The sequence below is a fragment of the Temnothorax americanus genome, unplaced genomic scaffold (assembly GCF_048541705.1).
Source record: "Temnothorax americanus isolate GAGA-0224 unplaced genomic scaffold, ASM4854170v1 Scaffold55, whole genome shotgun sequence".
NCBI classification, from domain to species: Eukaryota; Metazoa; Arthropoda; class Insecta; order Hymenoptera; family Formicidae; genus Temnothorax; species Temnothorax americanus.
The window spans coordinates 963,904-1,035,992 of NW_027509705.1; the positions used below are offsets into that span (position 1 = coordinate 963,904).

The window sequence follows — 72,089 nt, forward strand, 5'->3', positions numbered from 1 at the left end:
AACGCTGATGTTTATGCAATCATTGCAGGCGACAAATTTTGCATAAACGCTCTCATGAAAATTTGCAATTAGTCAGCCAATGGTTACAATTAAATCCGAATGGTGGAGCAATGAATGGTATGTTTGTTGTAACCATTGGTTCAGAATGGTGAACTGTTAACACTTTTAATAGTAACTAGTTGTCTTCTAACCATTAGCAAATGATAACAATTTGGAACGTTACCATTGTTACAGTGCTAGACTAAAGTCAAGCTCAACAGGGTCTTCTTTCCCCGCTAATTTTTCCAAGCCCGTTCCCTTGGCAGTGGTTTCGCTAGATAGTAGATAGGGACAAAAATTGTCGTTTTATTTAACGTGCGGCACCTGCTCGTAGAGCCTCATCCACACGGCCCCCATGGACGCGGGATTGGGATACGCCCAATACGCGCGTACCGACCGAGGTCGATACTACCAGTGCGCCGCAGGATTGCAGGATCCCGCGGCAACCCACTGGTCGGGGCGAGCGACTATCCACGCTCTGCCAGCTAAGCAGGCTGGCACCCGAGCTGTGGGGACGCAAGCTCACCCGTCGGACACCCAAGTTCGTGAACTCGGGTATCCTAGCCAGCATTTGGCTGAACCACTGCCACCACGATGGTCCCACCCGCGACCGGCGGGAGCAAGCTCCCTGTGCGACCGGTCCCCGTGGTACCAGTTTAGATCACTGGTCGGATCTTTGCAGCCAAAGCCACTCCCGGTTGGGTCTCCTGCAGACCCGGCCCCGGTAAGCCGCATTCACCCGTCTCACGCATTCACATTCATTCTTCGCTGAAACACACAAGCCGCAAAACTGCTCAGACTCTCGTATCTTTCCTTTCGCTCCAGTACCTCGCTCACGTCCACTCTACCATCCTCACTCACTCCGACTCCCCATTCGTCCAAGTTCCTACGATCCTCATACATTTCACATTCAACCATCACATGCTTCCAATCCTCGCACTCAGCACCACACGCGCAACTTTCGGTCTCAGACAATCCCCTTTTATGCAGAAACTCATTCAGACTGCCGTGATCCGTCAGGATATAGCCGAGCCATAGGCTCGGCTCAAACCCCGGACAAGCCTCGGCAAACTTCACATCCCGTATGAAGCCATGTGTCACTCGTCCTTTCGCACCGTTATCCCATTCATTCTGCCATTTTTCATACAATCTAGCATTCAGCAACTCCAAACTCTCATCCACATCTCTCACCCTTACTTCCTCTTCGCTCACAACACCTCTTTCACCCAATCTCCAGCCATTCTTAATTCTCACAGTCATACCTCTTTTCACGCACTCCAGGTCCCACGGAAAACCGCCCATCAACACCTGCATGGCCTCCGTGGAGACCGTTCTACAGACATTCAAAACAGGCGCTCATCGCCACTCTTTGGCACCTATTGATCGCCACTCGCGCATATTTGTACTCCATGGCTTCATACCACACGCTCGCACCATACATAACACACGCGGCAAACAAACCCTTATAAATCACACGCCATGTACTCTTTTGCAATCCCCATTCGCTCCTCATCACGCGTCTCAAGTTTCCCACTACGCTCACACACTTCTGTCTCATACGCTCCAGGTGCGGCTTAAAACTCATTCGCTCGCCCATCCACACACCCAGATATCTCACACACTTCACATACCTCACATGTTTCCCATTCACACTAACGCTCGGGTGTCTCGTTTCCGACATAATCAGGAGCATCATCACTGTCTTGCTCTCTGAAACTTTCACACCGACACTCGCACCCCATTTGCTCATTATCCTCATCTACTCGTTCTCCTTTCTCTCCAGATCTGCCCGGCTCTGTCCTTCGACAAGCACGAACAGATCATCGGCATACGCCGTCGCCATACATCCACGTCTGCGGAGTTCCCACAGGAGCTTATCCATCTGTAGGACCCAGATTTCCGGGCCACAGATGGACCCCTGCGGTGCGCCCCGCAGCACCTTCTTCCACACTTCCTCATTCATTCCTATCATACATGCCCATCTCTCATCAAAGTAACTCCTCCACAACCCAATCTTTTCACATTCTTCCTCACACATTTTCTCAATCACGCATGGCCATTCCAGGTTGTCGAATGCACCCTGGAAGTCCACAAAAATTCCCAACACATACTTGTACTCGGACCCACTCACACACTCACGCACGCTATTCCACGCACTCTCGGTCGAACGTCCCTTCACAAACCCGTGTTGTGCCTCACACATTCTTCCACTCATCAATCGCTCCAGCCTATTCACCATCATTCGCTCCAACACTTTCCCAAGCACAGACAACAGGCTCATCGGTCTGTAAGACCCGGGGTCCGACCGCATTTTCTCTGGGGACTTCAACAATACAATCACTCTCGCTTTCTTCCACACCTTTGGAAAGCAGTTGGTACTCAGGCACACATCATACACTCTCTTCAGCCATCCCGGAATTGCGCGCCAAACAGCGCGCACCATTTCCGCCGTAATTCCGTCCAACCCGGGTGCCTTACCCACTTTCATCGCCCTCACAGCCACATCCACTTCATTCCCCTCGAACGTTCTTTCAGTCATCTCTCTCTCTGCCAATCGTACATCTTCCATTCCCGTGTCTGGGAAGAAGCGATCTAGCAGCACATTCGCACTTTCCTCCCACGTACTCGTTGTCCTATCACCCACTCTCATAGCGCTCAGCCTATCACGTCCGTACTTGCCCATGCATACTTTATACACGTCACCCCATGGATCCCGATTACCCTTGTCACTCACGAACTGTCTCCAGTTCTCCTCTTTCACTCTCCATATCATTCTTTTCTACTCTCTGAGTGTACTTTTGTACGCATTCAAACATCCTTCCACTCGATTCCTATCTCTCCCTTTCATTCGCTGGTAGGCACGCCTACACATCCTCACATCCCTCTTTATGCGCTCAAGTTCATCCGTTCACCACACAAGCTTCTTTGCAGCTCCACACATTCGTCTCTTCATTCTATTATCATTCGCCCTCAGGATCCATGATGTGACACGCTCCGCCAACCTATCCGCATTCCAATCATCCATCACATTCACAGCATCCTCAGACGCATACTCCACTAGATCACTCATGTAACCCTCCCAGTCCACGTCTTTACACACCCATCTACGCATACCTTCCATTCGCTCAGCTTTCCCGCCATAAGTCATACGTATCAGCAACACATTATGGTCGCTGATACCCCAATCGCTCTTAACTCCCCATTCGTACCGGCACCCCCTAAACGCATCGCTTACGAGAGTCACATCGATGTCGCTTTCCCCATTGTGTCCGCTAAACGTGTAACTCTCGCTCGGCTCATTCAACACAATCATACCGTTCGCGACAATCCACTCCTCAAGCATTCTGCCACGCATTTTGCTTTCTCTACTGCCGCCCCTACCCTTACTGTACCATAAGGGAGAGACGGCATTCGCATCCATACCCACCAGCACACGCTTTTCTCTGGTTACCATTCGCACCCTGTCCATGTACGCCAGGTAAGGCTCGATGTCTTCACCGAACCGGCAGTACACGGACACCACATACATCTCGCCAAAGTCTCCCTTCAGCCATACACACACGCCATACTCATCCGAGCACTCCCTTACACACAGCACATTGAGATTGGGATCATTCACCACCACTGCTGCTTTGACATACTCGCTCTCACTCACAATCACATCCATTCGTAGCGGGAGTCCAACTACCCTTCCATCCTTCACACACGGTTCCTGCAGCAGTGCCACACTCACTCTACGTTCACACAACATTTCACCTAGATCACACATAACCGCATACGCTCTCTGACAATTATACTGTACTACATTTATACTCGAGACACCCTGCGGGTCCTGCCTAGCCATTGTCAATGGTGCCCGCATACCTGTCCCTGGCTATCTTATACGAGGGACACCCCACGTCGTTAACCGCGTGACTCGCCGGCCGTCCCCGTCTTTGGCAGACCGCGCATACTTTCGGCCCTGTCGCGTTAGGACACTTGTCCTGTCGGTGGCCGTCGAGGCCACAGTGGGAACAGGCATCCTTCGCCGCTTTACAATATTTCGCGACATGGCCCAGATCCAGACACCTATAGCATCTGGTCAACGACGTAAAGTCCGCGACCATACAGCTCCTCCATCCTACATAAATACGCGACGCCTTCTTAAACCTGTCACGCATGCCAGGCGTTACCTCTACTACCCAGTTGACAGTTTCCTCGTCACCTTTGCCCATCCTAAATCGGAATACGACTTCCTCCAGATAGGTTTTCTCTCCCACCCCCTGGAGGAGCTCCGGGTTCTGCCTAGCTATCGCCTGGCGGACACCATTGACCTCTAACCCCCTGGGCACGTCATATAGAATTATGCGGGGCCTTCTGGCCGTCGGCAGATCCGCCGTAAGCCCCTTCTCTCTAATAGCCTGATTGGCTACCAACTTATCCACATCCTCCTTCGAGTGTGTCTGTACCACTACTCTGCCGTCCCTAGTCTTCCTGACATTTCGAATTCTAATGTTAGACGCTACTGGATCAATCGCCTCCAGCAGCGTCTTTCTCACCTCGTCCACCGATTTCTTTTCGGCCTTACTGGCCACGACCACTGAGTAATCCCTTGCCTTGTTCGGTTTTGGTACCACAGAAGCCCCCGCCTCGATCTTGCGACGAGGCTCCTTCTGCCTATTGAGCACATCGGCAAACGTGGCTGGCGGTGGTCTGTTCGCCTCCAACCTCTCCGCCAGACGACCCCTCAAGAACGTATTCTCGCACCCCAACTGCATGACTAACTTATTAGTCTCGCTGAACAGCGCAGAGACCTTTTGTGCCGCTAACTTGCTAAATTTAGCGTTGGGGTCCGACAAAATGCACTCCAACTTGAGTCGGATGTCATGCATCGTCCCAGCAGCCAATATTTCTTTTCTACCGGCACCGTCCCGAACAAATACGTCGTCGTCGCCAGACTCGCTGTCATTCGCGCTCTCGCTACTGTCACCCATCCTGGGCAGGGCCGAGTTTGCCCGTTGCTGGCCGGTTCCTCCGGCCATACCTCTTCCTACCGCTTCGTCCGACTCGCTCTGCGTGACCCTCACAATAGTCTGAAAGCCAGGCGGGCTTCTCCTCAACTTCCCACTACGTTTGAACGTACGTTGGAGTGGGTCACCCATCAAGCTCTCCTCGTCCGTCCCTGTCTCGTCTAACGTCTGTACGTTTGCCCACTTTTTTAGGTCGTGCGCGGGTGTCTTCTCCGAGACCTTCGCGTCAACTTTAGACAGTGCCACCGTCACTGCCTTTGTGATTACTTTTTGTCCAGACACCGTTTTAGTCTCAGTCTTGTCCGTATCCGATGCCTTGTCCATTTCTGTTTTTGCCTTTTTGTCAACAGTTCTTTGTCCGTCCGGGTTGAGGGTGTTTTTAGTGGTCTTCATAATGCATGTACTCTAAATGTTACGACGGTTCGGCCATCATGGCAGCCCATACGCATATGGGCATCTATCCCCGCCGTTTCAAAGCCCTAGTTAAACTGCATGAAAGCTGAGAAGCAGCTTGTCGGGTGATCAGCCCTATTCATGCAGACGTGACTCTATAAAAAGGTTATGTTATTTGATGCTAGAGGTTTAACGTCACCCCTACTGATTGAGCACGTATGCTCCGAAACACCGCCCACTCAAAGTTCGGGCTAGACGTTGCCAGTGTATCTTCCCACTAGCAGGATATGAGGAAATAGTGATCAGCTAATCCTCCATACATACGCCCGGGGGGCCGACTTCAACTCCCAAATAGGCTCCGCCCGGACACGGACAGCAGTTCTTCCACATTAAACATGCGGTTTCACATGGACTTTACTGGCGCTAGGCCAGAACTTACCATTTATTACGCCGCAGAGGTCAGGTACTAACATGACCGCATTCTACGGTCGTGGGGCTACTACTCCCCACTTGGTTAGTCTTCGGGAAATTTTCATCGGCACCCGGCCGCATCTCTGACACCCGACTGTTACAATTACGGACACGCAAACGAACATAGACACTCACGCATTCACACACCCCCAAAACCCCCGCACCTCCTCCGGAAAGAGCCGGTAGCAACCCGAAGGCCCGCGAGCCGGGGGAAGCCCGCGTATCGCCTTAACTCCGTTGGCCTACGACGGCTAAGGCCGAAGCCCGAGCCAAATCGTAGTTACCGGTGGGAACCACGATAGTAGATAGGGACAGAATTGTCGTTTCGTTTAACGTGCGGCACCTGCTCGTAGAGCCTCATCCACACGGCCCTCATGGGCGCGGGATTGGGATACGCCCAATCAGCGCGTACCGACCGAGGTCGATACTACCAGTGCGCCGCAGGATTGCAGGATCCCGCGGCAACCCACTGGTCGAGGCGAGCGACTATCCACGCTCTGACAGCTATGCAGGCTGGCGCCCGAGCTGTGGGGACGCAAGCTCACCCGTCGGACACCCAAGTTCGTGAACTCGGGTATCCTAGCCAGAATTTGGCTGAACCACTGCCACCACGATGGTCCTACCCGCGACCGGCGGGAGCAAGCTCCCTGGGCGACCGGTCCCCGTGGTACCAGTCTGGATCACTGGTCGGATCTTCGCAACCGAGGCCACTCCCGGTTGGGTCTCCTGCAGACCCGGCCCCGGTAAGCCGCATTCGCACGTCTCACGCATTCACATTCATTCTTCGCTGAAATACACAAGCCGCAAACCTGCTCAGACTCTCGTATCTTTCCTTTCGCTCCAATACCTCGCTCACGTCCACTCTACCATCCTCACTCACCCTGACTCCCCATTCGTCCAAGTTCCTAACATCCTCATACATTTCACACTCAACCATCACATGCTTCCAATCCTCGCACTCAGCACCACACGCGCAACTTTCAGTCTCAGACAATCCCCTTTTATGCAGAAACTCATTCAGACTGCCGTGACCAGTCAGGATATAGCCGAGCCATAGGCTCGGCTCAAACCCCAGACAAGCCTCGGCAAACCTCACATCCCGTACGAAGCCATGTGTCACTCGTCCTTTCGTACCGTTATCCCATTCACTCTGCCATCTTTCATACAGCCTAACATTCAACAACTCCAAACTCTCGTCCACATCTCTCGCTCTCACTTCCTCTTCGCTCACAACACTTCTTTCACCCAATCTCCAACCATTCTTGATTCTCACAGTCATACCTCTTTTCACGCATTCCAGGTCCCACGGAAGACCACCCATCAATACCTGCATGGCCTCCGTGGAGACCGTTCTACAGACACTCAAACAGGCGCTCATCGCCACTCTTTGGCACCTGTTGATCGCCACTCGCGCATACTTGTACTCCATGGCTTCGTACCACACGCTCGCACCATACATAACACACGCAGCAAACAAACCTTTATATATCACGCGCCATGTTCTCTTCCTCAAACCCCATTCGCTCCTCATCACACGTCTCAATTTTCCCACCAAACTCACACACTTCTGTCTCATACGCTCCAGGTGCGGCTTAAAACTCATTCGCTCGCCCATCCACACACCCAGATATCTCACACACTTCACATACCTCACATGCTTCCCATTCACACTAACGCTCGGGTGTCTCGTTTCCGACATATTCCCTTTCAGGAGCATCATCACCGTTTTGCTCTCTGAAACTTTCACACCGACACTCGCACCCCATTCGCTCACTATCCTCATCCACTCGTTCCCCTTTCTCTCCAGATCTGCCCGGCTCTGTCCTTCGACAGGCACGAACAGATCATCGGCATACGCCGTCGCCATACATCCACGTCTGCGGAGTTCCCACAGGAGCTTATCCATCTGTAGGACCCAAATTTCCGGGCCACAGATAGACCCCTGCGGTGCACCCCGCAGCACCTTCTTCCACACTTCCTCATTCATTCCTATCATACATGCCCTCTGCATGCATCTCTCATCAAAGTAACTCATCCACAACCCAATCTCTTCACATTCTTCCTCGCACAGTTTCTCAATCACGCATGGCCATTCCAGGTTGTCGAATGCACCCTGGAAGTCCACAAAAATTCCCAACACATACTTGTACTCGGACCCACTCACACACTCACGCACGCTATTCCACGCACTCTCGGTCGAACGTCCCTTCACAAACCCGTGTTGTTCCTCACACATTCTTCCACTCATCAATCGCTCCAGCCTATTCACCATCAATCGCTCCAACACTTTCCCAAGCACAGACAACAGGCTGATCGGTCTGTAAGACCCGGGGTCCGACCGCACTTTCTCTGGGGACTTCAACAATACAACCACTCTCGCTTTCTTCCACACCTTTGGAAAGCAGTTGGTACTCAGGCACACATCATACACTCTCTTCAGCCATCCCGGAATTGCGCGCCAGACAGCGCGCACCATTTCCGCCGTAATTCCATCCAACCCGGGTGCCTTACCCACTTTCATCGCCCTCACAGCCACATCCACTTCATTCCACTCGAACATTCTTCCAGTCATCTCTCTCTCTGCCATTCGTAAACCTTCCATTCCCGTGTCTGGGAAGAAGCGATCTAGCAGCACATTCGCACTTTCCTCCCACGTACTCGTTGTCCTATCACCCACTCTCATAGCGCTCAGCCTATCACGTCCGTACTTGCCCATGCATACTTTATACACGTCACCCCATGGATCCCGATTACCCTTGTCACTCACGAACTGTCTCCAATTCTCCTCTTTCACTCTCCATATCGCTCTTTTGTACTCTCTAAGAGCACGTAGATAGAGAGTAGATAGGGACAGTGGGAATCTCGTTAATCCATTCATGCGCGTCACTAATTAGATGACGAGGCATTTGGCTACCTTAAGAGAATCATAGTTACTTCCGCCGTTTACCCGCGCTTGCTTGAATTCCTTCACGTTGACATTCAGAGCACTGGGCAGAAATCACATTGTAACTATTTGGAGTAACCATTGCTGAATGGTAACAATTAGGAGTTTAACCATAAACTAATTGTAACTATTTGGAGAATTACTATTAACCAATTGTAACTATTTGGGACATTATCATTGACGATTGGTAACTATTTGCAGCATTACTATTAACCAATTGTAACTATTTGGAATATTGTTTATCAATTGTAACTGTTTAGAACGTTACTATTGACCAATTGTAAAATTAATGGTTCTACGATTAATCTGTTAATACATAATTTATTAAGAGTTTAGTACAATAATAAACTTGCATCGCGCAGTTATGCATTTGTAAATTAGTTATACATTTTTTATTTAAATATTTTTTATTATTACGTTTAACTTTCACATATTTAATATATTCGTTTTTTTAAATAAATAATATAATTAATCTTTCTCGAAAGAATTGACGAGCGGTGTGGCATATATCGTCTCTCGGTCATAAGAAACTTGAACGCACTTTTGAGATATCGATTCCGGGAATATACAAATTTGACGAGTTGTTTTCTGCAAAGAAGTACAAAAACTAATGGAACTAATGTTTAGATTGGTATCTTTTATCAGCTCTTCGCCGGTTGGTAGTAACTCGTTTACAAAAAGGGCGCATTTACTTTGATCTGACACGAGAGTTCGAATGATAAGAATATTCCTGATCGTGCCATATTTTGAATCTCTTGTTTTAATAGTGCAATTTTCTCCTTCCTTTAAGCGTTTGTAACTGTCAGTATGATAAAGGACTTTCTTGTAAACAAAACGCTGGAACAAATACACTTCGTCTAAAATCACTGGCTCTATAAGTAATTCTTCGATTAATACTTGTTGTGTTAAAGACAATTGAATATTAACTCCAACTTCAAGTAATTGTAATGAAGGAGCATAATTGATTGTCATCGTTTTATTCTTATCAATTAGCAACTTTTCATATAAAAGTTTTCCGCGTATGGAACAATCGTTACGAAAAAACACAGTGTCGCACAATTAATGTAATGTTTTATATCGCATGTATGTTTTAAATATCTGTTCCGGTACCCAATGTGAATTTTTAAACATTTTGGCAAGAACACCGTTGTAGTGTTCAAAAGGAAACATTGATTGGGCCCATAGAAATCCAAATTGTTTTACAGAATCAGGAATATGCAGGAGTAAGTGAACGTTGAATTTCAAAAGTTCTGGACCGTACAATTGTTCTATCTTGTAAACAAATTTCTCCAGAGCTTGTTTCGCAGTCCGTATATCGGTTTGAGAAACGGTATCTCTCAGAAGTAAATGCATAGTGAATACTAAAAGAAATCAATGCATACTATATTTTTCAGGCATTGATCCTTTTAACCAACAAGTAGTATAGCAGAAAGTTTTTCCACTCAGAAGGTTTCCACATATGTCTGTCGTTTAGCGAACGAAGTGTTCGTGTTATATCAGAAAGAGGTTTTATACATAATAGTATTATGTCAACGGTGTTGTCTTTGCGACCTAAATACCATGGTTTGTCCGATCACTTTGAATCGAACCAACTATCTGCAAACGTTTTCACAACGCCTTGTGGTACACTGTGCATATAATCGGGCACACATGACAACAATACATTAAATACGGGTGTTTAAAATGTAATGAGAAAAAACAAGAGATTGTGTATTGGTCGACATTTGTGGTCGTGATTGCTGAATTGAAAGATGGCTGCGGTGATGCCGTTACCAGCTTCATCTTCGATATTATGTATTCTTGCGCGCTCTGCGTCGACCGCGTTGCGCCCCAGAGACGGATCACGCCGCGGCGGCGTGATACTGCGCATGCGTGAGCGTGCCGGTACGTGCGTGCAGCTCGCCGAGCGGGCATTCGTTGTTCATCTGTCGTCACGGATAATCGTGTTTGATTAATACTTCTTGCAAAACAATTCGTTTAATCAAGTTGAGAATAGATACGCGATTGTAATCGTTACGATATTCGAGTCATTATACAAGAACCGATAGTTGTTAGTATTGTCGAGCGAGGCTGTTCCGGTAAAGCTGAGAGGAACGATACCAAAATATTCAATTACCCTCGGACCGAACAGCAAAAAGGAAGGACGAGCGTCAGTAGGGAAGCAATAGATACTCCGAGCCCAGGGATCACGGGTTGCGGTTAGCGGGGTCGGGATGGGCTTCGCTGCCGCGGGGGGAGCGCCGTAAGCGGTGGGCGACGGGGTCGAGGTACGGTGTTAAGGGTCACCGGGGGGGAGGGCTATGCGGGGGGAAGAAAAAACTGTGCGAGAGGGGGAGCGCGACGCGAGGGGAACACATTATGTAAGGTTGGGTGTGGCAGGGCTGCCAACAGGGGTTTGGCGCGGGGCAGGGTCGCCAACGGGGACTCGTTGCGGGGATTTGGGCGTTTTCCGAGGGGCGCTCGGAGCGGCGCTCGCGCCGTTACCGATCGTTTTGGAGAATCGCGGGCCAAGTATATTTTTTGTTTGTTTTTTTCTTTTTATTTGTCGTCGTCGCTCGCGCGCGTTTGTTTTCCGAGGGGGCGTTCGGAGCGGCGCTCGCGCCGTTACCGACCGTTTTGGAGAATCGCGGGCCAATATATTTTTTGTTTGGTTTTTTCTCTTTATTCGTCGTCGTCGCTCGCGCGCGTTCGTTTTCCGAGGGGGCGCTCGGAGCGGCGCTCGCGCCGTTACCGACCGTTTTGGAGAATTGCGGGCCAATATATTTTTTGTTTGTTTTGTTTGTTTATTTCTTCTTTATCGTCGTCACTCGCGCGCGTTCGGGCGCGTCCAAACTCGTTCAAACTCGTTCGAGGTCGTTTCTCTGGACGTTTCGGGAGGTGGGGAGAACGACACGTTTGAGGTAATTCGTTTCGCGGGGGGGTCTCGCGCGCCGGTCTTTGTCGTCGTCGTCGTCGTCGTGTTTTTTTTCTTTTTTTACTCTCGGACCAAAGGTCGTTTCGATCCGCGTCGCGACGGGCAGGATGTGATTTTCCTGCCCATCCCGACGTATCGAGATCGATGGAGATGACTCATCTCTTCGTTCGATCGGACGCGGAAGGTACGCGCGAGCCAACAACAGGCACGTACCGACGCACGACTCGTCCCAGCCCACTACGTATCTCATGTATTACGACGTGAACAATCTGTACAGCTGGGTTATGAGCGAATCGTTGCCCTACGCGAATTTCCAGTGGCTCGACGACCCTGAGAATTTCGACGCGACGACCGTGCCGGCGTACAGCGACGTCAGTTACATTTTGGAGGTGGATCTCGAGTACCCTCGGGACCTGCACGACGCCCACGCGGATCTGCCGTTGTGCACGACGCGCGACAAGCGCCCGGCAAGCGACAGGAGAAACTGCTCGCCACTCTCTACGACAAATCGCGCTACGTGACGCACTAACGAAACCTGCAGCAATGTCTGCGACTAGGTATGCGTCTGACGCGCGTTCGTCGTGTGCTGCGATTCGTCCAGTCGCCGTGGCTTCGCGTCTACATCGAGCTGAACACCGCGCTTAGGACGCGCGCGAGCAACGAGTTCGAACGGAATTTGTACAAACTGATGAACAACGCCGTCTTCAGCAAGACGATGGAAAATGTGCGCGATCACGTGGACGTGCGTCTCGTGACGCGATGGGACGGGAGATACGGCGCGGAGGCGTTGATCGCTTAGCCGAATTTTCACAGCAGAAGCGTCTTCTCGGAGAATTTGGTGGCGATCGAGCTGCGAAGGCTCGAGGTAAAATTCAGCAAGCCTATCTACGTGGGTATGTCTATTCTCGAGATATCCAAGACGCGTCTCTACGAGTTTCACTACGACTACATGCTGCCGCTCTATCGCGACCGTTGTTGAATTGCTTACACGGATACGGACAGTCTGATCTATTTGCTGGAGTGCGAAGACGCGTATGAGCGTATGAAACGCGACGTGCACAGGTTCGACACGAGCGATTACGCGGAGAACAACGCGCACGGTATGCCGCGCGTCAACAAGAAGGTGCCCGGTTTGATGAAGGACGTGAACAACGGCGCGATCATGACGGAGTTCGTGGGCCTCAGAGCGAAGATGTACACTTACAGGGTACTTGAGCGCGACGACACCAAGAAAGTAAAGGGCGTCAAGAGAAACGCAGTCGCGAAAAGGATCACATTCGAGGATTGCGTGGCGTGCCTGCGGAACGCGCGCGAGCTGAAGACGCGCCAATCGTGCATACGCTCGACGCTGCACGAAGTTAACACCGTGTCGGAGCAAAAACTAGCCCTCAGTCCGCACGACGACAAGCGATACGTGACGTCGAACGGCGAGGAGACGCTGCCCCGATTCGTCAGAGACATGCCGAATTTGTTCACGGACATCGCGCTGGTAAGCGCGCGACTCGCACTAACATCGCGACCGACGCGACCGATCAATTTATGACGAAGCCGGCCTCGCGAAGTTCCTCGATTATCGACAGGATTTCGTTGTCGTAAGAGTCATTGCCGGCCCGACGAGAGGCGTCCAGCAGTCGAAGTCTATCGACCAGTTTGTTAGGATCGTCCCAGTGAACGTAATCGACAGCGTTGTCGGTCAGTCGCATGGCCGACGGTAGCCCGGCACCTTTCATAGTCCCAACTCTGTGAGACGGGTTTACGAGCGGCGCTATTATATTTTTGTACTTCGGTCCCTTGTTGCCCTTGACGGGATTGTCGGCTTTGCCACCACGTTTGTGAGCGCTGGTAGAGAAAAGTATACTCCTGTACGTTAGTTTGTCCTTCTCCGTGTAGATTTTAGGGTCGGGTTTTTCCATAAAGATCAACTCGTACAGGCCGCGCGTGCCTTTGTACCGTACACCGTCGATGACCATGGAGTCATCCGGGTTCACGTCGAATCGTTTGTTACCCAGCATCGTCATGGTTGTCGCGGGAGCCGAAATCAGCCGCGCCGCACGCGGCTCTCTTTTTTCCGCGGTCGTCGTCGTCCTGATCGGCGTGGCGAAAACGTCGTCGTCCTCCCCGTAATCGCGCTCCAGATCGGCGCCACCGTCGTCGTCGTTCTCGCTATCCTTCTTCGCTCTCTTCGTCGCTTTCATTTTTCTCGCGAACGCAAAGCCACCGCCGTCGTCGTCAATCTTGCCCGGTCCTTTACTCGTGCGTTCCACGTCGTCGGCGAGTCGTTTCAGAGGTCCGACAATAGGCTCGTACCTCTTTTCCAGAGCGATCTCGCTCTAAATTTTTCCGGCCCTGAGAGCGGCGTACTTCCTGCGAATCGAGGCGCGCGTTTTGGCTATCTCTCGCGCGGTCCTCTCCTCCGCGATCGCGCTCATACTCGCGTCGTTCGACGAAGCGCACTGATTGGCTCTACAGCACGGCGAAGTCGTGGAAGCCCCGTTTGTACCGTCCTCCTCGCAACGGGCTGTCCTTGTCTATCACGGCGAAACCGTAGGTGCGTCGCCAACACTCGCGACAGAAAGCGCGAAACTCGTCGTACGACATATCGATGTTCACGTGATCGTCGTACACGTGTCGCAGATTGGTGCCGTCCTGCCTAAACAGGATCAACAGATTTGCGTTGTCGCGCACGAGATGCTTCGGTATTTTGGCGTACGTCTGACAGAAATAGAAGCAATCGATGTTCGAATGTCGACCAATGGAAAGTTCTGTCCCGCTTGTCGCAGGCCACGTCGTCGAAGACGAAGACCGAGTCGGGAAGCGCCTCGTCGGGGGGAACGACGTCGCGATTGTCGGAAAACGCTCGATAGCTGATCTTGTCCATAGGCTCAAACAATCGTTCGAGGTATCGATACTTCGGTTGTTGCAGAGATTTCGAGTACACGTATACGTTCTCGAAACGTAGACCGTGCGGTTGTTCCAGCAGACTCAGCAGAACGTTCGTCTTGCCGCAATTGGAGGGACCGCAGATGATGCAACGGACGACGTTTGGAAGGAGAGGACCGTGCCTGCGCGATTCTCCGTTTCCTCTCTCGGTCGCGCCCGACACCGCCGACGTTTTGCGATCCAGATTCGAGACTCCTTATCGTCGCCATCTGTCGCACGAATCGCATGTTTGCCCTCTCTCTTTCTTTCTCAGGTTTTTTCGCTCGGTTCGTTCGCGATGAGTCTCTCTCTCGATCGCCGAAAACAAAAGGAGAGGGAAGCGCGGACGTCGCTTCGTTTCGTCACGCGTGCGCAAACGTCTCGCGCGCGAATATAAGTAGCGCGAACGTGTCGCCGTATCCGTAGAAAAAAAAAATTATTTTCTAAAAGCAACGAATCGTTCGCGCGCATCGGCGAGATGTCTCACAGTAGTGTGTTTCCTATACTGGTGGACGGTTACGAAATTCTAAATCTAACGGTGGAGGAGTTGCAATACGTTCCGAAGGTCCTTCTGTTGCGTCAATTTGGGAGATACGTGCACCTGTTGTGGGACCGTTTGCCGGAACATATACGAGCGGATCCCAAAGTTCAGAGATATCGCCCGTGCATGCGACACTACAATCGTCCGTGGCAGTGAACGCACATAGACGGTCCGCCGCCGCTCATCAAGGACTGCCACGAGTGCAATCGCTTTCGCCCTGTAAACGGTGAATCATCGACTTCCCGTTCAAACTAAGAAGAAGCGAATCCTTCTCCGCGACCGAATGCGCGGCACCAGTCTGTTCAATCGCGCGATAAACGCTTTTCCCTTCGAACTGCACATACCCGGTTTTCAGTTTTGCGGGCCCGGTACGCGTCTAGCGAAAAGACTAGCGCGCGGCGAAGAAGGCATCAATCCGTTGGACGCGGCGTGTGCGGAGCACGACGTTGCGTATTCGCGAAGCGGCGAGCTCGCCGAGCGACACGTCGCCGATCGACGGCTCGCCGAGAAGGCGCGCGAGCGCGTCACCGCGAAGGATTCCACGGCCGGCGAGAGACTCGCCGCGGCGGCCGTATGGGCGGCTATGAAGGCGAAGACGAAGCTGGGCATGGGTATGGAACGCAAAAGGAAAACGAGAAAAGGAACGGGATTGAGGAAAAAAGCGAAGACCGGAAGGAAGAGCGAAAGGAAGAAGCGGAGGATACTTCCGACGGCAAAACGCGGCGGCTTTTTGCTCTTTCTACCGATGTTGGGCGCTCTCGGTTCCTTAATCGGTGGCGCGGCCGGCGTTGACAAAGCGGTGAGCGCCAACAAAGCGGCGCAGAAGCAACTCGACGAATTGCAGCGACACAATCGCGCGATGGAGGGTCGCGGGTTGTACTTCGCGTCGTATAAGAAGCGCGGAGGTGGAGCGAGGAGAGTCGGCAAAAAAAAAGATCTCGCGTAAGAAGGCGAGGTTAGCGCGTCTACCTTCGTACGACGTCACGACTGACGAGCAGTTCGATCGAGCGGCGCGTCGCCTGCGCGTGCCGTTCTTCCGCGGGGTGTTTATGCGCGACGCTCTGTCAACGAGGGTGCGACGCGTGGAGTGCGGCATCGTGAACTTTGACGATGCGGTGGGCCCGGGCACGCACTGGGTCGCTTACGCGAAAAAAGGAAACTCGGCGATCTACTTCGACGCTTTTGGAAATCTCCGTCCGCCGAGGGATCTCGCGCGGTATCTCGACGACGGTGGCGGCGAGAGCGCGATCGTGACGTACAATCGTCGCGCGTTCCAAACGTTCGATCAAAAATTCTGCGGGCAGCTGTGCCTGCGATTTCTCCGCGAGATCGATTGGGGGAGCGGTGGAAAATCGACGTTTTCCCGCGATGTCGCTGACTCTTACGTTGACCGGGACCAGCAGCGTTCTCACGGCGAGTCACTTTCCCGCTTTGGATCTGAACGACGGCGATTACGAGCTGGGTTTGGCGACTTTTGAGACGTACAATTCGATACCGAACGTTACGTCCGCGAACAATCGCTTCTACTTCGGCGAGGACGACCGGAGAATCGTCGTTCCGGAAGGATCGTACGAGCCGTGAGCAGATATCTGCGCGCCGCTCTTCTCTATCGCGAACGTCGCGAGAGGGAAAAAATTAAAGAAAAAGGAAGAAAACCGAGGACCGACGACGCCGGACGGGCGACAGAAAAAAACCGAACGGAGAAGGACGAAGACGACGACGACGAAGTTTATAGCGTATACGAGAACGAAAACGACGACGGTGACGGTTATGACGTGTACGAGAACGACGACGGTGGCGACAGAGTACTCGCTCTTCGCGCCAACGAGAATACCATGAGGAGTGAGATAAAGTGCGCCTACCGAGTGAATTTTACAAAACCGAACAACATCGGTTCTCTCTTGGGTTTCTCGAAAGATTGTATTCTAAAACCGAACAAATGGTACGTTTCCGACGGACCCGTCGACGTCATAAGCGTGAACAAAATTCGCATCAAGTGCAGCATCACCGCGAGAGCGTACAGCAACGGACGCTCGGTGCACGCGATACACGAATTCGCGCCGAAAGTTCCACCGGGATATAAACTGTCGGAGACCCCGACGCAGATCATTTACCTTCCGATCGTCGCGCGAAACGTTACCGATATCACGGTGCGAGTCGTGGATCAGAAAGATCGCTTGATCGACTTTCGCGGCGAGGAGATAACGATCAGACTGCACGTACGTCGTTGTCACGGTTAGTGTGTGTGTGCGTATCCCCGAAAATAGAGCGAGAGGAGGGATGCTCGTTCTGAACGGATCTAGCGCGAATTGTGCGAACGAGCGAGCTAGCCCGTTGTACGACGAGATCGATAGCGCGGGGAAGAGAAGAGGCGGGGGAGGAAGGAGAGCCGTTCTCAGCGACACTAACGTTAGGTTCCTACGATCGCTGGGTTTCGCCGTGAGAAACGCGTCACCGTCGAGCCGTTTCTACCTCGAAAGGAAAAATCATGGCCGACATCCTGAGTATCGGCGGTGAGCCGATCTTTGACGAGCGCATCGTTGGAATCGAGACTCACACGTATAACCCGTACGTCAACACAACGTTCGGACACAACGACGAGATACGAATACCCATACAGCAGCAGGATCTGTATACGCTGCCGTGCGACAGTTTTCTGTACGTCGAGGGACGACTCAACGACGACGGCGCGACGAATGAGGAACAATACGCGAAATTAGTCAATAACTGCGTCGCGTTTATGTTCGACGAAATTCGATACGAGCTCGACGGCGTGGAGATCGACCGGTGTAGAAACGTCGGCATAATCAGCACGATAAAAAACTATGTGTCGCTGACCGTCGAACGAGCCAGAAAACTGCAGAACGCTGGATGGAGTTATCCGACGAGCGAATCGAATCTGAACAACGCGTCGCATCAATTCAACTTTTGCGTACCTTTGAATATTCTTTTGGGTTTCTGCGAGGACTACAGACGCGTGGTAATAAACGCGCGACACGAACTTATCTTGATACGCTCTCGTAGCGACCACAGCTGCATCGTAGATTCGAAAAAGACCGTGCCGAGAGATCCTGCCAAGGATCCTAAAATTACGTTGTTGAAAGTGCAATGGTGTATGCCTCACGTGGCGCTAAACGACGTGACTAAATTATCGCTGTTGCGAACGTTGGAAAGCGTACGATATCTGAGCGCGGGCTTTCGCTCTTGGGATCTGTACGAATTTCCCCTGCTGCAAAGCACGACCAAGCATTCGTGGGCCGTGAAAGCCGCGCCGCAATTGGAGAAGCCGCGATACGTCATATTCGCGCTACAGACCGGACGGCGAAACGAATTCGCGGGCGACGCCTCGAGGTTCGATCATTGCGCGCTCGCCAACGTGAAATTGTATCTCAACTCGGAATTCTATCCCTACGACGATGTGAACGTAGATTTCGAGAGCGACAAGTTCGCCGTGCTGTACGAGATGTACGCGAAATTTCGAGGAGCGTACTACAGGAACGGTCGCGACAACGCGCTCTTCTCTCCGCGCGAATTCGCGCGGGTAGCTCCGCTCGCAGTGATCGATTGTTCCCGTCAAAACGAATCGGTAAAGAGCGCCACCGTGGACGTGCGTATCGAGTTCGAAAACAAGGAAAACGCTCCGCCGAAAACCACAGCTTTTTGTCTCATCGTTCACGATCGCGTCATCGAGTACAGTCCGCTGACTAACGTAGTGCGCAAAATTATCTAACGGAAAATCCCGGGGAAACTGAGAATGCGATTGCGAGAATACCTCATCCGGGAAAACGAAAAAATGTGACTGTGGGCGTGTTTTTAACCCGGAAACGAGAAATATATAAATTCGTGGGCTCCTTCCATCGTTTCTCAGACTCTGTTAGGAACGAGCAACTTAAACGAACGTCTGTTCTTTAATTTTTTTCCAACGCGTGTCGACGCAATAGCAACAGCGGCAACGACGACGACGATTTTCGTCGACCTGCAAGGATTCACGGTGGGCGACAGATTCATCGCGAAGGAGGTGGCCGTGCTGCGAAGCAAGACGCGCGTGCTCACGCATCACGTGTTTCGCGCACCGATGCGTTGGAATCTGTTGACGAGCTCCGAGAAAGCGAGGGCTAGTTGGCTGATTGCGAACCATCACGGCCTTCGTTGGGAGGACGGCGACACGGACGATCGCGAGGCGAGGACGATCATTCGACGCGCGGTGCGCGAGACGGAGGAGACGCCCAACGCGCGAATATACGTGAAAGGTCTCGAGAAGAAGAGATGGCTGCAGGAGATTTTCGGCGACGTCGACGCGACGATCGTGACCGTCGACGCGGAGTACGAGGACGTCGATCGGTTGGAGTCTCTTCGGCGTCACCAACGGTGCTGCGCCATGGAGAACGTGATGAAGTTGCGCGATTGGTGGATCGAGCGACACGAATGTCTCGCCAGCATCGACTCCGCGAATTTAAATACGTAAAAAAACGTTATATATATTACTGGTTTAATATACTTTCATTTTTAATGTATTAATCGTTTTTATCTTCTTGCGTTGCTCGTTTCTTTTTATTTCGTACATATTGTGTTTAATCGTTTATTTTTTTACTCCATATTGTATCATATATATATATATATCCTTCTATCTATGTTTTATCGAATAAAGATCAACGTAAAATCTATGACAAACGGTGTTCTTCTTTTCGCATACCACCTCCGTATTTATATACGTATACATTCTCTTTTCGCATACCACCTCCGTAACGAACGGGAATGTCGAGACGCTCCAGAGCAAAGTGCGGTTAGAAACGCGAGCGAGCAATAATGCCAAGCGTCAGATTGAGTATGCGGAAGGAAGCGGTGAAGAAAACGCGATATCGTTAAAACATTTATTTTCACTGTTAATATTTATATTTGTAATACAATATTATATATATAGCATATTGTACATAAACTTCCGTTGTTTAAATAATTTTTTCAATATATCGTATTACACCTTTTTGACATTGGGTGGCCCAACATACGGGGACATCGTCGTTGATGTGTATCACTGTTTCTTGGCTATTCGAGTTCGAACGATCCCCCCTCGTCGTCGTCTCTCTCGCAACGACCCGCCTCTTCGTGCGTCCAGCCGCGCGATATCCATATGCATCCCACGAAATTTCGTCACAAACAATCTGATCTGGCGAGATTTTATCGCCAATAAAGCCAAAATGGCCCTACGCAAAAAAATACAATTAATAAATATAAATAAATATAAATATGAATAATAAATATAAAATTTATCGTTTGATTATATTATAAAAAATAATTTCACGTTTGAAAGCGATACTCACGTTTTTTCGCGCATTACGGCGTCATCGTCCACGCGAACGATGAGTTCCTGGAGACAGGAAGGCCCCTTTTCCATTAAGCTCTTCAAGCACTGCTGCAACTGCCGCAGCGCGTCGCAATAATCCTCAACCTCCCTCGTCAGGGTTGTGCTGTGATTATGTAATACATCACACGCGTTTTTTAACTCGTTAAGTTTCTCCATCGTCTTGAATTCACTTGAAAAGTGTGGATAGAAGACTATGCCCAAGTCTAGTCTCGAGTTCTTATATATATATGATAAAAAAAAGGTGTTGTGGCAGAAAAATATACTAAGATTAGCATTTAATTGCGTCGAGGAAAATATATGAATAGACGGAAAATACGCATCGAGGAAAATAATTAATGCATTTTATGGCGTCGAGGAAAATATACGAATCGATGAAAAATACGCATCGAGGAAAGTAATTAATGCATTTGTTTTAATCAAACCGACTCATCCGCCGGAATCGTTGACGCAATTTTTTTCTTTATCGGGCCGACTCATCCGCAGGAATCTTTGACGCATTTTTTTTCCACGCCCGAAACCCCCCGCCGCGCCGCCACCTATCCGCGTCGTCGCGTAAACGTTCGCATTCAGATCCCGCTCAAACCGCAACACGCCGTCATCGCGGTTACACCGTCTCACTCTCTCGCTCTCGACGATGCGGCTCGCGCGCATAATCGCGTTAACCGCGTGTTTTATCGCCGCGGTGTGCATCAGTTCAACTATTACAGACGAAAATTACGCGCTCACGTTCGACTACCTGCAGAAATACGGATATCTGTCCAAAGACGTGGACGCGGTTCCGGCTCAAAGACGAAAGGACGTTCTTCGCAAAGCCTTCGAGGATTTTCAGAATTACTACGAATTACCCGGCGACGGAACGCCCAACAACGAAACGCTGCAATTTATGAGAAAACCGCGATGCGGTTTCCGAGACATCCTGAAACACGGAACGAAAGCGAGTCTGTCCAAATGGCCAAAGACGCACCTGACGTGGCATTTTCACTTAGCCGATGGGACCGAACTGAGCACGGCGCGGGCCGCGTTCGATCTGTGGTCGCAGCATTCGGCATTGACGTTCGAACGCTCCAAAACGCCGAATGCCGACATTATAATATCTTGGCGACGCCTACGTCACTATAACACAAATACCAAGATAAACGGAGCAATTTGCTCGGACAAATTCGACGGCCCCGGCAACGTGCTCGCCCACGCGTCTCTCCCGACGGACCAAGCGGGGTTCGTCTCCGAGGTGCACGTCGACGGGGACGAGCCGTGGCACATTTACGTCAACAAACATCCCGCGGATAAGTTTTCCCTGCATTACACGCTGACGCACGAGATCGGCCACTCCCTCGGATTGGTGCACAACGGGCGCAAAACATCGGTGATGTTCGCGATACAACCGGACCAGCAGTATCCGGTGAAGCTCGACCAAAACGACATCGTCGACATTCAACGTTTGTACGGTGAAAAAATTGTGAACGATCCGCCGCGTCGGACGCCGCCGCCGCCGCCGCCGCCGCCGCCGCCGCCATCGCCGCCGTCGCCGGACCTGTGCAGCCTCGATCGCGTGAACGGGATATTGATTTTAGAAAATCGAATGTACATCTCGTACAAGCGTTACGTTTGGTCGATCGATCTGGACGGTAGGACGTACAACGGACCTTTAGCCCTCTCGAATCACATGAGTTTTCTTCACGACAATTACACGCGCGTGACCGCCGCCTATCAATCCCCGTCCGGCGATCTCGTGGTGTTCGTAGATAATTTGGTATACTTGGTTCAATATCCGGAATTTAGTCTGCGGCCAGGTTGGCCGAAGACCCTGCAAGAACTCGGATTTTCCGAAAACACGTTGATCAACGGAGCGGTGAACACCCACAAAGGACGTTCCTTCGTGGTGTTCAACGGTAACTCGGTGGGCAAGATAGACGAATGCCACAAGAGCAAAAAAGTTGCCAAATTTACACCCCTCGAGGTGACGTTTCCTGGAATACCGATCGGCGTGACGTCAATCTTTCGCTACATCGACGGCAATCTGTACTTCACCACTCGGACGCAGTTCTACAAATTCAACGAATTTACGAGGACCGTCTCGTCGGCCGGTAAATTCGATCTGCGGATGCTAAATATCGTCTGCCCTAAGGCCGAACTGCTGCAGCAGTTGCGCGATCTCCTCGATCGAATCGTACGCCTCAACGATAACTCGCTAACGTCGACGGCGAGCGATTATTGGAACGATGACGACACCGGGGTTCGGCTCTCCGATCTCCGCATCCACCGAAGGAAGTAAAGAACCGCGAAAATTTCCCACACCACGCCACGCGCGACATAAGTCAGATTTTTCCTACTTATACCGACATGTCCCTCCCAAGGCATCAGTGTCGCGTCGTCGACCGAATACGACGCGTCGGAAACAAAATCAAAAAAAGGAACGGTTACCGCGGCGCGAAATGTTCTCAACGTTGGCCGATCGACCCGCGCCGAGGAGTATTTCCCCTACGGAGACGGCGGATTCGGAAGCGAACGACAACTGCAATAAAAAGCGGAGGATCAGTTCGATGGACGATCGCCATTATCTTCCTCGTCGCCAAGAGTCGCGTCGCAGCTCTCATCCTTCCACCGACGCGCCCGTCGAGGACGATCGTCGTCGTTATCATCAAGAGTTTCGTTCAAACTTTCGCCCTCCCACCGACCAGACCGTCGAATTGCCCCCTGTGCGCATCCTGACGACGCGTTATCTGCTGACGACGACTGGCATAGCCATAGGTATCGCAATCAAATCGCCTTCGTACGTGGATATCGCCCTGGGAGACAAACAAGGCAGGGAAATCTCCTTGACGCTCGACATGTGGAAAGGACTGGTCGAGCGCAAACGCGACGTATTGTCGTGCATGGAACGCGCTCTCTCCGACGTAACTCATCCCCCCTCGCCGATGTTGATTGGAGGGATGACGCTGCGATTCGGAGTAATCAACAACGGGCCGATCGTATGTATGGAGCTACCCAACCTGGCTCGCGTTGCGATGGTGCGCAAAACCCTGCTCACGCTGTACGATCTCCAATTTTGCGTGGATCGCGTCGTCCGTGCGCTAAGCGCGGCGACCGAGGAAGTCGACGCAAAGTTTTCGCGCTATCGGGAGATAGCCGCCGCCGCGATGAAAATGGAGACTTCGGTTCAGACTGCGATACTGAAGAGCGATTTCTTCAATCCTGACAACATCGTCGACTGCGAGATAGCCGCGCTTTGTTTCCAATCCTTATACCGATGTCGCGTCTACGAAATGTATATATTCGCGCGAGCGAAACAATGTAAACGCGCTTGTAATATTTTTTGAATAAATAAAAAAAACTATATGCGTATCTCATCTGTGCGCTTTGTATTTCTGTTTTCCTCCTTTTCCCTAATCCGTATACCAATTTCCGCGCGACCGCGCTTACCCCCCGCGGTCGCGACGCGGATCGAAACAACCTTCAGTCCGAGAGTAAAATAAGAAAAAAAACACGACGACGACGGGCGCGCGAGACCTCCCGCAAAAAGAACCACCTCGAACGCGTCGTTCTCCCCACCCCCACCCACCGAAACGTCCAGAGGAACGACCTCGAACGAGTTCGAACGAGTTCGGACGCGCCCGAACGCGCGCGAGCGACGACGCCGAAAAAGCAAAAAGAAAAAAAAACAAACGAGAAATATATCGGCCCTCCACGATTCTCCAAAACGGTCGGTAACGGCGCAAGCGCCGGTCCGAGCGCCTCTTCGGCAAAAAAAAACGAACGCGCGCGAGCGACGACGACGAATAAAAAGAGAATATAAACAAACGAACAAAACGTATATGCAACGAACCGCCGTTGGCGGCCCTGCCCCGCGCCGAACCCCCGTTGGCAGCCTTGCCACACCCAATCTTACGTAAAGTGTTCCCCTCGCGTCGCGCTCTCCCTCTCGCCACGTTTTCTCTTCCCCCCGCATAGCCTCCCCACCGGTGACCCTTTACACCGTCCCTCGACCCCCTCGCCCACCGCTTACGGCGCTCCCCCCGCGGCAGCGAAGCCCCCCCCGACCCCACTAACCGCAACCCGAGATCCCTGAGCTCGGAGTACCTATTGCTATACTACTTATATATATAAGTATATGCGGAAAATATAGAAATGGGTATACAACAAAGTATAAATTAGAGAATATCGCGAAAACTCGCAAACCTCGTTTTCTCTTTTTAACGGCGGAGGGATGTTGTAATCTAAAATTACAACGGGTAATTATTAAATTATTTATAATAAAACTATAGAATAGCCTTTCGAAAGACTTCGAGGAAATTGTTTTTCCTCGTGTGCGTGCGAGATATAGTAATTGTGAAAAGCAAATACAAATGTAAGTTAGTGAGTGTAAAAAGGGCACTGAAATAAAGCTTCAGTATAAAGTAAAAAAAAGTGAAGTTCATTCAACAACGCCTACACCTTGTTTCACCTGCGATTCCGAGCTCTTCCTAGTCTGCCCGCCTGTGCCTACCGAGTTCCAACTCGTAAGGTCAAAAGATTCCAAAAATAATAAACGTTTTGCCGTAAGCCGTCACCAACCGGCGACGCGGCACAACAGAATGTTGATGAAATAAAATTTTTTATTACACAGTTGGAAGCTGAAACAAAGAGTATAGAGAAAGAGCAATTAGAGAACAGAAGCTAGAGCACAGAGAGCGAAATTAGAAGCAGACGTAAAACCTGTAAAGTGCTACCGGTGCAATAAGTTACGACATATGGCTGAGGACTGCCCGCTGACTGAAACAGGAGTTTGGTTCTGTTACTATTCCCAAGAAGTTAAAGGTCACAAAGGAGAAGACTGTCCAAACTCCGAACAACAGGCTGGAAGATATAGAGGAAAAAGGTATAAAAATACAAATTTTAATAAAAATAAACCGAATAAAGCCGAACAAACAAGCACCAAAAGAGTAAATAATAGAGGAAAGATAGTTAAATTAGACAACAAGGCTAAAGCAAAAAAAGCAACAATAACCGCCAAAGCTAAAGAAAATAAATCAGAGTCAGGTACGATTAGATTAATAAAGAGTAGAGATATTTCAAAAGAATTAATTAATTTTATAGCAGATTCGGGAGCAACCGATCATATTGTTAATAAAAGCGTGATTCTGTCAAACTTTGAAAAGTGTGAAGATCAGATTATCAAATGTGCGAATACAAATAAATTTGCAAATATTGTAATAGACGGTAAAGGAGATCTTTTGTTGCAAACGGGAGAAAAAGAAGAGAAAGAAATTAGATTAACAGAAGTAATAACAACAGGAGATGTATCAGAAAATCTACTGTCTTTGAAAAAAATAGCAGAAACTGGTTTTAGCATTTATTTATTGTTAGATGATAAGTTGCTTAAAGTATATAATAAGCAAACAAATAAAGTAATTTTTAGAGGAAATTATAATAAACGATCCTAATTGGACGATACAATTTGAGGTTAAAAATAACAATGTAGAGAATAATAGTAGAGTAGAATGTGTGTGTGCAGTATATAGATGTAGAGCAAAGATAGTGTCACATTGTGAGTCCCCTGAACAATCACAGACAAACATTCAAAACAATGAGTTATCAATTTCGAAGGGAGAATTAAAAGAGTATGAAAATGTTGGATCTGCGATTGGGAGGGAGAATGAGGAGGAACTCACAAGTGTGAATGAAAATGTACAGCATGAGACAAGTACAGAACTCAATCAAACGGTTAAATTAGAAGATCTACAATCGTTAGAGGATATAGAAGAAATGTACGAAAGTTCAATAATAAAGAAATCAGAGAAAACAAGAAGAATAAATGAGGCGATGTTATGGCATGTTAGATTGGGTCATGAATCACTAAGCCATCTAAAAAGATTACAGAAATTAGATAAGAGATTAGAGAAAGTAGAGTTAGATGATTCCATATTAAAATGTGAGGTATGTATAATGGCAAAAATGGAAAAACTGCCATTTAGAGAAACAAGAACTAAAGCACAAAGACCACTTCAAGTCATACACACGGATATTATGAGTCCGATAAAACCGACCTCATATCCAGGACAAAAGAGATTTATTATTGTATTCATAGATGATTGTGGCGGTCCACGCCACCAATAATACATCCCTACCGCGATGCCTGCAACACCGGCAGTTCGCAGCAACGCCGCTAGGCGTCGCATTGCCGGGGCAGCTTCGCGAGTTCTAATTTCTGCACCGACGAGTATAAAGGGAGACCCCCTACGGGCTCGAGCAGATCTTCCCGGTGCTAGTCGCCAAGTTAGCAATAGCGCTAGACGCTAGGCTAACCACACGGCGCGAGTCGCCCGGTCCACAGCGCAAGACGCTGACCGAAACTCCACGGCGCGAGTCGCCCGGTTGTAGCGCTAGACGCTCGCCAAAAAACCTACGGCGCAAGTCGCCTGGCCACAGCGCAAGATTCTTCCCGGCGCGAGTCGCCGAAGGCACAGAGCGCTCGGACGCTAAAGCCTATACAGCGCTAGTCGCTTACACGGCGCAAGATGCCTGCTCCTCGGCGCTGGCCGCTTACACAGCGCTAGCCGCTTCCTCGGCGCTGGTCGCCTTTACAGCGCGAGTCGCTTCCTCGGCGCCGATCGCCTACAGCGCTAGCCGCTCCCTCGGCGCGAGTCGCCCGCACACGGCGCTAGTCGCCTACGAGACGCAAGTCGCCCGGCCAACCACGGCGCTCGGTCGCCTTCGACTTTCACAGAAACCAGCCCAAGGAAGGAAGGAAGAAACGCGGCCACGCAGACCAAACCGACAGGAGGCAGAATCATTCTCAAGCAAATAACAGTAAAAACACTGACACATTCACAGTTGTATATAGTGTAAATATATATCAATCGTTAAATGCAAATCTGTGTCATCCTCCTTGCTACCTCTTTGCGATTCACAATCTTTGGGCCAACTCCTACTCACGCACCAGTAGCTGAATAAGTTAAAATAAGCATAGCTGACTAAGGTAGAATACCGCTCGGCAAAAGTAGTAGCGCCCACCAAAATGATCATTCTAGATTGGCGAAAGCATACTCATTAAAGACGAAAGACGAATCTGGAGAGGCTTTAGAGAAATACCTTATACATGCCAGAAATTTACTAGTAAAAAAAAAAAAAACTATGCTACGTAAAGTAAGATCAAGGCAAGGGGTTTACGGGAGGTGCGTTTAGAGAAGTACTGGAAAGAGAAAAGATAGAAAACATATTTGCGCCACCGTATACTCCAGAGCATAACGGAGTAGCCGAAAGGTTCAATCGAACATTACAAGAGAGAATAAGAATATTTATGTTCGACTCCGGATTACCGAAAAGTATGTGGGAGCTAGCAGTTGACGCTGCTGTGCATGCGTACAACAAATCTCCACACAAAACTATATAGTATGAAATTCCACTGAAGAAGTTTTCACCAGAGACAACCTGTCACTTAGAACAGCTTAAAAGATTCGGATGCATTGGGTATACAAAAGTACCGAAGCCCACATCAAAATTTGATATAAGAGCAATTAGAGGAATATTAGTTGGATACACTAATACTAGAGAAAAGAAAGAGATAGACCAAGAAAACAATCAATACAGTTAGATAAACAAAAACGAAAGAGTGTGCAAAGAGGGAGTAACGCTCCAATGACTAGAAGTATAAAACTAAGAGGAAATATATGTGATTTATCAGAGAATATTAGAGACAATCAAGTGCAAAAACCGATAGAGGATATTAGTTTCGCTAATTATAGTTTCGTAGAAACAAATAAGTGTCAGACAATAGAGTGTGAAGATGAATTACATCAATGTCTTGTGGCATCGTTGAATAGAGAGCCCGTCACTTATGAAGAAACTATGTCAAGTAACGAAAGAGAGAATTGGAAAATTGCAGTCAAAAAGGAACTTGAGTCTATGTATGCTAATCAAGTGTGGGAACTTGTCGATAGACCATTAGAGAAATTAGATGAAAAATGACCCAACATAATAGATTCAAAATGGGTATTTAAAAGAAAATTAGAGGCAAATGGATCTACCAGATTCAAAGCAAGACTTGTGATTGGAGGTTGTAAAGATAAAAACGCGTATGATCTAAAAGAGACATATGCACCCGTTTCAAGACTGTCACTGGTTAGATCTATATTGGCAATAATAAATAAGTATAACTTATACGCTTGCCAGCTAGATGTTAAGACTGCGTTTTTAAATGGAGTTCTAGAAGAAGAAATATATATGGAGATTCTAGAGGGAATAGAAGTGGATGAAAACACCAAGAAAACCAAGGTGTGTAAATTAAATAGAGCTTTGTATGGATTGAAGATAAGTCCAAAAAGATGGAATAAGAGATTTTCAGAAGAGGCTAAGAAACTTGGATTAGAGAATGACTTACATGAACCATGCCTGTTCACATGGAGGAAAGAAGGAAAAATGGTAGTAGTACTGCTTTATGTATGTGGATGACATGCTGGTCGCAAGTAATGACTTAGAGAAATTAGAGGAATTTAAAGGCAAATTAGATGAAACATTTGAGACTAAGGATCTTAAAGAACCAAAGAGCTTTTTAGGAATCACAATCGAGAGAAATAAAGAAGACAAATATATGAGTATCCATCAAGCACGATATACAGAAAGTGTGGTGAAAAAGTTCCATATGGAGGAATGTAAACCGCAAAGTACTCCTATGGTCACTAGACAGGTAAGCAATAAAAATAAAAGGAGCAGATTAGAAGAATCGAACAATGAAGATGTGATCCAAAAAGAAGAAATAAAAAAAGTCCCTTATAGAGAAACTATATTGGAAGTTTGATGTATCTAGCAAACGCTACAAGACCTGATATAGTCTTTGCAGTAAACTACTTGGCAAGAAAACAATTAGAGCCTACAGAAGAAGATTGGCAAGATGTGAAAAGAGTATTTAGATATCTGAAAGGAATGGTAAATAAAGGACTGATATTTAGAGGAAGAACAAACGAACTAGAAACATTGACAGATGCAAGTTTCAAGGATTGTACTGATTCTACATCTACTGGAGGATATATTATCAAGCTATTTGGAGATGTGATAGCATGGAGAAGTCATAAACAGACTTATGTCACACTCTCTACATGTCAAGCGGAATACTTAGCAATGAGTGAGGCATGTCAAGAAGTGATTTCACTGGACAAGTCACTCAGACATGTTGTTGGAGAAACGTTCTTTCCGTCAGTAATATGGTGTGATAATAGAGCTGCAAGAAACTGCATTAAGAAAAATGGAAGTCACAAACTTAAAATGTTTGATGATGAACTAGAGGAATTAAAGAGAAACTTAAAAAAAAAGAAGATACTGGAAACCGAAAGCACATGGCAGATACTCATGGAGATTTTGTCAAACAATGTGTAGATCAAGGGAAAGTAGAAGTTAGATGGATAGAAACTAGAGAAAACTTAGCTGATATCATGACTAAACCGTTACCTTTGGAAGAATTCGCATATCTTACAATTAGAGATAATATAGCGAATTTAGAGTTTGAGAGCAATTAAAAGCAAAATCTTACTCGGAACTAATATTTTGCCATTTTTCAGATAAGATAGAGACTTAGAGGACCCGAGCCCACTACCCGCACAAAAGGAGGGAGTGTTGGAAAGATGCTTTGTGCGAGTAGAGCACTCGCGCCCTTCCAGAGGGCACTGCGCGGCGCAGCAATGCGGGCGCGCACGCCGTACGAAGCGACTGACAAGAGTCTGAGCTCATCGCGTGCACACGTGTCTTATACGGTGTCTTATTCGCTCTGTGCGTTTGGTTGGAGGGGATAGCATGAGCTACGAAAGCGCTCGGGTGAGAGAATAGTGAACTCAGGGTGGAATATTTTCCTATTCAATTAGGCGTATTATTATTAAAAATAGGTCATCGTAGTTGTTGCGTCAGAAGTTGTAAAAATAATGAACTGAAATAGGAGTTCCAGTAATTAAAGTGACATAAATACCGCTGTGCAGTCAACCTCTAATTATATAGTAACAATCATACGCTACGTTTACGCGAGCGTTACTTCTGTAGTAATACTTACGATAATTCGTTCGCGTAAACGGGATTTTGTAGTAAATTATGATAATTTACTCCGCGTAAACGAGTGAATTATCGTAAGTTTACTACAGAAGTAACGCTCGCGTAAACGTAGTAATATAGATTATGCGCGTATAGCAATTTTTACTTACCGAAATTATTAACAGTAAAATGTAAAAAAATACACTGCATCTATTGCACAAGAAGCTTTGGTAATAATCAACATATAATAATAAACATATCTCATATCTCATCGTTGTTTCCACTTTTATTGCATGGTGATAGCGGTAGATGGCGCTGAAACGCACGGAGCAAATACTGTGTGTAGAGATAGAGTCGAGAATAAAGAGTTATAATAACAGCAGATAGAGAAGTCGTTCGTTATCAATCACCACCACCATCTCGATCCCTGCGGAGAGCATAATTCCAACAGATTGAAAATTATTTATTTTATTTGTATCTATAGATTTCCAACGAATCTAGATGTTCGAAAAAAGTGGGTTGAACCATTATTTACTTTGAATAAGCAAGAAAGTGCACAAAGGATGCCAAAATTGAGCAAAATATGTAAATTGCACTTTTCCGATGATTGCTTTGAACAATTTGGATTTAGTCACGTTCACTTAAAACCAAATTCAATACCATCTAAATTTCCACGCTTGCAAAATAATAGGTAATAATGTGGTTTTAATTTTATAGAATATGATTAATCAATTATTGTATTTATCATTTTTATATTTGTATAATGTATATTATATATATTTTGGATAAATCCACATCACGCGATGTACAACATAACTTACTGAAGGAAAGAGTCGAAAGGGCTATAACAATTAATGTTGATGATAATAACCAAAAAATTAACGTTAGTGGAAAAGTTGACAGCATTAATTCAACAATTCAGCTTGTCAAAGAAGTTGAAAGCATCAATTCAATAACTCCATAAACAACATTCATGGATCGGTAATAACATAATTTTCATTGCATGATTCTTGTTGTCGTTATACTTATTAATTAATTTTGCATTCATAGTTTGGAAACTGAAAATGTGGAATTGTAATTTCAATATGGTACTCGTGAACGTATAGAGATATGCAAAACTCCAACAAAGAAGAAGATACGATATCCTGGTGATATAAATAATAAAGATACCATTAAAGATATGACGCACGTACAATAATAAAATCAATGAAATTATTGAAGCATGCCTGTGTGAAAAAAAAATTATACGATAAAACTATTGCAAAATGCACAACATCGTCAGAAAAAAAAATAGAATTTCTTCAAATATAATTAATGAAACTCAAGGAAAAATGTCTTTTGTCAAATTCTTCTGATATTGTGGAGGTTTAGGCTAAAAAATTAAATAAATTTAAATTTTATAGTAGTAATAGTAGTGCATAAGATATTTTGGACTATAATATTATATACTTTATTTCTCTAATTGTTAGAAATTATAAGATTGATCGCGCTATGCGTTCATCTTCTCTGATCACCGAATCAGATAAGTATAAAATTGCTTAAACGCATGCATGTGATTGCCATTTCAAAAAAAGTAAAAAAAGGGCGCCAAGTACACGCGTGGTTGTTACCTCGAAAAAAAACCCAAGTGGTAGTATCATTAATTTTATTCAAAAATAAATAAAATTTATTCTAACCTAGGTGGTAGTAGCTTTAATTTTTTTAAACAAAATTATTAAATTACAAAATTGTTACTTTATTTAATCCAAGTGATATCTACTTCGAAAAAGCCTAAATAACAAGTAGTATCTATTAAAAAAAAAAAAAAAAAAAAATGTGAAATCTTTTAATACTGCGCCAATTACAAAGAGAATATATACCTAAAAAAAAACCAAGTGGTATGTATCTTTGTATTCCTGAGAGTCTTTCTATCAACCCAAGTAGTAATATAATAGTTTTAATTCTCCTTGATAAAATTATAATATTACAAAGAATTATTTTAATCACAAAGAATTAAAGAGGTAACATTATAAAAAATAAAAATATTTAATTAAAATAAAATAAATAAATTTTTCTTGTAAAAAACTTGGCGCTGCTTTTTTAAGGTTTAGAACCTTTGCACAAGACTTTCGTATGGCAACGTAGTGTAACGAAACGTGGGTCAACGCACAAGAAACGTATCAGTTACGGCGTTAAGCGTCGTCTACAATGGCAGCAGGAGTATGCAATAAGACGTAAGCAGTAAACTATTCTATTGACCAATCACAGTCGATTATTCTTGAATTGTAAAAATCCCATTAGTCAATAACTTACTGCTTACGTCTTACTGTATACTTCTGCTGCCATTGTAGATGACGCTTTATACGTCAATACGTTTCTTGTGCGTTAATCCACGTTACGTTACGCTACGATATCATACGAGAGTCTTGTGCGGTTTATATGTATATGTGCAAAAGGAAATCCATCTAGATCATAGACCAATCCATCTCTTTATGCATATGCTTATATGCACCTATGCAAGTTAGTCTAGGTTGACCTTGGACAAAGCAGCGCCAAGTTTTTTACAAGAAAAATTTATTTATTTTATTTTAATTAAATATTTTTATTTTTTATAATGTTACCTCTTTAATTCTTTGTGATTAAAATAATTCTTTGTAATATTATAATTTTATCAAGGAGAATTAAAACTATTATATTACCACTTGGGTTGATAGAAAGACTCTCAGGAATACAAAGATACATACCACTTGGTTTTTTTTTAGGTATATATTCTCTTTGTAATTGGCGCAGTATTAAAAGATTTCACATTTTTTTTTTTTTTTTTTTTTTAATAGATACTACTTGTTATTTAGGCTTTTTCGAAGTAGATATCACTTGGATTAAATAAAGTAACAATTTTGTAATTTAATAATTTTGTTTAAAAAAATTAAAGCTACTACTACCTAGGTTAGAATAAATTTTATTTATTTTTGAATAAAATTAATGATATTACCACTTGGGTTTTTTTTTTCGAGGTAACAACCACGCGTGTACTTGGCGCCTTTTTTTTACCTTTTTTGAAAAAGGTAATTTTGTACTGATATCATGCGTTTTGTAGTGTTACGCATCCTCTTCTAAAAAGGGCATGTCATCCATACGATCTATCGAATCTATCGAAATATTGTTGTCGCTTTTCCGCTTTTCTCGTCCTGCTGCCGATCATCCTATAAATACTAAATAAATTATATACATATGTATAATATAAATATAAATAATTTTAATTACACACACACACACACACACACACACACACACACACACACACACACACACACACTACGTTTACGCAAACGTTACTTCTGTAGTAACTTACGATAATTCCTTCGCGTAAACGGGATTTTGTAGTAACTTACGATAATTTACTCCGCGTAAACTAGTGAATTATCGTAAGTTACTACAGAAGTAACACTCGCGTAAACGTAGTACACACACACACACACACACACTATCTGTCACGTATACTATGTTTACGCGAGCGTTTTACTTCCGTAGTAACTTATACGATAATTCCTCCACGTAAATGGAGATTCTGTAGCAACTTATGATAATTCATCCCGCGTAAACGAGTAATCGGGATTACGATGAATTTAACGTAACGGGACGCGACGGACGCGAAGTAACGTAACGTGAACTTAAGAAATTACGATCGCCGTAACGTGAAGCAGCGTGCATTTCAGAAATGATTTGACAGCTTGGTATGAATAGAAGGTTAAGATTAAGGTTATATTTAAATTACGGCGATCGTAATTTCTTAAGTTCACGTTACGTTACTTCGCGTCCGTCGCGTCCCGTTACGTTAAATTCATCGTAATCCCGGCATAAATTATCGTAAGTTACTACAGAAGTAACGCTCGCGTAAACATACAGTTTGACAACTTTTACAAGGCAGCATATACGTACGTGTTTGTACAATTTTGTAGATACACCTTTCTTCTTAAAGATCTCTCGGCATCAGCTCTTTACGGTCAATACTTATATATATTTCACTATTTGTCACGACGCGGCAACGGTCACGACTATCACACTTACACTTATCCTTTTCTAGGTTGTAAAAAACTGTCACGCACTGCGACAGTGCACGAGTGCACTCTCGTGTCAAAAATGGGAAAGTGACACACCAGCCGCCATTTTTGTCCGACGTGGACGTTTCTTAAAAAAAAATTTTCCACATTTGGTCTTTGCATTGCAATATCTTCGCTCGTAGGGCACGTAACGAAAAAAAAACTCTTATTTATAAATCAAACCCCAAGCTATCGATCGAACCTACTTAGAAGTTGATCCGTTCACTCGTTATTGAGATCTCAAAATCTCGGATACTCGCAACTCATGCGTTCGCGTAAAAGAGTCACGGTGCGTCTCGCTTCGCGTGTACTTGGCGCGAGACACTACCGTGTCTCTTGATAAAATAATCAAATCTATATAATGTTTGTTTATAACATGGATTTTCTGCCAATTTCTATTCGAGAAGTTTTGTTAACTTTCTCTTTATTGCAATCGATCAATTGCAATGCCTTCGATCTCCTCTAATTGTTTTAAATCCTTTAATTTAATTGGAGATCTGCGAAGAAAGTGCCTTTTTCCGATCTTATAAAAGGATAGTTGCGACAACCAGGAGCTCTCGTTTTCGTTGTTCACCCGCTCAGTATACTTATACTACTGCTTGTACACTGCTTAACATCGCCTTTCGCTTAGAAATTCACACTCGCTCGCTTGATAGATTTCGCCGCTTTTGCCGTGCTAACTTCTGTGCGCGCTACCGCTTACGGCATTTTTCCTAAAAAAAACATTTTGTAATTCATTCTCAGTCCTATTACTTGTGCCCGAGCGTGGTGACTTCTCTTCATATCCATATACATATGTTGCGCACGTAGATTATACACATTGTACATGGGACCTACAGTTCTACGCCGATTCCTAACGGCTATATTTTTTAGAGAAGTTCTCTTGGCAAGACATACTCTCGGTGGTTTGCCATTGCCTTCCGAGAGGAGAACGAGCGAATATAATTTGTCTAACTCTACCGGAAATCGAACCCGAGATCTTTGGCTCAATAGACCAGTGCGCTGTCTACTAGGCCACACTCGTCCTCACAATATCAATTTGTAATTACTTGTACATATATATATTTATATTGACATTATGAACTTTGTTCTGTAATTTTGAGTTTTTTAATTTACGTGCGTGTACTTGTCCATCTTCTCGCGTTGTCTCTAATTCGCGGACTCTCGAACACTGATTATTAATTATGATTAGGAATTAAATATTAAATCTAATTGTAAAATATTTCCTGATCGGACATATTTCCGATTGGACACAGTCTTGATCGGACACAGTGTCGATTGGACAGTCCCGATCGGACACAGTCCCGTTTGGACACAGTAACCCCATAATAAAACCTTATTTGGAATCGTACTATCTTGGACCTTGTTTCACCCTGCTGCACATGGGGGTGTGGGTAAATTTCGCTTCACGTGGTAAGTGGAAATCTACTCAAGATTGTGTCTGATCAGGAAATATTATCGTGTCCAATTCGTAATGTGTGCAATCGGGACTCACTTGCGCATTACCGTGTCCAAGTGCACAAGGTTGCGCATTTTCGTGTCCAACTGCACAAGTCGCGCATTTTCATATCTAAGTGCACGGGCCGCGCATTTTCGTGTCCAAGTAAACGATGTCCAAATGTATCAGATCCAAGTGTACCTCTCCCGGAATATCTTGGGATTGTTTTCTGATGGTAGGAGTGGAGCAACAAAATCAAGATTGATAGAAATGTGAAGCAACAAAATCAAAATGATACAATCCTTCGAGTTTTAAAATTCGAGTTATAAGAGGTGTTGTACATACTAGATATGAGTAACTAGAGGTAATGGAAGCGTGTATACAGAGCGTTTTCTAATTAATTCCTGGAAATAATTTTTTGAAACATAACTTTATGATTGAATTTGTAAAAAAAAATTATATCACACGTGCGTGGAAAGTGGCCCATTACGCGCGCGCGCCATCTGTGCGACAAATAGCCAATCCACTTCCATCTGCACAATTACCAAAAATTTTTTTGTTACTGTTTCAAAGTACTTTTTAAGCCACTTTATTTCCATTTTGAAAAATTTTTCTATTTTGTATAGTTTTGGAGATATTCGGCCAGAGAGAAAAAAACTGATTTTTTTTCAAATCAGGGTATTTCACTCCCTAAACATGCGTACGGGCACGTATAAAAAATATGTGTCCCTTATTTTTATCTAGAAAACAACATATTAAAAGCTCATCAAAATTGGAAAGGGACACTTCCGTGGGTCTTCTTAAAAATAAAATTAAAATACGAGGATAAAATTCTTTCTCTGAAAGAGCACGGTAATTTTGTTAGACACACTTGTACAAAAACTGTTTTTATTTTTAAGAAACAGTAAAATATATATGATTAAATATTGTATTTTCACGATTTCATATTTATTTCTATTTATTCTTTTATCACTATCTTTTATTTACTCAAAATGTATTTTATTTCTATTTTTTATTTAAAAGGTTCTACGTTGAATATATTGAATTCCCGTTTTTTGGTTATCGGGGCGGGGCTTAACCTCGAATCAATGTCGGCTCGCAGTCGTGCTATAGTTTATGCAGGCCACTAGCAGTCCATACTTATATAGTCAAAGGAGTGCCCTTAATACTTATAAGATAACCTCTACTCGAGTGACAATTATTGCTGAAGTATGAAAGTTATTGTAATAAAAAAGGAGAACTATTACGTTAAAGTTAAGGGAAGGAGTATACGAAATTATAAGAAGGTGCTGACGGTGATCACATGCTCATGCTGGGCGCACACTGGCTGCGCTGGAAATGTTGGGTATGAGTGGATTTGCGATGATTGATAATAAGCTTCTTTATTATATTTGTATTTCAGAAACGTTAAATAAAGTTTTCTAATTGCAATACTGATGTATTTTGCATTTTATTAACGATTTCTCGAGGTATTTCATATTAGGAACATACTTTTTCGATTTTGCATAAAGTTTATCATTTTTAATTAAAGTAATTTAAATCGACTTGACTGGCAATATATATAACGTGTTTCCGATATGAACATTGAAAAACTGTGAGCCAACTTGGTTTGTCGGATTCACACAGCACTTTTTTCAGATCAATATCGAGACATCATTATATTGACCATGGTTTTGGTCAGTTGATGTAATTTCTAAATTAAATAGTTTTTAATTTTATTGCAAAAAATATTACCCCAGCCAGGGTTTGAACCTGGAACCTCCCGTATACCGTGCGGGTGTCGTGCCAATTTGACCACTGGGGCTGTGGTAATATTTATCGCAATAAAAACTGTAAGATGGAGCACCGATTACTATGTCGACGGTGTATAATAAACAGAATAATAAATTTCTTTCGTCAGTGTATAGAATAACAATTAAAGTAATTTTTTCAATGTTCATATCGAAAAGACGTTATATATATTGCCAGTCAGGTCGATTTAAATTACTTTAATTGTTATTCTATACACTGGCGAAAAAAATTTATTATTCTGTTTATTATACACCGTCGACCTAGTAATCGGTGCTCCATCTTACAGTTGTTATTGCGATAAATATTACCACAGCCCCAGTGGTCGAATTGGCACGACACCCGCACGGTATACGGGAGGTTCCAGGTTCAAACCCTGGCTGGGGTAATATTTTTCGCAATAAAATTAAAAACTATTTAATTTAGAAATTACATCAACTGACCAAAACCATGGTCAAAATTAATGATGTCTCGATATTGATCTGAAAAAAGTGCTGTGTGAATCCGACAAACCAAGTTGGCTCACAGTTTTTCAATGTTCATATCGGAAAGACGTTATATATATTGCCAGTCAGGTCGATTTAAATTACTTTAATTGTTATTCTATACACTGGCAAAAGAAATTTATTATTCTGTTTATTATTTTTAATTTTTCAAATTTTTCAAATTTTTAAAAAAATTAATATTTAAATTAGTTTTTACATTTTAGCATCTTAAAGCTTATTAAGTTTCCTTTAAAATCATCTACATTTCTCAATTTTGTCCTTAGACTTCCGGCAATCACACAATGATCTCACAAAATAGATGTAATATCTCATAATAGGGAACTTTCTTCTACTTGTGTGAAATTATTCATCCGTCTTTTTTAAAAACTAAAACAACATAAAATTATTGTATCTCTACAGGGTATAAACAGTAGTTTATATAATTTCTTTCAAATGTGATTGGCTTATGTTCATTTCATGTTCTTAATTTTTTGAGTGCTAAAAAGCACGATCGCGCTTCTCATAAGACAAATGAAAAGTGTCATAAGCACGATAACATTTATTAAAACTCGATGTACTTAAATACTCTTGTATGTCAGTAAGCTTCCCAATTCTGATACAATTATTGTCTAATTCTTCATTGTTACAAAAACTTTTCTGACACTTATCAAAATTATTAAAAAGAAAGCCGGCATTCACAAGGTTAAATATTATTTCAATTTTAATGAAACTAAAGTGAGTGAGTGAGCGATAGTGCGTGCGTGCGTGCGTGTGTGTGCGCGTGAGTGTCGCGTGCGCCTGCGTGTGCGTGTGATTTCATCATGTGTAGCGGTCAGCTGATCCCTACAGTTAGGAATAATTGGTAAACGTAACTCTGCTCTGTGAGAAATCTAAAATATCATATTTTTATCACTTACCTTATTATTTTTTGATGTTTTCTGATACATGATATTACATGAATTTCATTAGTAGCATGTTGTATTTCTGAAGCTAATATCTCAAATTTAGCTGAAGAATAAAATAACATAACGGTAATCATGACATCCACACCAAAACAGAATACAGTATGTGCAATTCCAAATATTTGCATAACGTAGAGAATAAATTTTTGAAATGATGATTTTGTTGAAAACGGGTACCACATGTCTATGGGAAATTCCAAATGTAAAAATAGAGGAGCGCAAATAACAGTGATTCCTGCTATTATAAAGGAAGTCGCAACAGTTGAAATAAACATGATGTAACGATTCATGTATTTCTGCAGAACAACTTTTTCGTAACTCTTTGAGACTTTTGCAAACTTCTCGATGCTAATCACTAGACTCTAAAACATATTTCGATAGTTTAACACATGATACACAAATTGAAATAAAACATGAAATAAATATATGATTTAATAAAGTAAAATTTTAGAACAGAGGATTTAATTCTAATAATTCTGGCTTTAATAACAAATATTTTAAGTTTTAAAAGATTTTTAGCCACCGCATTGATTATTAAAAATTATTATTAAATTTTATAAAAAAAACATACGCTAAATACATAAAAAATGTTTAAAACTATATGCATTATATTAAACAAAAACTTAACAGCTCAAATTTTAATAATTGAGAAATAGATAAATAAAATTAATATAAAATTATTTTAATTAGCTAAGTAGTTTTGGAGATATTACATATGTTTAACAAATAAAATCTTATTTTATTTTTCTGTGACTGTTTTGTGAGTTCAGGCAAATTCTAACAAGTCGTATAAAATGAACTTAAGGCCGTCCTCTACCTTCTCGGGTCGAAAAAATATATATATATATTTTTTTTTCATAAATCACATCTACAACATGTGTAGAAAATGTGTGCCAAAGGATTTTTCGATATTCGAAGTGGTTCACAAGTTACGGCCCTGGAACGGAGCAGGTATACAGAGCGCGCGCCGGGCTGCTCCGAAAGCCAAGCAGATGTTTTCGAATATTGACTGAGACGCCGTGAAGCGTCGGTTAGTTCAGTTTTGCTGTGGCAGTTGCGAAGCGTGTACTGTATTTTCTTTTGTGAGTCGCACGTAGCTGATTTTTTGAAAATAATTTCCAAAATGTTTAAGAAAGGAAGTAGAGACGCCCCGGCTCGTTACGATCGATCTAAAAAGCGAAAATTCGCAGGCAACCGACACACTTTTGAGCAAGACAAGTCGTTTACATCGGCGTCAGCGAAGAAACTTCGTCAAAATAAACATTTAGAAGTGAACGTTGAACAGACTGTTTTGTATTGTATTTTGAATTTTATGAGTGTATTTTCAACCATTTCTTCGGCTGTTATTTGTAAAGAGTGCAAAAGTACAGTGAATTTCCATCAACGTGATATACGAGGATTGGGCTTTAAAATTTCTATGGCGTGCAAGTGTGAGAAAGAAAAAGAAATAGATTTATGCCCAAAAATCGGTCGAGCTTACAAAATAAATTGTCGCTTAGTTTTCGTAATGCGTTTGTTGGGAGTCGGTTATGAAGGCTGTAGAATTTTTGCTCCGAAGCACCTCCATTCTGGGCCAAAAGTGGTTGAAATCGCCACGTTTCTCGCTGCCACAATCTTTAACGAAGGATTCAAATCTATCCTGAAGATCTTGGAAACCATGGGAGTGAAAATCGGCCCACAAGCTAACGGATATGTTCAGCAGCGTGATAGCTCTCGGATCGACCGTTCAGAAAGGCGCACGAGTGACGTTGTGAAGCAGGCCCGAATCGCGAAAAGAGAAGATGGAGCAGCTTTGCGTGACTTCCAAGAAGAAGAGGAAGGCCTATTGTATGGTCCAGGCATAGCAGATTGACGGTGAGATGAAACTTTCAGTATAAATCACATGCGCAAACTTTCAAACGCGTTTTTCTCGAAACACCATTTTTCGAAACGGTGACCACGATATTTCAGAAACTACTGCACAGATCTTGTTGAAATTTATACAGCATCTTTAATATGTTATAAGCCAGCGATTGAACTAGGATTATCGTGATTGCTTTGATAGTTTTTTTTCTACGAGCGAAAAACTTGATAAAAAATGAGTAAAAATAGAATGTAATTTTCAAAAGTGTATAAGAAAGTCAATTTTTGTAATTTACAATTCACTCTAGTTCAATCGCTAGTCTTAAATATGAAGATTAAAACGCCGTTTGGTTTTTTGATTTCAGATAAGCAGAACAGCCGCAATCTTGGTCACCGTCAAGCCCCTCTTTTACTTGATGTCTTCCTGTCGGCCACTATAACTTTTATTTTATTATATATTTTGACTTTAAAAAATTTGTAAAGCTTATTTAAATGTTCATCAAGATTATGCAAAAACAATGAGATTGATTATTTTGATGGTTTGCCCGTAAAAAATTATTGAAAAAGCCGTAAAAAAACAGCCGAGAAGGTAGAGGACGGCCTTAACTCCTAAATGCGCAAATTTTTCATAACATTTTGTGAGTACTTTTTAAATGAATAATAAATAAATAAATGATCTTTTAGGTTTTCTCAACTAAAAAAAAGAAATAGGAGGGCTAAAGAAAGCTCTTTACAGATGTGCAAAATTCGGTGTTTTCAGTTCGAACTTCATAAGGAAGAGTATACAGAGCATTATAAAGTCATTTTGTACCGTAAGGTGTATTAATTTGATGGGTCATAGAATTCTGACTTTAATAATTTACTTCAATAATAATTATTAAACACCCAACGGTCAATAAGTCAGAATTCTATGACTCATCAAAGTAACGTACCTTACTCTATGTACATGCGTACCAAAAATTCCAGAATGGCCAATTATCTCAGAAAATATTGGTTTATTAAAAAAATGTGTTAGATAAAAGTTAGAAGGTTTAAAGGAGACCAATCGATCTTATTAGATTTTGGGTCCAAGGCCCGTGTTGGGCCCAGTAGCGCGCGTCTAAGTTAAATTTTTTAAATAGAAATCTTCATTTTTTTTATTGCTTCCTCATAGAGGAAGCTTTGTTTTCATAAACTTCGTATATGGACCTTTGATCGTATATATAGTGCGACGCTTTTTCTCCCGGTCTCGCAATCCGGTGGAGGGCTATCGTGGATTGGCAGCACGCGCAACTAATTCCGACACCAGAGATTGGGCGCCAGGTGCGACGGATCGCACCACCGTACACTATTATATCTAACGCGATATTCCCGGCAATACCTCAGGGCGTAGGGCTCGGTCAGGGAATTCGGAGAGAGGCGTCACGCAATCAATCACACACAAAAGAATAAATAATAATAACATATAATATATTTAGTCAAGTAATGTCAATAGGTGTAGGTACAATCGGTCTGAGCCTCTCGTATTACCGCAAACATGTTGGATAGGCTGACGCACGAATGCTGCATAAATACCGCAATAAGTGCACGCGGTAATGTCGAATTAAACATTGTAAATTAACGCACGCGAAGTTAGATCAACGCAACAGATAAACGCCGACGAACATACGAAAGCTTAACATAAAAAACAATTACGATTCAGGTATCGCGGTACCTGGCTTCGAACTCACAACGAACTTACGCCACGAGGGCGACGAACCGACTCGCCGCACCTTCGGTTGCTCCTTCAACGCGCACCCGGGCCACCTCGATTCCGCACGACGCAAAAATTATGGGCAATCTCGCTGTGTCGACCACGCTGGCCGGCAGTTGCCCCCGAACACGAAATAAGGACTCGTATCGCGGACGATCCCGCGGCTTGCTACGCGAATCCCGAATTCTTTCGCAAGCACGGAGATTCCGCGGCCCCGCGCCGATCCCGTTGATCCCTCCGTCCCGCCAAACACAATATTCGCCGTCCTCGAGGGCCCGTTACTCAGATACGAGGGCGAGTGCCCTTCAAGTTACATGACCACTCGCAGCTCGCCGTTACCCGCACAACTCGCTCCCGTTATCGCCACGCAAGGCATCACTCTCATATGGCCAAGACGCGACACGAGTACGAACATAGACTCTAACACAATGAAACGCGACACAATTACGAATATGAACACCATGAAACGCGACACGATTACTTACATCCAGATGATGACGACAAGATTTGACTAAATCTGGAATAAAGATATTCCTTTGTACAAAAACGTCTGCTCTACATTCTACCGTCAGCCTATGCAAATTCGCGTCTGCATTGCAAAACAGGCATATTGCATTGCAAGTTTGTCTTAAAATATTGAGTCTCAAGCAATCAGGGTTTTCTTCCAAAATCGCAATTTTATCTAGAATAGACCGGTTACAATTCAAGCATAATCGTGTCAAATCCGTTACAGCAAGTGGTATTCTACCTTCAGCATTGCGTCTAGTAATAGCGATTTCTCTGCTATGTTTATGTTCTGCGCCATCAAAGCGGGCCAATTGTTGTCTGGAAAGTGCTCTGTCACATACATAACAGTTCAGATTGTTTCTCGCGGCCATGTTAATAAACCAGATTTATAAAAGAAGAATAATAAGAGAGGAAATAGATAAGACAATGTACAGAACCACAATTGCCAGAAACACTAACCTGAAAAATGATTGTTTTGAGGAAATACTTTAACGGAATTCAGGGGAAATCATAATCATTAGAACAATTGATGGCAATATTGTTAGCAGTCTTTACTCTAAAGTAAAACTTCTCCTAAAATAGCAATTCGAATAATTGTTTTGAAAACTAGCAGTAAAAACGAGAGTTTGGATGAAACACCTAAGATAGTCGTAAATCAGTTGTTTGTAAAGAACCAGTAAATTTGCCACGGAAAAAAGTAAGTAAGTGACTGGTGAAGAGTTGATTTTAACAAAGAGCTGTTGAAGGATTAATCATAAAAAAATGACGGTTTGTGAAGAACCCAAATACCATCTACCACAGACAGTAGTCATGAAAACGATTGTTTCAGATAATTATCTGAACATTACAATCCCCATATATATAGTATGGTTCCTCTCTAGTAACTATATAGTTACTACTAATTAAATAGCAGTAGCGGGGTCGAAAAAATGATTCATTATCTGATCCCTACATTTAAAACCTACCGCAATGAGACCACGCAACAAATGGCCAATACAAGACTTCCGAGCTCTATAACTAAAAAATTATTAATTTTTAGACCTAGGTCCCATTGAGACTTTTAATCAAGAGGTCAAACAGTACAACATACTAAAATTTCAGACAATTTGGCCGGGAACCAAAATCCATATGGTTGGTGTGGAGGGTCCTTTAAAATGAAAAAGTGTGCAAATTAAAAACTTGCTTCCTTATTATTACAGATCGCTACCATTACTCCTATTTCATTTCGCTCATAAAGCTTCCTCTATTAGGAAGCCAAACTAATAAATACTAATAATTATGCATCGAATAAAATACAAGTTTTCTCAGAGAGGAGCTTTGTGAGCGAAATAAAATAGAAGCAATTGTAGCAATCTGTAATGATGAGGAAGCAATGTGCAAGTTTCTAACTTTTATACTAATTAATTTTTATATTTTTTGTAATTTTTATACTTTTTTTCTATTAATTAATTTAAACAATTTTTGTCTGAAACATTTTTTTATTTGCTTAATACTTTTTAAGATATTTTTTAAAAAAGCTATTAACTTCTTTAATATTTAACTTACAATATCTCAATAATTGTTTATCGATGGAAAAAGTGGTACAGGACTTTTTGACTTGATTTGATTTCAAGAATATGCTGTTGCAATAATAAAATGTTTTATACAAAAGTTGTAGGGTACTAAGTTACCCATTATGTTGTGATATTGGTTTGACCTTGAACAATCTTGAGAAAGTTACAAAGTTACAAGAATATGACGTAAAAAATAGGATTTCTCATTTAAAGAACTCAATCTGATCTTAATGTGACTTTCCCAAGATCGTTCAAGGTCAAACCAATATCACCACATAATGAATAACTTGATACCCTACAACTTTTGTATGAAACATTTCTTCCGAAAAATCATCTTTCCGAAATAATCCTGTTTTCCGACCTTTTTGTTACACCCTGTATAACCACAGTACACAATTCTTATTAATTAAAGTGTAAAAAAATGTAAAATCTCTAATAATTCTTATTCAAGTTGGTAATTATTTATGCAAGTCTCCAAATAACTTCAATAACAATTTGTTTGGCGCACCGCCATGTATCATAGTGTAAATAGTAGTTAATTATAAGATTGATTTCGTGTTGTCGTTTCACATTGTTAATGGTACGGTTTTCGTATTGACTAATTATACCGGTTGAATTATCGCGCCTATTAGCGAAACGTCGGTGGATCGCGATTAGTACACTTGTCGATATTCGCGCGACTCACCCGACTCGTGCTGCCCGCCCACGGGTGGCATCTCTAATTATGAGAAGAATTCGGTACTCGCTCGCGCCGTACTTCGCAGGTGCGCGAGCCGGAGAACGCCGAAGAGAGGCACTCACCAGTCGAACGTCGTGAAGCTCACACGTTACCGTTTTTGCATGTGCAAACTCGGAGTGCTCGGTCGCCTATCGCAGACCACGAAGGCCTAATCGCTTGATATCCTGCCTATCTGTGACTGCTTACTATCCTGCCTATCTGTGCCTGCTTGCTATACCTGCCTGTCCGTGTCCGCTTGCTATACCGGACGGTTGCACGCTTTCGCCTTGCACGCCAGAGATCTCGCCAACGGGAGGACGACGTCGACACCCAGGAGGCGCCGGGCAACGACACGGTGAGTCGCCTCGCATTTTGATATTCGCTTGCTTGCTTCGCTTTATTCGCTTTCGCGAGGGCACGGGCCCTCTGGTCCTTCGAGAAATTTTGTTGACCAATCGCAAATCCGGGGAGCGCCTCATACCCCCCCGTGCACAATTTTTAATGTAATCTAGTTATTAAATAATAATCAAATTAAGAATTTTTTTACTTTTGTTTATCCATTATTATCTATAACCCGCACAAAACACAGGGATTTTAGCCCTTGGTTAAATTGTCTAGTTTTCACATATGTTGTAGCTTATGACCTCCTGAACAAAAAATGTAATAGCTTCAAAGTTAAATAATAGACAGTTTTTGAGCTACAGCCATCTAAAGTGTTGAATTTTAGCATTATTTGAGTGATATTCTAAAATTCTAAATTAATCTTTTTTTGTTAAACCGAGAAAAATTCTACATGATACGCACTCAGTTGATATATATTACAGTATTTGATATGTTTATAAATGAATCTGTGTTTTTTATATGCACGTGTGTGTATGTGTGTGTGAAAAAAGGGGGCTGAAAGAAGAAGTAAGTGCTTATAACTTTTAGGAAAAAATACAAGTAACATAAGCTTTATTTTACACGTTTACATGGGTACACTCGAGCATACACATGTGGGGTAGGAAGTTAGACGAAGGTGCGTCGGTTCCCACAATAACCAATCATTCAATTAGGTAGAATCTTGCTAGGTTTATTCATGCTCTATGTACAGGTAAATTATTTCTTGGATGTGTACGGATAGGTGGACGTGTGTGATTTGTGTAGAGGATTAATGTGTAGTGTTAACGCGGTGTGTTGCTTATTATCCGTCCCGAATAGTTAGATTCGCTGAGGCCGAGCTTGGAGTGAGTCTTGACGTTCTTGTAGACGAGGCCAGTGAGTGCGTCACCACAGAGTGCTCCGGTTGGAGTTAGATGTGTGGTACTCGGGTTGGCCGGTCGATGAGGTGTGGCTTTCACGGGAGGAAAGTATCCACCTTGGAGATCAGGAACAGACCCTTCGTCGTGGCCCCAGGTGCAGGAATCGGAGTCGGAATCGAAGTTGGAAAAGGCAGCGCTTTGGTCTCGGTGTTGTCCGGTGAGCTGGATCGTAAACGACCCAGGAAACCTTTCCACGGTAGGGAGTCTGTCGACTCTTACCGAGGAGAGTTAATGCCCTGCAAAGCAGGTGTAAACGAAGGCCCGGAATGAGCACGCTCCGTATCAAACGGAGGCCCTGAAGAGCACGCTCCGTCTCCAAAAAAGATTATGTCAGTGGCCCTGGTAGTAGCACACCCTGACTGGTGAGCTGATCGCTGCTGGAATCCCGCTGGGTTGCCGCTTATATAGAGGTCGATGTCGAATCTTTCTTACGAGAGAATCGGCCGGCGATGCGCCGCGTAGGGGGCGCGCGCCAATCCATCCCGTCGATCGATATTGTGCCGCGCGTCGCTACTACCCGTTCCGCGCATCTTCGTTCCGCGCGCCTTCGTGCCGCGCGCCCGTTGTACTATCCGTGCCGCGTACGTACGGTCGTACGCTCGTGTGTTCGTGGCGGACAGCTGACCGCCACACACATACACACATATATACGCGCACATACAACTACATACGCATATACGTAATATTGTACAGTTCCCTCGCTTCTCACGTTCGGGGTGCTTTATTAATGTGAGACCCCTCGCCTCTTACGTTCGGGGTGCTTTATTAACGTGAGTCCCCTCACCTCTCACATTCGGGGTGCTTTATTAACGTGAGTCCCCTCGCCTTTCACGTTCGGGATACTAGATTTCTGTTTTATTCTAGTAATCCATAACTTGTATGTTAACATTAAGGGTCTTTTGGGTCTGCTCTATGTGCTGCATCCATTATTATATATAACAAATTGCTTTGAAGATATTTGACATATGGCTGATGACGTGCATAACCCAAATACTATAGTACACTCGCAACGTATGCACATGTACCAAGCGTTCTTGTTCCAGATTGACAAGTACAATAGTATCCGTTTATAATGTTTTTGTCTTCTTCCGTTATATCATTTTGATTAAAATATGCTATAAGAATTAATTTGGTGTTTTGTAGAATGACGAAGTTTAGAATAAACCCTGATTTTATAAGATTATTTTCATTTAATAATGTATCAATCTGTAGTTCATCATCTTCGTCTCTTTGCAGCTTATCTTGTATGTATCCTGGAGCTAGATTAACCTGATAAATACCTACTGTTAAACTTCGTAGGTAATCTATATCAAGCCGCGGAAAATCGAGTACTTGATTATTTAATCTTCCTTACTGATTGTGAGTATATCTAGCTAACAGTAGATTATCAATTATCAATGTCTAATCGTGCTTGTACTACATTTGCTGTTCGTTGTAACATCTCTCTACCAGTTTCAACAGTGGCTCCTTGCATATGAATAAGGGGATGGTATTTGTTAATAATTGTTCCAGCGATTCTATAATAATCATCAATATGCCCTGCATTTATTAAACGTATGTTTAAAGATTTCAAAAATCGTTCGGAGATGTCCATTTCTTGCTTCAACTATCTATCTATTTTTTGTTACAAGTTTTGTATTGTTTGCATCTTCCGTTGTGAGCTGACGCTGCCCACGTTCAAGTAAAGCGTTTTATAGTTAATTCCCAAATGCTGAAGAAGCGGTATAACGTCCCTATATCTTCTATCTATCAAAAAAAGTCTCCATTTTGAAACCAGTTAGATAAAACTTGTGCATCTCTAACAAATTTATTTCGAAGAATTGCAGAATCATTATTGTAATGATCTAAAAAATATGGCCCTAATATAGTTAAAATATATACATCTGCCGCTACAATTAATGTTGACTTTAATAGGTGTCTACCTTTATGCATAGAATAAGACTGTCTTAATGCATGAAAATTACTGCTTTTGTGAATGTACGCGTAAATTGCATCACATATACGATAGCTCTTGGTATATTAGGTTGTTCATTATACAGTTTATTAGTGAAATGTGTTACATGCTGATTTATAAAATCTACTCTATTAATTCTAAGCCAATATTTTCGCGTACAAACCTTCTTGATAATGATCTCCGAACTGTACTAACTGCCATATTAACAGCTTATCTACTGGAATAATTATAAAAAGTACCTTTAAGAATTTATCTGATAAGCCTTGTCTCAATTTACATAAAAATATCATTAAACCTTTTCTCCTAAATATACCGTAACACATGCTCTTCAGGAACTGTTTCGCAATATGTGAAAAAATCTTCAAATTGTTGTTTATTTATTGAAAACAAACATTCAAATTCTTCATCAGTTAACGTATCAGCGTCTTTCAATCTAGGACTTGTGCCACATTACGAAGTTGTTCTAAGAAAACTTGTAACTGCGGTCCACGAATAACATAAAGGTTTGTTAGTTTCAGAGTTGTGAAAAATTAATTAAAATTTTAATGTAATTAAAGTTTAATTAAAAATTAAAAATTTAATTCTTAATTGAATGTTTTGAATTAAAAGTTAGAATATTATTTCTGTTTGACATCGCGATTTCATCGTAGCGTGCATCGATTTCGTTGCACGAAAAGGCACAATACGTGTGCCTTCGCTATTCAATAAAATATATATGTAAGCAAATGAGTCGGTATAATAGGCCGCTTCTGTCCCGGGGGTTCCGAGGGGGGTGGGAAAGGGGAGGGGTATCGGATTACGTGGGAGTAAGGGGGAGGGAGACGGGGGGTATCGGGTTACACAGAAGTATTGGATTTTGAGGGGGTGAGAGGGAGGGGGTGTCGTTTTATACAGAGGTATCGGATTACGAGGGAAAGGGAGAGAGAGGTGACCTTGGCATGCCACATGTATGACTCACCTGGATGACTCACCGGGATGACTCACCGGGATGAATCACCGGGATGACACCCGCGCCGCTGGTCCGCGCCACAGGTCCGCGCGGGGGGGGGGTCAGCGTTTGCGTTCGCGGTCGAGCCGCAAGACCGCGTGGGGGGTCCGCGGGGGACCGCGTGGGGGGTCCGCGGGGGACCGCGTGGGAGTCCGCGGTGTCCGCGCCAGGGGTTCGCGCGTTCGCGGGAGCCGCGGGGAAGTCCGCGGTTGCGTCGCGGGGTACGTTCGCAACGACGTCGACGCCTCTAGGCGGCGCACAATGGGTAAGACTAACTCGATAGCGCACTGCGTAGTTTGTCGATGCGGAATTCTCCAAGGTCTTGCAACATTCTTTGAAATAATCTTCGGGAATCACGGCTATAAATAAACGCCCACGTTTTCCTGACTGTCCACTCCCCGAAGGAATCGATCACGACGGGTCGGGTTCACCCGCCCATCCGCGTTCTCAAATATTTTCAGTTGGAAAAAGATTTCTGACATGATTCGGTTTCTTCTTCTATTTAACAATCCTGTCTCCCTAATATTGAGATACGTTACGACGTTTATACTTATATGATTTTGACGTAGCAGTATCCTCTGTTGCTTGTGACAGGGGTACGGGTGATCCACCATCCACATTATCAAAAATCTTCTCATCGATGCACAATAGTCTTGTTCCATTGCTACTCCACGTGCGTGGAGTACTACGTTTAGTAAGCGTTTCACCATAAACTTACACCTCTTAGTAGTAGAGGTTTTTTTATCTCTACAAACTCGCTACGCGGTTCGCGTAGGCAATCAGCGCCTCGTCCACGAGGGGAAATCGGCCCTCCGTGCGAAACAAGTCCTCCCGCGCGCGGCCGGGCACGGATATCGTGCCCCAAACGGAAGCCGAAGCGCGGGAGCAGCGTCTTCAAACGCCTCTTAGCGTCTTCAAACTGGAGAGCGTCGGGCCCCCCCAAAATTTCACTGTTTTCTATGTCTTTAGGTACAAAAGGTTCGCGCAGAGACATTACAAACAAAAAAGTAAAAACAATCACAAAGACGTCACTAATTCTTGAAAAAAATATTTCCAGGCGAAACACGTTTAAGCACGCTTACGGCCACGACGAGACTGATTTCAATGACGGTTGCAGAAGTCGCCAGAGAAAAATAAAATGGCGGTCGTGTAAACTGACAGTCGCTTCCAGCGAAGTTTCGCGCTACAAAGGCGAGCGCCGACGTTCGCCAGAACATCGGTGCCTAGCTTCTATGTTATAATATGCGATATTTGATTGCAAATTCAAGCAGCCGGAGTTTTGGCGGACGTCGCATATACGGCTCAAATGGAAATGCGCGCGAAGAAAATATAGTATGATTTATACCTAAAAACAATCTATCTACGCAGTGCGTAAAAGACAAAAGGAGAAATCGACGACGATCTACCCGATAACGTATCGAACCTGTAGGAACATGTTCGTCGTAAACATTTTTGAGGAAAAGGGGATGTTATCGCGTAGACTAAACAATTTCGCGCTATTTTTTTTGCGACGCAGTACGCGAGACAAAGGAAAAAATCTTTTAAAAAATCAATTAGAACGAGAGAGAGAGAGAGAGCAAAGGGTATATAACGAGGGATGAAGCGCGTCGAGCCGCAGTGGTCAGATTTGAGAGTGATACATCGATCGAAAAGTAACGCGGTTTCTTCGTTATTGTATGTGTTCCGTGGATCAAAGGCGGACTTATTTATTGCATTTTATTTTTAAGAAAAGATTAATATGTGTAAATTTATTGATCGCAACATATTGTATTCGCGCGTAATTTCGCATACTTCAGCATTCAGCGTTACCGTCAAGAAAAGAGAAAGAAGAAGAAGTGGCATTTTTCGAGCGGCTTCAAGATTGCCGTGCGCGATGTATTTGTCAAAAAAAAGGCGAAGTTTAATTAGTCTTGGAAACGACGCGGAGATGTTCGGTCTTACAAATGTATTGTGTATATTATAATATTATCGTTATAATGACGAAGTGATAGTGATATAGTGACGTGGTATTACATTATCGAGCCGAGCCTCGAATACACGATCGAGCTGTGCCTCGTACACGCGATCGAGCCGAGTCTCGAGCACGCGAGAGAGCCGAGTCTCTTTTCCTAACGCGCTATTGAGCCGAGTCTCAATATACGGGGCCCCGTTAACGACACCGAGTGTCACCATAATTACACGTATTCGTCTTGTTATCAATCTGTGTCCTGATTGATATTGTACACGTTCTCAGGGGTTTTTATGCCGTAACAGGCTTTTCCCCATGAGCCAATAAAGGATCATTTCCCTTGACTCAAAAATACAACTTTTTATTTCGCACCGTTCCAGTATTCGAAACCAGGAAATCTTTACGCATTGAAAAGATTTTCGATTATACAGTATGGTTGAACATTATCACATGCAAGTGCTCTGTAAAAAAGATTCTTTTATCGCTCATTCGCGATTTTAGCGAACAGCTGCAATTCGTGCCGAAAGCCGTTCTATTGCCAGTGTGCGGTGATCACGTCTACTACGTGTGGGACAAGCTTCCGGAGCATATAAAGGCGGATTTGGAGGTTCAGACCTATCGTCGCTGTGACGAACATTACAATCAACCGTCGGTGGCAGCGAACGCACATCGACGGTCCCGCTCCGATGATTAACGATTGCGGCGAATGTCAACGAAACAAACAATAACTTTCGCGACGTGAACATTCTTTTATTTTTTCATAACAATGAGCAAAAAGAAATGACGCTTGACAATAATCGCTCGTGGTTACCAAACTATGAAAGTGATAAAAACGATGACTTTCCATACTATTGCGACCGTTTTTACTATGGTGAATTGAGCGATCCGGCAGATGAAAATTTAAACGAAATTAACGAAATACAGGATCGATATTACGCGATTGCAAGCAAAATAGAATCACTTGCACCAGCGTCAAATTCGCGCGCCGTCAATTTAAATGCGACCTCGATCCCAGTCGATAATAACACGCGTCGCATTAAATTACCAGTTGCAGAACTACCAAAATTCGACGGTAATTTAGAAAAATGGTTATCATTTAAAAATACGTTCATAACAATGATCGATTCGTTACAAGATATTACAGATTTACAAAAGTTCTTGTATTTGAAAGATTCGTTACGAGACGACGCTCTGAATAAGATCTCAATTTACGACGTGAGCGGGGAAAATTATAAAAATGCGTGGAAACTTCTCAACGATTCATACGAGAGAAAACGAATTCTAATCGCGAAACATCTCGACGCGATTATTGATCTGTCAGTACCGGGTAAAGCTACACATAAAGATTTGACAAAGCTCGTTGATGACATGCGTTGATCAGCATTTATTAATTCGGATAATAGAACGGGCTTTGCCAACAAACTTTCGGACGAAGTGGGAAGAAACTCTTAGTTTAGATGTTTCGCCGACTCTCGAGCAATTGTACAAGTTTATTTCTGAGACTGCATTCCGCATTTTCACGCTTGAGCAAGACGCGCCGCGTTCTAAATTAGGAGTCAGCAATAAGCGACAATTCTCTAAAGGGGAGTCATCTTCGTTTAAAAAGCGCAAAGATGATGTAGGTGCACACGCTTTAGTTACTAATACGCCTTCGAACTGTCTTTTTTGCAAAAAGGAAAAACATTCGATTTTTAAATGTCTTGAGTTTATTAAACTGACGATACCACGCAGATGGGATTTCGTTAAAAAATCTAAGCTTTGTCAAAATTGTCTTCGATTGCATACTGGCAATTGTAGTTGGTCGCATTGTAAAATGTGCAATAAATATCACAACACTCTTTTGCATAATCCGACTTCCAAATCCTTTTCTACAAACCAGGGATTTCCCAAGGTCGAGTCCGCGAATTCTGCAATTCAGGCAACGATATCGCAGCCCAAAGTGGAATGACAGAGACCACTCGTTTTTGAAGTATTTTCGCGAAATTTACAATCACAATTAATGATGAGCGCAGTAATTCGTATTAAAAATGCTCACGGTAATTTTATCCAGTGTCGCGCCTTATTAGATACTTGTGCAACGGCTCATTTTGTAACGCAAGATTTTATTCAAAGGGTAAAATTACCCGTACACCCGTGTTCCGTTCAGATCGGTGCGATTAACGATATGCACACAACATCAAACGGTACAGTTGAATTGGTCATTCATTCAACCAACAACGACTTCAAGAAAAAACTTTCATTTTTAATAATTTCAAAAATTGCAGATAGAATTCCAGACGAAGTATTTCCGCGCGAATCGATTAACATACCAGCTAACTTAAAACTAGCGGATCCTCATTTTCATTTACCTCGTTCAGTCGACATGATCATCGGTTCTGGAGCGACCTTATCCTTACTTTCGATCGGACAAATTAATCTCTCACGAGATAATTGTGATTTACTTTTACAAAAAACGCAGCTCGGCTGGGTCGTCGTCGGAGGGATAGTCGCGGCCGGCGGAAAGAGCATCGTTTCATGCAAGTTGACAGATTTGACGGAACAAATTGCAAAATTTTGGTTATTGGAAGACATTACTGCTAATCGGTTTAAATCGCCAGACATTTCGGAATGCGAAAATCATTATTCCCAGAACACGACGCGTGATTGTTCGGGACGTTACATTGTGCGATTACCATTTCGGCTGGTGGAAAGGGATTTCGGAAATTCTCGAGATTTTCGATCCCCTCGGATTAATCGGTCCGATTATTCTAACTTCCAAGGTTTTAATGCAAGAATGTTGGAAGGCCAAAATTTCGTGGGATGAGTCAGTACCCAGCGCGTTATATTCCTCATGGTCATCATTCGTAAATCAGCTTGATCTAATTGATCATTTAGCTATTGATCGACGTTTGACGGTCGATGAACCTATCGAAATTCAAGTTCACGGTTTTTGCGACGCGAGTAAGTTCGGTTATGGAGCCTGTTTATACATACAATCTCGTAACAAGCGGGGAGATATACTTGTGCGTCTGTGTTGCGCTAAAGCGCGCGTCGCTCCTATTAAGGACATAACAATGCCTCGACTTGAATTGAATGGAGCGCTTACACTAGCACGATTATATCGTGAAGCAAAGATAGCGTTTACTTTCGAACCTGATAAGTTCATTTTTTGGACAGATTCCATGATCGTTTTACATTAATTAAAAAAATATCCGAGCATGCTCAAAACGTTCGAAGCAAATCGTGTCAAAGAGATTAAAGAAGTTTGTAAAGATGTCAAATGGCAACACGTTAAATCGGAACATAACCCAGCCGACGCGCTGTCGCGAGGTCAATTTCCGCGAGAATTTTTGAAAAACAAATCTTGGTTCAACGGTCCATCATGGCTTAGTCAGTCCGAAGCAAATTGGCCAATCTCTCTCGAAACTTCCATCATGGAATTACCCGGCTTAAAGAAAACTGTTTGTCTAGCGTCACAGATTATTTCAGATGACATTTTCAAAAGATTTTCTTCTTATACGAAGTTAATTCGTACCATCGCATATTGTTTGCGAATGCTACTCTCAAATCGAAATAGGGGTGCACTTTCTGTACAAGAAATCATAGAATCCGAACAGCGGATACTAAGATTGATTCAAAGGGCGCATTTTTCGGACGAAATCAATCGTATTTCGAATTCAGAAAGAGTGAAGGGCACAAAACTGGCCACCTTAAATCCTATAATCGATGAGTCAAAATTGCTCCGTGTCGGCGGCAGGCTGAAAAATGCAAACATCCCCCTTTCACAAAAACATCCGATTTTACTGCCTTCACATTATCATGTCACTGATTTAATTATTCGTGAAACACATGAGAAAAATCATCATGCAGGAATTCAGTCCACCCTTTACACGATTCGTCATAAATTTTGGCTTCTTGACGGAAAAAACCAAGTACGTAAAATCATTCGACATTGCGTACGTTGTATTCGATTCTGTGCATCGCTCGTTAATTACAAAATGGCTAATTTACCGAGATCTAGATTTGAAGAGAACACCGCGTTCCATCATACAGGTATCGATTTTTTTGGACCTATGTTTATTAAAGAAAGAAAGCAGCGAAATCGAGGTCGTGTAAAAGTATATGGCTGCGTTTTTATTTGCATGTCGACAAAAGCCGTACACATTGAAATCGTCAGTGAATTATCAACAGAAGCATTCTTGTCCGCATTAAGACGTTTCATAGGACGAAGAGCCATTCCAGCAAACATATATTCTGACAACGGTACGAATTTCGTTGGTGCCAATAATCAACTTCGTGAACTATACGCATTAGTCGAATCTGATGAATTTAAGACACAAGTTGGCGATTTTGCTACAACGAAGAAAATTTCTTGGCATTTTAATCCGCCCCTCTCACCTCATTTCGGAGGCATATGGGAGGCGGCGGTAAAGTCTTTTAAACATCATTTTAAACGAGTAGTAGGCGATCTTTTATTCACTTTCGAGGAGTTAAACACCTTAGCCATAGAAATCGAAGCCATTTTAAATTCGCGACCTTTATGCCCCATATCAACCGATCCGAATGATCCACTCGCATTGACACCTGCTCATCTTCTTGTAGGAAAACCTCTCACTATGCTGCCGGAAGATAATTATATTTCTGTTCCAGAAAATTGTTTAACATCATGGAGATTAATATCCAAAACCCGTCAAGATTTTTGGCGCAGGTGGCACACCGAATATTTAAACAAACTACAAAAACGTCAAAAATGGACCAATTCTGATGCCGGACTTCGGCGAGATGCTATTGTCATTTTAATAGACAAAAATCAACCGTGTATGCGGTGACCTCTCGGACGAGTAGTGGAGATACACCCCGGAGACGACGGCGTGGTCAGAGTTGCGACCATCAAAACAGCGCAAGGAATTTTCAAACGCAATGCGAAGCTTATTTGTCCTTTACCGAACCTTTCTTAATCTCTTCTCGAGTTGCGTGATAAACGTATCGAATATTGTAATATTGTTTACGCAATTAACAATTTTAGAAAGTATGAAACGACGTTCATATGGAAAACATTATCTATTGTTGTTAAATTGTTGATCGTTTACTCTCAACGGATGGAGAATGTTCCGTGGATCAAAGGCGGACTTATTTATTGCATTTTATTTTTAAGAAAGGATTAATATGTGTAAATTTATTGATCGCAACATATTGTATTCGCGCGTAATTTCGCATACTTCAGCATTCAGCGTTACCGTCAAGAAAAGAGAAGGGAGAAGAAGTGGCATTTTTCGAGCGGCTTCAAGATTGCCGTGCGCGATGTATTTGTCAAAAAAAAGGCGAAGTTTAATTAGTCTTGGAAACGACGCGGAGATGTTCGGTCTTACAAATGTATTGTGTATATTATAATATTATCGTTATAATGACGAAGTGATAGTGATATAGTGACGTGGTATTACATTATCGAGCCGAGCCTCGAATACACGATCGAGCTGTGCCTCGTACACGCGATCGAGCCGAGTCTCGAGCACGCGAGAGAGCCGAGTCTCTTTTCCTAACGCGCTATTGAGCCGAGTCTCAATATACGGGGCCCCGTTAACGACACCGAGTGTCACCATAATTACACGTATTCGTCTTGTTATCAATCTGTGTCCTGATTGATATTGTACACGTTCTCAGGGGTTTTTATGCCGTAACAGGCTTTTCCCCATGAACCAATAAAGGATCATTTCCCTTGGCTCAAAAATACGACTTTTTATTTCGCACCGTTCCAGTATTCGAAACCAGGAAATCTTTACGCATTGAAAAGATTTTCGATTATACAGTATGGTTGAACATTATCACATGCAAGTGCTCTGTAAAAAAGATTCTTTTATCGCTCATTCGCGATTTTAGCGAACAGCTGCAATTCGTGCCGAAAGCCGTTCTATTGCCAGTGTGCGGTGAACACGTCTACTACGTGTGGGACAAGCTTCCGGAGCATATAAAGGCGGATTTGGAGGTTCAGACCTATCGTCGCTGTGACGAACATTACAATCAACCGTCGGTGGCAGCGAACGCACATCGACGGTACCGCTCCGATGATTAACGATTGCGGCGAATGTCAACGAAACAAACAATAACTTTCGCGACGTGAACATTCTTTTATTTTTTCATAACAGTGAGCAAAAAGAAATGACGCTTGACAATAATCGCTCGTGGTTACCAAACTATGAAAGTGATAAAAACGATGACTTTCCATACTATTGCGACCGTTTTTACTATGGTGACCATTTAATAGATGATATTGCCAATGCTTTACGTGAAGAAGATTGAGGACGAAAATCGACGGATGTGCAACGAATATCACTGGTGCAGTTTGTTCGCAATCGCGAACTCGGGATACGCGGAACCGATAAACGCATCGTTAGACAAGGAGTTGTTATCAATACCGATAAGTATTCTTATGACTGGAAGTCTAACATAAGACGGGAAATTTACATACAAGTGCAGAACGAGGAAAAAAAATATGAAGCTCGTCTAGCTCGTGATGATCCTGGTTACATTAAACCTGACTTTAAGTCGGAGTATGAGGAGTATCGCTATTGAGCGACTACAGTTATTCATGAGATAAGAAGACGCTTAGACGATCTGCTAGTTCAAATTCACACAGGCACTGGAAAGTGCGTCAAAGTGGTGGCGAGGTACAATCTGTGTATGCAACACTATTACCATTCCATCGACAATAAGGTATACGGTCCTAATAGTGCATTAATTCAAAGAACTCTTGAACGTGAACTTATTGATTGCGATAATTGGCACTGTGATGTCCCTTTCTGCAGTCTTTATAAATTTATGTTGGAACAGTATATAGCATTCAATATGCCTATCGACATTGTCCAGCGTATTATCGACGCGTGTGCAAGTGCCTCTTCAAAGAGTGTGACGTAATCGACAATTTTACAATATGGAATGTGCGTCGAATTCGTGGTGATGAACAACCTGAATTTGATGAACAACCTGAATCTGAATAGATAAAACATGGAGCAATTTGAGCAAACCGAACGCGATCTGTTGGAGCTGTCCGACCAAGTCGCTACCTTGAGTGAATTTTTCACATGGACGTTAAAATGTGCGGAATTCGTCGAGCAGCTCGAGACACGAGCTCGAGACTTTTGCAGTAGTGCCAAACATCTGCGGCTCTCGATCGGGCAAAGGCAATCGTTGGTTGCCAGAATAGCGCGACTCGAGGCTGTGAAGTCGCGATTGGAAAGACAATTTATCCATAGAGGTGGTGATTATGCAAACGCCAGTAACAGTGGCGACACGCGCGCGGCAGAACTCGTATGGCGAGAAATCGATGCCGCGTTCAAAACGCGAATAATGACCGGTGCAGTAATTAATACAGACTATATAGAACCGCGACAGTTTTTGGAAGACGCCTGCAGCGTAGTGTGCAAGCGAGTGCGAGACATTATAAAAAAAACATAACTGTGTCAAAGTGAACACCGCGTTCAACGGGGAGTTTGTGGCGGGTAATAAACGTGACAATAAGAGTATATGTACAAATTAATAAACATGGACACACAAAGTACATTTGTGATCGGTAAGTACCTATACTTTTTTAAATAATATATATATCATTTTAGAATTTGTGTATAAAAAAATTATAATAATTGTGTGATTTTTTGTGCAGATGTTTTCACTACTTTAGTTCGAGCGACAAGTAACAATCTCACACTGTGGACTGCCGAAAGGTAAACGAGTGTGCTATCAGAGTACCGAGTGAGGACTATAAGTGGCTGTGCTTCAAGAACCACAGCAGGAAAGAGCGACTTCCTTTCGTGGTGTACGCCGATCTAGAGTGCGTGCTGCAGAAGACACAACCGGAGATGGATCACGCGTCATACGCCTATCAACATCATCGGGTATGTAGTATAGCATACTACGTACAGTGCTCGTACGACGAAACGTCATCGACGTATCGATTTCGTTGCGATAATGACTGCGTCGCATGGTTCTTCGAGGAACTCAAAGAATTGGCACATCGCGTAAAGAGCATCTTGTCCGACATTGTATGCATGGTAGACCTAACGCGAGACGAGTGGGAGACATATCACAGCGCGGCGAAATGTCACATATGCGAACAACGGTTTGCGCCGGATGATAATCGCGTACGCGATCATTGTCACCTGACCGGGCGTTACAGAGGTCCTGCACATTCGACGTGCAATCTGAATTATAAGGATTCTCACTTCATCCCAGTAATATTCCACAATCTATCGGGCTATGACGCGCATTTTATTATCAAGGAGATAGCTGCCGCGTCCGAAGGCTCAATCAAAGTACTGCCTATAACAAAGGAAAAGTACACCTCATTTACTAAACACGTTAAAGACACCGCGGAAAGATCAAATTCGCGAAACAATATAAAATTAAGATTCATCAACTCGTACAAATTTCTGAGCGCGAGTCTCGCAAAATTGGCATCTTTCCTAGATAATGATAAATTAAAAATTATACGTTTAAAATTTTCCACGTTATCTGACGACGATTTCAAATTATTAAAGCGAAAAGGTGTCTTTTTATACGAATACGTGGACAGCGTCGAAAAGCTGGAGGATACGTGTTTACTGCCGCGCAATTTATTTTACAGTTCCTTGACCGGTGACACCGTATCCGAGAGCGATTACGCGCACGCCGCGAACGTATGGCAGCGATTCTCCGTTTGAGCCCTGGGCGAATACAGCGATCTATACCTGAAAACTGATGTCTTGCTGTTGGCCAACGTGTTTAAAAATTTTCGCGACAGCTGCGTCGCGAGTTACGGACTTGATCCCGCGTACTATTACACTTTACCAGGCTTTACGTGGGACGCCATGTTAAAAAATACGTGTGTCAATTTCGAACTGCTGACCGACATTGACATGGTTATGTTTATCTAGCGGACGTCGGCGCTCGCCTTTGTAGCGCGAGACTTCGCTGGAAGCGACTATCAGTTTACACGACCGCCATTATATTTTTCTCTGGCGACTTCTGCAACTGTCATTGAATTCAGTCTTGTCGTGGCCGTGAACGTGCTTACGTGTTTCGCCCGGAAATATTTTTTTCAAGGATTAGTGACGCCTTTGTGATTGTTTTTACTTTCTTGTTTGTGATGTTTCCAAACCTTCCCCCGTATGACGCAAAATATGTAAAAATAAGTGAAATTGAGGGAAGTGTCGCAGATTTGGATAATTTTGATATCGACGACTTTGCTGGTGATCAGGGGAAGAGGCCCGCTGCTCCCCCGCGTCAGCCACACGGTATCGGACGCGGGCGCGCTGCTCCCCCGCGTCAACTCGGGTTCGGACGCGGGCAGGTGCTGCTAAACATTAATATCACGGAATTTTACAATTCTGATTTCGATTTTGATAACTTCGAATTTGAAGTTATAGAGGATAGTGATAGTGATAGTGAGATTCAGGAGGAGAGGCCCGCTGCTCCCCTGCGTCAGCCGCTCGGTATCGGACGCGGGCGGGCACAATCTTACGTTGAATCCCTCGCGCAGGGTCGCACATATTGTCCGACACTTGAGGACGAGAGATTGGCGGACAAGCTGTTGTTCGACGCGGTTTGATTTGTACATATCGCGGGTCCTCCTCTTCCCGTCAACCGCCCTAGCCGCCAGAATCGGCGAGAGGAACTGTTGGCCGCATTGAGACAAATGTCGGCGGGTCGCGGCCATGGGGCCCCTCCTTGCCGAAATTAAGGTAGGTTCTTTCCACGCGGCGCGACTCGCACCTCCACGCGGACCCCGCGAACCCGCGGACCCCCCGCGCGGACCCCGCGTACCCCCACGCGGTCCCCCGCGGACCCGCGGCGCGGACCAGCGGCGCGGGTGAGTCATCCAGGTGAGTCATCCTGGTGAGTCATCCAGGTGAGTCATCCAGGTGAGTTATACATGTAGTATGCCAAGGTCACACCCCTCCTCCTTCCCTTCGTAATCCAATACCCCTGTGTAACACGACACTTCCCTCCTCCTCACCCCCGCAAAATCCGATATTCCTGTGTAACCCGGTACCCCGCCCCCGCCCCCTCCTCCTCCCATCCCCCTCCCCCTCGCCCCCCGCGTAATCCGATACCCCATCCCGTTCCCTCACTTCTCGCGTAATCCGATACCCCTACCCACCCCCTCACCCCCCCCCCTCGGAGTCCCCGGGACAAAAGCGGCCTATTATACCTACTCATATGTAATTTCTTTGTGCTTGGCATTATAACATGGGCTTTTCCAAGAACATTATTTAATACTCAAGACGTTTCTCGAACTTTGTTTTTATGTTCTTGTGCAATAGAAAAACCCACGTTATAAACACTCGTTGGCGTGACAAACAACAACAATTGTTAACGGCCGGTTAACAGCATTTCGTCTTAAGGAGGTTGAAGCGATCCAGTTGAGTCAATTGACGGTTTAAAAAAAGTTTTTTATTAGGTCATTAAAAAATTTGTATTAGGTATCATTTTATTCTCCGTACGCTGTTATTGCATAAAACGTATAGTATAGGTATCATATTATGCATCTTTATATTTTAATTAACTAAAAACGAAACACTTTTTTGCCAATGCCAACTTGAAAACTTGTGGTATTGCTAATTATTTCAATATAAAAATGGCATGAATATATGTTTTGCCGTTGATAGAATGAAATAATGATTTTTACTGGTAGCTCCCTTGACAATTATATAAGCTATCGGTTTTTTAATAACTTACCGTCGATTATATTAAATACGATTGAAACTTGGTAACGTTTCACTTTTATGGGGTTGGTAGCCGTACTCGCCTCCGTGTTGAGCCACGTAACGGCAGTTGCTAAACGTAAACATGCCGGTGAATTTTCTGTCATTCTGGATAAGGTTAGGTGCCCGCGATTTGGCTATACCCAAATCCTGTCGGTATGTGCACGTTTTTGGTTCTCTTCCGTGCTGTGTCTACTATTTTGTGGTAATGTCAACGATTTTTGGGTTCTCTTTTATGTTATGTTCACAATTTTTTTGTTTTCTTTTGTTAGATTCATGATTTTTTGGTTTTATTTCCAAAGAGAATCAAAAAATCGTGGACATAACACGGAAGAGAACCACAAAAATGTGCACATGCCGACAGGATTTGAGTACAGCCAAAACGCGGGCGACGCTGCGTTGCCACATCTACCTACTCGCGAACTATCAACTGCTATTTCAGTCTAATTTCGATCGCTTTAACTTGTAATATATTTGTTATTAGATGGTGAATACGTGTTTTCTTGCGTTCTAAATGTTCGCATTAATTTACTGTACGCGTAGGCACGTTTTTTGAGCGTTTATATAGACTAGATATTAAAGAAAATTGGGATCAATCATCGCCGTCAACGCTTTCTCCATATAACCTCATGTAAAACGACGCATTTTTGGAAATTAATATCTCAGCTTCTGGATGGTCAATAAATCTGAAATAATTCTCACACATGCGGTAGATCCTATATTATCATATATATTTTTTACAAACTAAAATCTAGAGTTGACCAAACTGCTTCAACCTCCTTAAGTCAGCACGTTGCGGTGACGCAGGCAGCCGATTGCCAATCGCTCGTCACAATCCGCGCCTTGCGCATGTCAGGTGCGAATCAATGCGTGGCGGGCCCCTTGGCCACCAATCGCACGTGAAGACCTAAGGTCACCGCCAACGCTTTAAATCCATTGGTGATTGCCGAGAGAAAGCTCGTTTATAAAAGAGCTTGCTTCGACGGAGAGGCACTCTCGCTCGCAGTTCATCCGCATGGAAAGAAAAATTCTTGGTAATCTTGTGAGATACATTTAGTAATAGTTTTTTTTAATATTTGATTATCATTACCGAATATAATATTAATAACAAAAAATTTTGTAATAATTATTATAAACATTTTGAAAAAGCCAATTTTGCGTTTAGTTGAGCCAACTAAATTATATAGTACTTATTATCAAATAGCTTAGTGATAAATAACAGACAGTTTGATAATTAATACTAAATTGTATGAAAAAGCGTTATCTGAATGATTTAGTGACAGTTACTCAATTATTTAGTAAGCAATTTGGTAATTTAGTAAATATTACTAAATGATGAAATTATTCTTTACTGTGCGGAAGCGCAGGGATTTGTTAGCGGTGGCGCTTCAAGGAACCGAGAGCGTTGCACGCATCGAATCGTAAGCCACAGCCACGTGAGCGTGCATGCACGGTCGTGTCCTTTGTTTGAGCTTTGCAAAGCAAGAGCTTTGTTTTGGATTACGCAGAGCAGGTTGTTGTGTTCCGAGTCCCTAAGAAGATTCCAAAGAAGATAAAGCAAGCATTTCTCGCAGAAAATTAGTGGATAGATTTTGCAATGACATAAAATTTATTAATTCTGCGAATTATTTAAAAAAATCTGATGAACGAAACATTATTAATACAGGTATTTCTACATAAAAGCAGAATTGCATTCAAAATTATTTAAAAACATGTATAAAGTATTGAATTGCGATCTTTGTTTTAAAATTCGTCTTTTAATTAAACCTTATAAAATTATAAATAACAAGCTCGTGTGTATATAATAAGAATCAAGGGTAAAAACGGCCACTGACGAGCAACAACAAATATTATAATTCAAAAATAATATATTAACAATGTTGAACCTTCGGATTTCATAGACGCAACAATTGATCCGTTGGAATATACTAATGATCAATGGTTCGTCAACCTTACGAGTAATGACATCCCTCAGGATGTCACTAAACTGTAGCAATTTGGGAACAATTTCTGCCTCCCGAATAGTATGAACAAAAAGAAGAACATACATGAGTTCATTAAAGACATAGAAGGGAACATTGAACGGTACAACATTGATAATCTTCCACGAATAAGAAATGCAGTTATTCCGCAGTTACGCAATTATTGGCATTCTAAACCTAACATAAATAGCATTAACATTAAATTTTTTAAATCGATTAAAAAAAAGGCAGTAAGAGCCGGCGCGGTAAATAGGGCGCAAGTTATATATATTTTTCTTATCGTCAATACATAAAAAATAAAATATAAAATTCGCGAACGTTTCGACCATTTTTTGTGGTCATCTTCAGCGCAATAAATTAAAAACGTGTAAAATTAAAAACTATATTGTAACGCGGTCATTGGGCTATTGTATACTCGCACGTTGCACGTTCCTTTTTCCATGCGGTCATTCCGGTGTGTGTGCGCTACTCCATAGGCAAGCAACCTTGAGTCTCTCCCAAGTTGGAAGGCTAGGAGGACTATGCTGATGCATTTGGTACTTCATTATATGTTGCGCGATACAATGAAATCGTGAACGGTATAGCGCACAAAACGGTAGACAACAGACGCAAGTTATTACCTCTTGAAACATTGTCGAGACAGTTTGCGTCCGTTATCTGTGCGCTGTACCGTTCTACGATCAAGTATTATCTCTCGAAACAATGCCAAGATAACTTGCGTCTGTTGTCTACCGTTTTGTGCGCTATACCGTTCACGATTTCATTGTATCGCGCAACATATAATGAAGTACCAAATGCATCAGCATAGTCCTCCTAGCCTTCCAACTTGGGAGAGACTCAAGGTTGCTTGCCTATGGAGTAGCGCACACACACCGGAATGACCGCATGGAAAAAGGAACGTGCAACGTGCGAGTATACAATAACCCAATGACCGCGTTACAATATAGTTTTTAATTTTACACGTTTTTAATTTATTGCGCTGAAGATGACCACAAAAAATGGTCGAAACGTTCGCGAATTTTATATTTTATTTTTTATGTATTGACGATAAGAAAAATATATATAACTTGCGCCCTATTTACCGCGCCGGCTCTTACTGCCTCTTTTTTAATCGATTTAATCACGAGAGCCTTATAATTTTTAATTATTAAACTTTTTACTATGTACAAAATAACTCAAAGGTTTTGTAAAAACAATCCGGACATTATGTTCACACGTGCAGACAAAGGCAATATTACGGTGGCTATGAACAAATGTCAATACATTAAAAAAACAAAAGAAATGCTAAAGAATGCAAACACTTATTCGGTTTTGAACAAAAATCCCGCTAAACAAATTGAAAACAGCTGCAACAATTTATTGAATTATGGTTCAACAAAGAGTACATTTCTAAGTACGAATATTTTAGATTGCGTTCGAGCGACGCCTCTTTACCCAAAGCCTATGCACTCCCTAAAATCCATAAGTCTAATCATCCATTCAGATTAATCGTTTCTTCAATTGATACAGCTTTGTATCCCCTTGCTAGTTTTTTTTACAAAAAATTATATCCGACAACATACCTAAAACTAGAAGCCATGTGGACAACAGTTTTGATTTGTACAATGTGCTCTCAGGTAAAAAAATTGCGAATTCAGATATATTGGTTTCTTTAGATGTAAGTTCGCTTTTTACTAACATTTCTCTAAGTTTTGCAATGGAGAGCATTAAGAAAAGGTGGCCATATATTAAGAAGGGCACCAAAATACCGAGGAAAAAATTTTTAGCTGCTATTGAGTTTATATTGTCATCCACATACTTTACATTTAATAATGTGATATATAAGCATGTAACGTTCGCGTTTCCTCGCTCGGAATTCGCTTGCCAGGCCAGGGTGAGAAAACGTGGAGACACTGGTCAGTTTCACATAAAGCTATTTATTCACACTATTTACAGTACAGTTTGATGGAGGGCGTGAGTGTCAGTGTGTGTGTGTGTGTCGCTCCGCTGAGCCGCAGTGTACGTGTACCGGGTTGATGCGCGGTCGGACAGAGACGGACTCGCGGACAGGCGCGGAGGCACGGTTGCCTTGCGGATTCGCGGGCAAGTACGGAGGCACGGCTGCCTCGCGGATTCGCGGGTAGGCAGGTCGGTCAGGAGCTCAGTCGGGGGCGCCCAACTGAGCGGCCCGTACACCGGGAGCGCCCGGCTTGAAGACGGGAGCGCCCGTCTTCCGTACGGCGGAGGGGGTCGGGAGCGCCCGACCCAGAGGCAGGAAAGGGCAGGTAATGCCAACCGGGAGCACCCAGCTGGGGAGGCCCGTACCCTGGGAGCGCCCAGGTGAGAACGGGGGCACCCGTTCTCTGTACGGAGGAAGTCGTTGGGAGCACCCAACGTGGTGAAGCGGTCTCGGAGAGAGGTCGTGTCGGGAACAGGAGTCGGACAGGACTGGTGACTCGAGTCGGCTCGAGTCCCCTATTTATACCCCGAGTGCGGTCGGTGGGGGCTGTCCCTCCACTGGGGCTGCCCCACCGCTCGGTTGCCCCACCGCTTGGGCCCAGGAGCGCACGCTGAACATGTGCTTAGTGGCCGTCAGGGCCGTAGTGCTAGTGACGAATACGCGTATCGTCACAAGCAAACCTTTGATACTCCCATGGGATCTCCTTTGTCCCCGATTATAGCCGACATCGTCATGCAAGACTTAGAAGAAACAATCTTAGAGTCGATTGACATTGAATTACCTTTTTATTACCGTTACGTTGACGATATAATCATGCCGGCTCCACGCGATAAAGTTCAATACATATCAGATAAGTTCAACAACTACCATGAAAGGCTTAAGTTTACCATTGAATATGAAAAGGACCAGACGTTGAGTTTCTTGGATTTGCAACTGCATATTGTTAATGACATCATTGTAATAGATTGGTACCATATGGACACTTTTTCAGGCAGATATTTATCATATTATACGAACCATCCAGATTGCCACAAAATCGGCACAATATATGGATTGGTAGACAGAGCTATACCATTATCCCACCCCACATTTCAGTCCAAGAATATAAAATTAGTTATTAATTTATTAAGAAATAACGGCTACCCGTCAGATCTTATCTTTAAAAGAATCAATTTAAGATTGAATACATTATTCAATGATAAACTTAAGGTAGTCGTCTCGTCAGGGCATGTATTAGATAAAGTTTTCGATTTTGGATTTTATATCAAATTATATGATCAGCTTTGCAGTCGATTTTTTCTGTGGCTCCTTACCGACTATTTACTCTAGAAAATCGATCCCAAAAACCCCAATTTTGCATTACTTCATACAGACGGCACGAAAAAAAAGGCTCTATCACGGTTTCAATCACATATTTTCGCATTTTTCGATTAGATGAAGTGAGAAAAAATATTGTTTTTGTACATTAGATTTCGAAGAATCCGATGCAACCATAAAATATATAGTTTACCGGAGATTTCGCTGCTAATTTTTTAGTTTATTTTAGTGAAAATGCGGTAATCGAGCAGACATTTTTTGGTCGAGGTGAAGTTGGAAAGACTTGGCAACGCTGCTGGCTAATCATTGTAGTTGCAGGTTATGAGGCTCGTCTTTCTTAGCCGAATTGGATAGTGATTGATACCCCTGTCATGCGTTTTGAAACCCTTTCTCAGTAATTGTCAAAATTCAATCGAAAAGGAGATGTAACCTCACTTGTAACCTTTCTCGATGACTCGCATGATCAGCTAATCAAAACGGAGTCAAATGAGAAAAATCAGATAATTTGGAAAAAGTAACATACTTTGTCACGTATGAAATTTTACACCATAATTCATAAAATTATTTTTCCCTTAGCAAAAATTGCCTGCAATATATTTCTGAACGTGAAAACCTACAAACAGTCACATGACTAGCACGTAGCGAGACGCCTACCTTAAGCAGAATGCAATGAGCGGAGGAGATAATAATGAGACTGAAGACGAGTAGGTAAGATAAGGGCATTCTAACTCGGGAGCTCCGAGGTGGGGTGAGGGGCAGGGGGTACCCCGCGGGGGGTGGGAGGTACCACGGGCGTCGCGAGGGAGGTGGAGGAGGGAACCGCGTTTTTTCGGGCGCCGCGGGGAAGGGAAAGGGGGGCGTCGCAGGGGAAGGGAAGAAGGAAACCGCGTTTTTCGGACGCCGCCGGGTAGGGGGAGGAGGGTACCGCGTTTTCTGGCGCCGCGGGGGGGAGGGGGGACCCGCGTTTTCCGGCGCCGCGGGGAGAGGAGTACCGCGTTTTTCCGGCGCCGCGGGGGAGAGTCCGCGGGGCGAGGGGACCCGCGTTTTTGCCGCGCCGCGGAGTCCGCGTGCAACGGCCACGCTGGTCCGCGTGACGTCACACGACACGCTCCCGCTCGCGTTATCTCTCCTTCGTAGATGTTTCCCCCGTCTCCCGGTCGCGCGCGTCTTCTCGTTCGCGCGGTCTCTCTCCTTCGTTTGCGCGGTCTCTCTCCCCCGTTCGCGCTCACGATTGCGTTGAAATAAATTTATAATATACATAGAAAATTCGCTTACCACTGCGGGATTTTAACCAAAAACCCCTGGCTCTTGAGTCAGTCACCTTCAGAATACAGGCCATAGTCTCTTAATTTACACAATAATATGTATACATTAAAATACTGCAGGCTATTTACACAGTTAAAATTTACACAAAAACACACATAGGACACAGATTACACGGTGAAATTAGGTATAATGGGTCTCCACAAGATGAGCAAAAGAGACCATCCATGAGGATATACGGACATGTGTCATGTTTGTGAACAACGTATAACATGGAGAACAATCCGTATAATCTCACAATGCATGACACACATAACTTCATATGTCCTGGAGTGAAATAACAGAATGTGCAGCACATCTTTGTCGAAGGATTTAACGCATTTACTTCTGCTTGATTCAACACTCTGAAAATTTCGTCCGGAATATCCTCATCAGCCATTTCACTATCATAACACGAATCGTCTGACAATATCGCATCATCATCAATCTCCATTCCTTCCTCGTCATTCACTTCCATTTCTTCATTTACTTCCATTTCTTCATTGTTTGTTTCAACTTCCATTCTTTCTTCTCCTTCAAACTGCAATTCTTTGAAATCCATTTTACTGAACGTTGTAGGCCTCAAAAGGCGCCAATACACGGTGCTACTGTTAAAATCACACAGTGCAGACAGTACAAACAGTCGCAACACATAAAAACAATTTTTCGACAAGACAAACACGTCCGAACACAATCATGCACGACAACCGACTCTTACTTTTAGTCCTCGACTACTGAGCGTACCTTCAAATTCATCTTTTTACATCTCACTATTATCACATCGTTTGTTTATTATATCTAATTTCACCTTGATATCAGCATCCATACAATTGCGCCTTCCGAAAAATCTACAATGTGCAGTTTTGCATGTGTGCGATAAAGTCACCGCGAGGCACGTATGTTGTTAAAAAACGATATCGCACCATTGACTTTCGATGATTTGATCTGTTTAACTGCTATTGAACCGTTATCAAACAACTAAAAACAGCTATTAAACATCTTTTAAACGTCTTTAAAAACAACTAAAACGTCTTTAAAACAACTATTAAACAACCATCAAATAGCTATCAAACAACTAAAAACAACTAAAACATCTTTAAAACAGCTTTTAAACAACTAAAACATCTATATTATACTACAAACTATGTAGGAAAAGAAAAATAAAATATTTATATATACATATATATAGTTTATTTAAAAAAAATTATAATTTTTTCTGGTGTCGCGACCACCAGTTAAATATTTTTAATACATTTTGTAATGCGCAATTCTTAACAGGTTTTCCGCATTTTACAGTATTAGTAACATCTAGATTATTTAAAGATTCGATATCTTCGTAATCTGCATCCAAAGTCTCAATTTTTAGATTCTTTCTCGCTTTATTCTCAAGCAGATCCACCAGCCATTCTCGTTTCTGGCATCCCTTAACGTACACAAGAGTCGATGTCTCGTCGCCCTCTCCAAGTACGGCCGATGTAATTAGATGTTTCGCCATGCTGTACGGCATGTTTCCATCCTCCCATCGTAGTCCATGGTGATTTGCATTCAACCAGGAAGCGCATGACTTGTCGGATTTCATGAAGAGATTCCATGGCATGGGACATGTAAAAATGTAATGCGCCAAAACGGTTCCGTTTCTCAGAACCGCCACCTCTTTCACGACAAATTTCATCCCGACGGTAAATCTTTGCAGATCGACAAACGTCGGTACGATCATGACGAAACGATGGAGCAGTCTGAATCTTATCACGGTACATCAGTGTCTTTTATATTGTAATATCTGCTTATATTGCAATATCTGCTGATATTGCAATTTACATGATTTTGCACACTACGTTCGACAACGGACATTATTCGATTACGCGATTATGCAAGATGAGACAATAGGCGGTAGTATTTGCCGGTACATTCTCTTTACAGTCAAATTCTATTCGCACATCCACGGTGGCGCTCTTGACAGATTCGTTTTGTCGCGAGCAATCAATGACAACAAAAAGTCCTTTTGTCAGGAATGTAACCACGGTGCAAAGCGTATCGAAGTAATCGCATCCGTAATAAGCTTTACGAAAACGAGCATACATATCGAAAAGGACGGCGTATCGATTTTTGCCAAAATCCAGATTTATGTCATAAAATGCAGAGTTTAGATAAAGTTTCACGTTGGTCAAGTTACAGTCATCGAATACGCTAACATCTTGCAACATGATATTCTTGCGTCCGGTCTGCAGCGCAAAGATAACGTGCCGCGGCTTCTCCAGCTGAGTCGCCGTTTTGACGGCCCACGCGGGAAAGTAGCTTACCGCGAGGATGCTGCTCTTGCCGGTGAGCGTAAATGTCAGTGACATGTGTGAATGAATACTGAGATTAAACAGCGTAACGCCGGTCTTTAAATTGATTGTCAACCGACTGTAGAAAACGCAGACACAGTTGTCCGTAATTGCTCTGATTGTATCGCTGATAAGGCGTGCGATTGTACTCTATTACATTGTTCTTTAGATACTGCGCCAATTCTCTCGGTGGTCGAAGATTGCCAAAACTGTCGAAATATACGGCGCGATCTCCCCTCTTCGCGTACGCCACCCAGTGAGTACCCGGTCCCTCAGTATTATCCAAATTCACGATACCGCTCTCGTTTCGACGTATACCGCTGATCGGTAACGAGTCGCGCATGAAAATACCTCTAAAATATGGAATGCGCATACGTTTTGCCAATTGTTGCAGTTGTACATTGGTAGTTACACCCTTGGGAATTTTTAGCGTCTTTTCGACGTTTTTTATTTCTCGAGACTCCCCGTCCTCGTTTGTACGGAGCGAGATAAAGTCCGTGACCTTCTATGGCGCAATTGTGACGTTGCATCTTTTCCAGCTGACGTCGCGCGGCTTTGTTATCATTCACGGCCTTTGCGACTCCCGCCGCTCCGCCGACCAACGAGCCAAGAACCCCTAATAACGGCAGG

General features: G+C 43.7%; 2 protein-coding genes and 3 pseudogenes across 2 annotated transcripts; 4 read left to right on the plus strand and 1 right to left on the minus strand.

Moving 5' to 3' along the window:
- Positions 1-9,324: 9,324 nt before the first annotated feature.
- On the minus strand, positions 9,325-10,534 carry LOC143904645 (uncharacterized; annotated as a pseudogene).
- A 7,184-nt stretch (positions 10,535-17,718) lies between these two features.
- Positions 17,719-18,960, plus strand: LOC143904646 (uncharacterized). Its single transcript, XM_077419463.1, has one exon. The coding sequence runs from the start codon at positions 17,719-17,721 to the stop codon at positions 18,958-18,960; it is 1,242 nt and encodes a 413-aa protein (XP_077275589.1).
- A 2,266-nt stretch (positions 18,961-21,226) lies between these two features.
- LOC143904647 (interstitial collagenase-like) lies at positions 21,227-22,864 on the plus strand. The gene is made up of 2 exons (XM_077419464.1): positions 21,227-22,028; positions 22,164-22,864. Exons 1-2 carry the CDS (start codon positions 21,227-21,229, stop codon positions 22,862-22,864), a joined length of 1,503 nt encoding a protein of 500 aa, XP_077275590.1.
- Positions 22,865-23,024: 160 nt separating this feature from the next.
- LOC143904648 (uncharacterized) lies at positions 23,025-28,076 on the plus strand (annotated as a pseudogene).
- A 944-nt stretch (positions 28,077-29,020) lies between these two features.
- Positions 29,021-31,953, plus strand: LOC143904649 (uncharacterized; annotated as a pseudogene).
- The last annotated feature ends 40,136 nt before the right edge of the window (positions 31,954-72,089 follow it).

What these genes read in the sequence shown, in the direction of transcription:
- LOC143904647 (XM_077419464.1), top strand. Translation starts at nt 21,227, where the DNA reads ATGCGGCTCGCGCGCATAATCGCGTTAACCGCGTGTTTTATCGCCGCG. An exon ending in CGACATCGTCGACATTCAAC is followed by an intron (nt 22,029 to 22,163) that starts GTTTGTACGGTG and finishes TATTGATTTTAG; the next exon opens with AAAATCGAATGTACATCTCG.
- LOC143904646 (XM_077419463.1), top strand. Translation starts at nt 17,719, where the DNA reads ATGGCCGACATCCTGAGTATCGGCGGTGAGCCGATCTTTGACGAGCGC.